A 71698-nucleotide genomic window follows, 5' to 3' on the forward strand; every position below is an offset into this window, starting at 1 on the left:
GCCCTCCTGTATCACAATATATATATATATATATATATATATATATATATATATATATATATATATATATATATATATATATATATATATATATATATATCTTTTCGTATAGTTTAAGTATTTGGTTTATTGTAATAGGTTTATAGATTTATATTAAAGTAAGTTTGGCTGTAATGCAAGAGACCTACAGGCCATATCCTGTATGTTAAGCTAAGGCAAAGTTAGCATATCTATATTAAAACCTTTTACTCAGAAAGCAAAGTTGACCTATATCTTGTTACCTAAATAGCTGAGTACCCACCCCTATGTCTATGACCTTTTATCTAGACCAATAGACAATGGAGAATGGCATGGGGGGGGGTTTTCAATGTTGTACCCACAGACTTAACAAGTACACCACAAGGGAACTTATGTGGTAGGTACATGTCATCAATACGCACAAACCTACTAGCTTATAGGGTAAGCGTACCCTAACATTTTGTGGGTGAGGAATGAAATTTGGGCATAGGAGGAAGGATTTCTGGCACTTGTGCCCTGTAAAAGAGGTGACCCACCTCGATAGAGTACTCTGCTCTATCATTCTCACTTACTTCCTCCACTCTCTCTCTCTATTCTATCTATCTACGATGACTCTACTATTAGTAGGCTGTACTTGTTCTTGTTAAACTTTAAGTTTCAAGGGCACTAGGCTAAGCTTGGTTTCCCTAAGTTTTATTCTTAGTTTGTTTATTAGGTTTTGATTTTAAGTTAGTCAAGTAAACCCTAATTAAGTTTTGATAGCTCCTAGCATTAGCTTTTTCTAAGCACTGCATCCCTCACTCAAGAATTGAGAAACCTGAACCGCAAGGCTGGTCCTCTATCTTTTACCCCCAGGTTATCTAGGAAGAGTGTGAGTATATTAACCAAAGCTTTGTTGCATATAATACTATATTATCATATGTATCTTTTGAATAGCAGTAATGCAATTGTAACTTTGTAACTCTGGGTATTTTACCATTTACTTACTATTATTGAATTTAATAAACAGTATTTAAGGCTATATCTGTCTCAGTGTGAGCTTCCTGTCACACCCCCGCGGGTCCTTTATAAATTCTGTGGAGCCTGATTTGGGACAAGAAATTTTATCTTCTGATCAAACAGATTGGTGAGCCTAAAACCCATACTAATTAATATTAATGACTAATTATTAATATTATTAATTAATTAAATTAAATTAAGATTAAATTGATAAATTAAATTAATATTATGAACACACCCTAAATCAGGCTACAGACAGGCATTTCTAGGCTTGTTAACATCAGTTGTCTCCCCCAAGCAAATGGCTCACCATTTGCAAAGCCAAGGCAGTTTCGTAGCCAAAGGCACACAGGAAAGCGATCGGACCAGCATCACGTCTGACCATCATTGGCTGCCCTAAGCCAATGGATCCGGTACACATTTTGCAGCTGGGCCTGGCTTTTCCCTGTGAGAGCAAGGGAGATTCAAACGGATGAGTTTTGGGATTGTAATCCTGCCCCTTAATCACTCAGTGAGAAACCACACTCCTAGGCATGGCCACAAGATATATGATAGATAACACTGGTCTACAATTTTTGAGAAGTCGTCTGCTTCAGAGATAAAATGTGCTATTTATTATGTATTTTGATGTGCTGAATTCAAATATGACAATTAAAACAACTGATTGGCTACTGTTTCTAAGATATTTAAGTTTTTACATTTTATGTCTATGTATATTGTGTAGATAGTAGAGTTTTAATCATAAATTGTAAACCTAGGTCTTTTCATGTGTTTATGGTTGCTTTAAATGATAATATTTCACCTGTCCTGTTTATGTAACACTTTAAAAATCAGCAAAAGGGTTATATAAATAAAATTTATTATGAAACAAAAGGCAAAAAACTATTATGTACATAGTTTAATCCTATTCAGTGTCTACTCGGCCCTTCTTGGCTTGTCTCTTGTATTCATTAAATGGAGCATCTCTTGTCACTGTCCAGCAATAGTCTGCAAGCATTGATGGGCTCCGTTTGCCCTGATAGCGTTTCTCCATTGTTGCAATGTCCTGGTGAAATCGCTCGCCGTGCTCATCGCTCACTGCTCCGCAGTTTGGTGGAAAAAAATCTAGATGAGAGTGCAAAAAATGTATCTTTAGTGACATGTTGCAACCAAGGCTTTTGTATGCCTTGAGGAGGTTTTCCACCAACAACCTGTAGTTGTCTGCCTTGTTGTTTCCGAGAAAATTTATTGCCACTAACTGGAAGGCTTTCCATGCCGTCTTTTCCTTGCCACGCAGTGCATGGTCAAATGCATCATCTCGAAGAAGTTCACGAATCTGAGGACCAACAAAGACACCTTCCTTTATCTTAGCTTCACTTAACCTTGGAAATTTTCCATGGAGGTACTTGAAAGCTGCTTGTGTTTTGTCAATGGCCTTGACAAAGTTCTTCATCAGACCCAGCTTGATGTGTATGGGTGGTAACAAAATCTTCCTTGATTCAACAAGTGGTGGATGCTGAACACTTTTCCTCCCAGGCTCCAATGACTGTCGGAGTGGCCAATCTTTCTTGATGTAGTGGGAATCTCTTGCACGACTATCCCATTCACAGAGAAAACAGCAGTACTTTGTGTATCCAGTCTGCAGACCAAGCAAGAGAGCAACAACCTTCAAATCGCCACAAAGCTGCCACTGATGTTGGTCATAGTTTATGCACCTCAAAAGTTGTTTCATGTTGTCATAGGTTTCCTTCATATGGACTGCATGACCAACTGGAATTGATGGCAAAACATTGCCATTATGCAGTAAAATAGCTTTAAGACTCGTCTTCGATGAATCAATGAACAGTCTCCACTCATCTGGATCGTGAACGATGTTGAGGGCTGCCATCACACCATCGATGTTGTTGCAGGCTACAAGATCACCTTCCATGAAGAAGAATGGGACAAGATCCTTTTGACGGTCACGGAACATGGAAACCCTAACATCACCTGCCAGGAGATTCCACTGCTGTAGTCTGGAGCCCAACAGCTCTGCCTTACTCTTGGGTAGCTCCAAATCCCTGACAAGGTCATTCAATTCACCTTGTGTTATGAGGGTGTGGTTCAGAGGAGGAGGATGGGAGAAAATGTGGGTCCTGTGACATTGATGGTTCAGGACCAGAAGTTTCATCCTCTTCCTCTTCCTCGTCTGACTCAAGTGAGAATGATTCTTGTGCATCAGGAACCGGCAGTCCTTCTCCGTGGGGTACTGGGCGTATAGCTGATGGAATGTTTGGATAATGCACAGTCCACTTTTTCTTCTTTGACACACCTTTCCCAACTGGAGGCACCAAGCAGAAGTAACAATTGCTGGTATGATCTGTTGGCTCTCTCCAAATCATTGGCACTGCAAAAGGCATAGATTTCCTTTTCCTGTTCAACCAGTGGCGAAGAATTGTTGCACAAGTGTTGTAGGATATGTGTGGGGCCCACCTCTTGTCCTGATCTCCAATTTTGCTGCCAAAATAAAGGTGATAGGCTCAGGGCCGGCTCTGGCTTTTTTGCCGCCCCAGGCAAAAAAGCCTCCCGCCGCCCCTCGCCCCCCCCCCCCGCAGGGGAGGGTGGCGACCCCCGCCGGGGAGAGCAGAGCCCCGGCGGCCAGAGCGCCGGGGGGAGGGCGGCGAGCCCCACCGGGGCTCTGCTCTCCCCGGGGGCCAGAGGCTGCACCGAGGGGAGGGCGGAGAGCCCCGCCGGGGCTCCGCTGTCCCCGGTGGCCAGAGGCAGCGCCGGGGGGAGGGCGGAGAGCCCAGTCGCGGCCCCGCTCTCTGGCCGGAGCGCCGCGCTGCCCCCCTCCAGGTGCCGCCCCAAGCACCAGCTTGGTGGGCTGGTGCCTGGAGCCGGCCCTGGATAGGCTTTCTTAACCAGAGTGGTTATACTGTGCTTTTGTGATGCAAAAGTCACTTCACCACAAACATAGCAGAAGTTATCTGCACTGTTCACACAAGTACGAGGCATCTCTGCTCACTTTGGCTAAACAGAAATGTGTCCCTTTGCAAAATCAAACACTGACAAATAAGAGAGCACGACACTATGATTTCTAGAGCTGATATAGGGCAATTTGTTCAGCAGAGTGATGTAAGCTTCGTTATGATTGCATCATCCATGACTTCTCGGAATAACATGATGCAATTCATATCATGTATGACGCAATACCAGCTTCAGATTGCATCATTCATTGTTTTGCCTAAAAAGCAAGTACTGTCCAAACCCAGTCATAGATTTATTCATAGATCCAGTCAAAGATGTATTTTAGTCATTTCTGGTTTAAATTGAGATCCCTTCCCTTTATAACTCACTTATCCTCCGCCATTCCCAAGTCAAGGGTCATATATACTGACCCAATAGCATATCTTGAAAACTAGAGCCAATCAACAATTTTAAGCATCATTTTCGTTCTCATTGACCCAGAATTAGTAAAGTTTGATTACATTTATTTCAGAAGCATTTTGGCTGTAGAGCAGTGTAATAATAGTAGTGTATGAAACCCCGTGGGAGTTTCTCCAGTGACTTCAGTAAGGTCAGGATTTCACTCTAGGTGTCTAGTTGAAATTAACTTTCAATGTCATCAAGCTACATAATTGCCCTTCATGCCTTTGGGAATTGCCCATGTACCCATTCAGAAAATTTCCCCAATGGAAGTGACTGAAACGAGGACCAAGAATCTCCCACATGAAACTCAATCACAAGTTATTCTGAGACAGCTTCATAATGGGGGTCAGATACTTGGTTACACCTGGTATTTTTCCTGGACACAAATGACATTGCATAACGTGGTGGGACAGCGCAATAATGCTTCTGTTCTCAATATGCTTAATTCTTTTGGGTCACCTTCAACTCCATTCCCTGGCCAATGGGTTCTTTGGTTATTTGGGCTCTGTGGTGCCTAGATGCTTTTAAAAATCCCATTAGGTGCCTAAATATCTTTAACAGTCCAGCCCTAAGTGACTTGCCTAGGGTTGTGGAGGGGTTGTGTGGCAAAAGCAGGAATTGAACACTGCTTTCCCGAATCCAATTCTAATATGTTAAGCACAAGAACATCAGTAATAAGGGCATCTAACACTGTCCAAGTTTGCTGAATCTTTTCCCTGTCTTGCCACGAAAACAAGTGAGGTGGGAGATGGTGATAGAACCCATTGTCTTCTCGGTGTGGAAGAGAGAGACATAACATTGTAATGCTCTTTCCTAAAACTTTCAGTAGAATGGATCAGACTTGAGTTCTCTGAGTGTTGTCAGCAAACTCATCAGCTAATTGGTCTCAGAGGTCTCAGCCAGCAATGAGGGACGAGAAAACTGGAGTCTACAACTGTTATAAATGAGGGATTATTTGACAGAGGCAGTGATCACCCAAGTTGATCCCAATGTTCCGTTACATAGAGAGGCATAAATCAGCAGACCTATTTTGGAGCATCTCAATTCAGCACCTGCAGGCTTTGTGTGATAATTTTGGTTCATGTTCCATGTACTCCATCATTGCATGGTCTGAGTGAGAATGCACAAGGTGTGATTACAGATTGGGATGTGAAAGAAATCATGGTCTGAAGAACTTTGTGGGTAATCTTTTTGTTTTTTTGTTTTTGCTTTCTTTTGGGTACAAAATCAAGACCACCCGTCTGGGATCCCAGTCCCACTGTGTTAGGCAAATAGGGTCGCTCTCCTAAAATTATTCAGTCTTATGGTGAAACGAGACACAAATGTCTGGCTATGATAAAAAGAATACTCCAGGGCCAGGGAAGTCAAAAATAGCAGGGAGACTATTATGAGAAATCGACTAGATGACCCTTGTGGTCCCATCTAACACTATGGTTCTGTGATTCTATAAGCAGAGGTAACATTTATAGTAACAGAGGTACCAGCTGCCAGTTTTTAATGTCTCACAGCGATCGAGGCACTGGTGAGATCTGAGAATGAATTCCAAGCTGCACATTGTGGAGGTTTTGCAGATTTACAACGTTGAGGTTTCCTTTCCCCATAGGATACAGAATGCTGCTATCTCCAATGACTGGGAGTCCCCATCCTCCCATGGTCAAGTGTTCCAGCACTGAACTATCCTTACAGTTAGACATGTTTACCTAAGACCTAAGGCAAATCTCCCTTGCTGCAGATTAACTGCATTATTTGCCCCACATTCAGTGGGTGTGGAGACCGACTGATCACTGTCCTCTTTATAAAGCCCTTTACGCATTCAGAGATTAAACAAGCCTGGTTTTTGAAACCTTCCCTCAAGGTCAAGTTTTCTAACCCTTTTATCATTTTTGTTGCACCCTTCTAGACCCTTTCCAACTAGTCTGCGTCTTTCCTAAGGTGTGAAATCCAGAACTGGCAATGGCACCCTAGCCGAGGTTTTACCAGGGACAATTGCCTCCCTCTTAAGGCACCCCAGAATGATATTAGCCTTTTTTTGGTAACGGCATCTCATTGGATTAATGTTCAATTTGTGATCAACTCTAACTCCCAGAGCCTATGCAGCCGTATGGCCTCCTAGCTAGTTAGTCCTCGTTTTGCACTTGTGCATTTAATTTCTTTCTTCCTAAGTGTAGGACTTTGCAGTTGTCTTTACTGAGTTTGATCTTGCTGAATTCTCCAATTTGTCAATGTAATTTTGATTTCTAATCCTGTCCTCCACAGTGCTAGCAACCTCTCCCAGCCTGCAAAACCATGCTCTGAAATACCCCTAGCCTCTGTTTTCCAGAAGCTGGGAATGAGCGACAGGGGATGGATCACTTGATTAATCCCTGTTCTGTTCATTCCCTCTGGGGCACCTGGCACTGGCCACTGTCAGTAGACAGGACACTGGGCTAGAGGGGCCATTGGTCTGACCCACTGTGGCTGTTCTTATGTGGTGTCATCTGATCATTTTATAAGCATAATCTGCCCTCCAAAATCCACATCATTAGTGAAAATATTGAATTGTACTGGATGCAGGACAGATCCCTGCAGGACTCCACTAGATACATTCCCACACTTTGACAGTGAGCCGCTGATAGTTCTCTGTGAGTAAAGTCTTTCACCTTGTTGTGCACCCTCCTCATAGTAATTTAATCGTCACCATCATTCTCCAGTTTGCTTACGAGAATGTGATGTGGGACTGTGTCAAACCCCTACTAAAAATCAAGATACATCACATCTACGGCTTTTGATCTATCTGCCAGACCGGTAATGCTGTCAAAGAAAGAAATTACTTTGATTTGGCATGATTTATTCTTGATAAATCCATGTTGGTTTTTACTTAAAACCCTATTATCCTCTAAGTACTTACAACTTGTGGCTTAATAATTTGTCCCACTGTCTTTCCAGGTATTGAAATTAGGCGGACTGGTCTATAATTCCTCAGTCCTCTTCATTTCTGTTGTTTTTTTTAAAGATAGATAGTATTTTTCATTTAATCTTTGGCAGTTTGACTAAGAAACGAGAATGATACACACTTGAGGTGAGACCCTTTAAATGATTTACAAAGTGGGTAACTGACAGGTCTCCTTCAGGAATTGCATACGGTGCATCATTGAGCGGGTGTATCTCTAGTGGAGTCCCACAGGGATCAGTTCATGGCCTGGTGCTTTTTTAAAATATTTATCAATGACCTGGAAGAAAAGCCAAACAAACACAGAAGATGAGCAGTGATGGTATTTAATCATTGGAACAACTTACTAAGAATTGTGTGTTGGATTCTTCACCGTTGGAAATTTTTTACACCAAGATTGGCTGTCCCTCTCAAGACTATGCTCTAGTTTTTACAGGAGTTAACTGAAGGAAATTCTTGGTCTATGCAGGAGGTCAGATTAGATGATCACAGTGGTGCCTTTGGGCCTTATAATCTAGGAATACATGAAAAATTGGGGTAAAAATATTCTTATTTAAAAATTATTTTCATTCTTTCATCCCTTCCAGTTCTCTCCCTCTCTCTCCCCCCTACTCCCCCCCTTAAAGTATCAAATTGTCTCCTTTAAGATCCTGTTTTGGTTCTGGTTTTCCAGTCAGGCTTTTCTCGTAGAGCTCAAGTCTATTGGGTACCCAACTCCCATTGATGAGGTGTATTATATTGACTTACAGAATTTTTCCTGCAAACATTCCATTCGCTCTGTTTTTGACATGCTTCTTAATTTTTTTCTTTTAAGAATGATCTGAGAATGAAGAACCACACCACCGTGGTGGAATTCATCATCTTGGGCCTGTCCAACAGCCGTCATTTAAACACCATCCTGTTTGTGGTTCTATTAGTTATCTTCCTGTTGACCATAATGGGTAACATCATTGTTGTCAGCCTCTCCCTGGTGGACCATCGCCTCCAATCCCCCATGCATTTCTTCCTCAGGAACTTCTCTTTTTTGGAGATCTGCTTCACCTCTGTCATCATGCCCAGGTTCCTCTACAGCCTCCTGACAGAGAGAAAATCTATTTCCCTCCCTGGTTGTTTTCTTCAGTTGTTGTTGTTCTTCCTCCTGGGCACCTGTATATTTTTCCATGTGGCTATGATGTCCTTTGACCGCTACATGGCTATCTGCCATCCCTTGCATTATGGCACCATCATGAATGGCAGGGTCTGCTTCCAGTTAGTGCTGGGCTGCTGGGTGATGAGTTTTCTCTTAATATTTCCCCCAACATTTATGGTTGTGCTGTTACTGTTCTGTGGCCCCAATGTCATAAACCACTTCTACTGCGATACAGCCGCATTGCTCCAACTGTCCTGCAGGGACACGGGACACATTGAGGTAATGATCTTGGTTTCAGCAACAGTCATCTTACTTGGTACTTTAACAGTCACTATCGTTTCCTATGGCTGTATCATCTCCACTATTATGCGCATCCCGTCCACCACAGGAAGGAAAAAAGCCTTTTCCACCTGCTCCGCTCACCTGCTGGTGGTTGTGATATTATACAGTAGCTCCATCTTCAGGTACATCCGACCAGGTCAGCGGGGAGTGAGGGACTTTGACAAAGTTGTGTCCTTTCTGTACTCTGTGGTTGCTCAACTCTTTAACCCCTACATCTACGCTCTCTGCAACGAACAAGTCAAACAAGCCCTGAAGGGCGTCTGTGACAGAGCATTTTCTAAATGTGTGAGGCTCTCATGAAAATCCAAAACCACAAAGATGCAGGAATGAAGAGAGCATGGATGGTCATTTACTTCTTGCCAGGCTTCACAATGGGGTTGGTGGGTCCTCAGCAGTACACAGGGTGAATTTGTCTCTCCATATCTAGATTAATAGATCATAAAGCCTGAAGGGGTGATTACGTCATCTCGTCTGACCTTCTGCATAAAACAGACATGAGAATTCCACCTAGTTAGCTTTGCATTCAGTCTAGTAATTTCTGCCTGATGAAAGCATATCTTCTTGAATTGCATCCAGTCTTGATCTGAAGACTTTAAGAGATGGAGAATCTTTCTTTGTAGTTTGTTCCAAAAATGGAAATTATTAGGTTTTTCTTGCTGAAATGAAATACCGAACAAAATTCAGTTTACGTTGAACTAAACACCTTTACTTTCACATCTAGCTACATTTTTGGACAAAATATGATTTGAAAAGAAAAAAGGAGAGAACTTTTCATTTCAAAGATGTTAAACTGAAAGGTTTTGAATTTTTCAAAATTATTTTTTCAATATTATTCTGTCCAGTGTGAATTCAGAGAATCGTTCTGAATTCCCAAATACTTTTAGATGACCTGAAACTTCTATTTTGTACAGAAGAAATTATTCATCTGAAAAAATTCTCCCCACTCTGTTTGTAATTCCAACTTGTGTGGTTTTAACAATGTTTTAACCAGTCAATGGGTCTTGTTCTACCTTTCTGTGCTAGGGGAACTTCCTATGGAAAATGGATACAAGAAACACTTTTAGATATTCAATCCACAGGCGGGATGAATGGCTCTTTAAAGAGCCTAAAATGGCTCCTTAGTTGCTGAGATCTGTGCACATTTTATTGTATTAGTTACTTTATATCTTGTACCCTGCCTTGCTTGGGTTGTTTGTACCATTTCCCTGTTATGCTTTGTCTTTATGAAGTGTTGTTAGTAGTAGTGTTTTCTTGTTAATTCTGAGATATTTGAACAGAGATCAGCATCCCTTTCCACTGGGCATTAAATAGACAAAAATAAGAGACCCACATCCTTGTAGAGCTTATAATCTAATGAACAGTGATGTATAGTAAGGCAAAATGTTTGGGTTCCTCCTGTTGCTGTGTCGGTCCCAGGATATTAGAGACACAAGGTGGTGGAGGTGATACATTTTATTGGACCAAAGAAGCCGGTCCAGTAAAAGATACAGCTTCACCCAACACGTGTCTCTAATTTTCCTACCTCATTGTTTTGGAAATCTCACCACTGCTTTGTGTTCCTCCGCTGGGTCCGCTCTGGACTCTTCATCATTTGATAGACCCACCAGGTCCTAGCCAAACCCTACCAATCGTCTCTCAGACACTAGTAAGACATTGACTCTTTCCTGCAACTGGCCATTGATGCCAGCATGTTTTACCCCCTTTACATTCTCAAAGAAGCAGCTTCATGCTTTCCTCCATGCTACCCCGCATGATTAGGAAGAGCACCCAGTAAACATCTGCAAAGCTACATCACTGACCTTCAAACTCTCCTCGGTTGTGATTCCTTACACACACACTTGACAGCTGTTTTGCTGAGCCCACCGTGCATCATGCTGACTGATGCTATCTCATAGATTTCCCGGCCGATTCTTGTCTTATATTTTGTGACCTCTTCTGGCCAGGGGCTCTGGCTTTGTACAGTACTTAGCACAATGGGATGCTGGTCTGTGACAGGTGTTTCTAGGCTTGTCAACATCAGAGTTCTCCCCCAAGCAAATGGCTCACCATTTGCAAAGGCAAGGCTGTTTCATAGCCAAAGGCACACAAGAAAGTGTTGTGACCAGCATCACGTCCAACCATCATTGGCTGCCCTAATCCAATGGATCAGGTACACATTTTGCAGCTGGGCCTGGCTTTTCCCTGTTAGAGCGAGGGAGACTCAAACGGATGAGTTTTCATAGATTCATAGATTCTAGGACTGGAAGGGACCTCGAGAGGTCATCGAGTCCAGTCCCCTGTCCTCATGGCAGGACCAAATACTGTCTAGACCATCCCTGATAGACATTTAGCTAACCTACTCTTAAATATCTCCAGAGATGGAGATTCCACAACCTCCCTAGGCAATTTATTCCAGTGTTTAACCACCCTGACAGTTAGGAACTGTTTCCCAATGTCCAACCTAAACCTCCCTTGCTGCAGTTTAAGCCCATTGTTTCTTGTTCTATCCTTAGAGGCTAAGGTGAACAAGTTTTCTCCCCCCTCCTTATGACACCCTTTTAGATACCTGAAAACTGCTATCATGTCCCCTCTCAGTCTTCTCTTTTCCAAACTAAACAAACCCAATTCTTTCAGACTTCCTTCATAGGTCATGTTCTCTAGACCTTTAATCATTCTTTTGGCATTGTAATCCTGCCCCTTAATCACTCAGTGAGAAACCGTACTCCTAGGCATGGCCACAAGATAAATGATAGATAATAATAATAGTAGTGTATGAAACCCCGTGGGAGTTTCTCCAGGGACTTTAATAAGGTCAGGATTTCACTCTAGGTGTCTAGTTCAAATTCACTTTCAATGTCATCAAGATTCATAACTGCCCTTCGTTCCTTTGGGAATTGCCCATGTACCTGTTCAGAAAATTTCCCCAATGGAAGTGACTGAAAACAGGACCAAGAACTGAAAATCTTCCACATGAAACTCAATCACAAGTTATTCTGAGACAGCTTCATAATTGGGGTCAGACACCTGATTACTCCTGTTATTTTTTCTGTACATAAATGACATTGTATGATATGGTGTGACAGAATAATAAGGCTTCTGTTCTGAATGTGCTTCATTCTTTTGGGTCACCTTCAACTCTATTCCACGGCCAACTGGTCCTTTGGTTATTGCTGCTTTGTGGTGACTTGGATATTACATCCTCAGGAAGTGTCAAGTTTCTGTGCTTCGGTCCTGTGCTTATTTATCCTACCGTTACTCACTTTGAATAATTCCTCTCTGTGTGAGAATCCCCAGTGGAGAAACAAAGGAAGGATGTTCTTATTCACATGTAAGTGGGCTCTGAATGAGCTCTCCCCTAGTGATGAGCTGGGGAAGAGGACTTCAGGAGCTGACCTTGTTCGCATGGACAAACCCAGCCTGCGTAGGTGCTCACTGAGCACGATGGGGCTGCTTTGCCCAAATGATCATATTTGGCTGGTGTTGGATCACAAGTCGCTTTCTTATTGGGGGCAGGAGTAATCAGGGGAATTATCCTTGTTGTGTGAATCAAGGGCAGCAGAACTGTGCTTGGCATGCCCTGAGTGCGGGACTCACCCTCAGAGAAATGGCACTCCCAAGGCAGGGGACATGGGTGCCAAAGCCCAGTGAGTTGAGAGAGGCTGGATGTAGGTACTTGTACCTGGGGGTGTGGGCCCAGCCTAGGGGTCCTAGGCACCAGTTGACCCTTCCTCTCTCCACTGTGTAATTGCAGACCTGGTAAAAACTCAATGGAGAGTCTTATTGCACACCAATCGAGCTGAAATCACTGATAGCCAGGCCTAGGCATTAGGGCTCCCCCACTAAGAGCTGAAATCACGGAGATGTGTTAAGTGGGGGGCCTCAAGACATCCAAGAGAGCGCAGAACATAGTGGCGAGCGGGTGGCCGACAGAGCAGAGTGGCAAGCGGCCAGCAGGGAGGCCAGCGGAGCGGAGTGGCAAGCGGCCGGCAGGGAGGCCGGCGGAGCGGAGCGGAGTGGGAAGTGGCCGGCAGGGCGGCCGGCGGAGCGGAGCAGAGTGGCAAGTGGCCGGCAGGGCGGCCGGCGGAGCGGGGCGGAGTGGCAAGTTGTCGGCAGGGAGGCTGACGGAGCAGAATGGCAAGTGGCTGGCAGGGCGGCCGGCGGAGCAGAGTGGCAATGGGGTCAAACTACAACATCACAGATTTAGATGAAATCTCAGGAAAATCTTTCTCACTGTCAGAACAGCAGGACAATGGAACAGACGCCTCTGGAAGTTGCTGAAGCTCCTTCACTGGAGGTTTTCAAAAGGAGTCTGGAGCTATCTGTCTGGGATGGGTTAGACCCAACAAGTCCTGCATCTTGGCAGGGGGCTGGACTAGCAGGGACCGGAAGGGTCATCTAAACCTATGATTCTATGGTTGTGGTTAAGAATCTAGCATGTCTCTCAGGCGAGCTGGTTTGTACCCCACATGGCACTGAAATTCAGGGTGTGATGGGTGCCCGAATCCTTTCAAAGTCCCAGCTTTCTCACTCTGTCTCACTTCTCCGTTGTCAAAATGGGATAGTAGCCACTCTTGCGTCTCTGTAGTGTGAGGTTATCAAAGGCACTTACGCTGGACTTAAGGGATTTAGGTGCCTAATGGGGTTTTCACCAAGTCACCTAAAATGCATTGATTTCAAAGGGGGGTAGGTGCCTACTTGCTTTAAAAAATCCCACTAGGTGCCTAAATATCTTTAACAACCCAGACCTAAGTGACTTGCCTGAGGTCTGGGGCTAAAGCAGGAATTGGACACTGCTTTCTAAGAGTCCTGTTCTCATACGTTAAACACAACACCATCAGTCATATGGGCATCTAACTCTGTCCAAGTTTTCTGTAACTTTTCTGTATTTTGCCACAAAAACAAGTGAGATGGGAGATGGTGACAGAACCCACTGACTTCTCCATGTGGAAGAGAGAGAGACATAACATTGTCCTGCTCTTTCCTAAAACTTTCAGTAGAATGGATCAGACGTGAGTTCTCTGAATGTTGTCAGCAAACTCATTAGTAAACTCAGAGGTCCCACCCAGCAATGAGGGACGAGAATACCGGAGATTGCAACTCATAAATGGGACCTGGAAAAGGAGGGATTATTTGACAGACCACCCAAGTTTATCCCAGTGTCCTGTTGTACAGATAGCCATAAATCGACAGACCTATTTTGGAGCATCTCAATTCAGCACCTGCAGGCTTTGGGAAGTAGTTTGGTTCATGTTCCATGTAATTTTAAGGTCTCCATCATTGCTGAGTGTGAGTGAGAATGCACCGGGTGTGATTGCAGGGGGGCTTTGAACGAAATCATGATCCAAAGAGCTTTGTTGGGTAATCTGTTTGTTTTGTGTTATGAGATTGAGATCCCCTGGCTGGGATCCCAATCCCACTGGGCTAGGCAAAGAGGGTCACTCTCCTAGTATAGGGGTGAAATGTGACACATAGACATGGATATGATAATCAAATAGTTGGGGGGACAGGAGAATAGATATAGAAGTGAGAACATGATGGTAAATTTGATAAGCAACAGTAGCACACAGCAGATGATAATCTTTATTGTTTCCTAGTTATCATGGCATTGGTGATATGTATTTGAAGGTGAACAATGTGGTGGTTTTGCAGATTTTTGCAAGGTATCAGTCTTTGAGGCTTGCTTTCACCTTAGGATACAGAATGGTGCTACCATTATCTTTGGAATCCCTTAATGGGATATATTTAATTAGGAAGCTTTAAGATTGATTTCATTTTGTTGGTCAAGTTATGGCTGGTGTCCTGGAGCCCAAGACCCTGCAAAAAATTCTACAACCCCCAGCTGTAAACCCAACCAAAGAGATGATCTGACTTACTGCAAAATGGGCACCTCAGAGGAAGAAGGGGCCGTCATGCACCGTGTATTCAAACTCCTAGAGAAATATTGTTGAAAGAGGAAGGGTTTGGAGATGCACACAGGACGTTCTCTGGGGGAAAAAAAAGACAGGTTCTGTTTGTGATGCAGAAAGCAGCCATCCCTGTAGGTGAACATGTGTGTCCTCATGCTCCAGTCTCCAACTCTGTAATTCCCTCTGCACGGACACCAGAATCTTAGCAGCATTGACCGAGAGCCCACTAGAGCCAACGGGAAACTCTCTATTGACTTTGAAGAGCTCTGGATCCGATCCTGATGGTCTAAGCTGGTGATCTGACTGATTTTAAAATCTAGCCATTCTAACTTGCTTCTATTCAATACAAGTGGAGGCGGGTGTCTATGCGGGAAAGGAATGAATTATGAAACCAGGGATTTAGAATAAATCCTTCCTAATTAGTAACCCATGTGTCATGTTAGAACAACGTATACCTGAATCCAAAACCAGCCTGAAGCAATAGCTCACAGAGAAACATGAGCATCTCCCATTCACTTCTATAGGACTTTGAAAACCAATGACGTTATCTTCAGTGGCAGCAGAGCTGTCTATCTTGCCACCTATCCCTTGAGCAGAAAGATACAGACAACTTACCTTTGGGTGTAGAGTCTGATTTCAGGGTGGGGTGTAATAGGACAGATAATTGCTATGACAGTTCTTTGGGGTGGACAAGAATGTGACCCTGACATCAATCCTGGGCACAATGACAAAGCGGCTAATATGGGATTTGATTAATATAGAATTAAAGGAGGGCAATAGAACTAATTCCGATCAGCATGGGCTTATGGAAAAGAAATTCTGTAAAAGTAATTGGAAATTTTTTTGGATGTGATTAGAAGTTTGATTGATAGAGGTGATAATCTCCGACTTCTGCAAGGCATTTGACGTGGTACAGAAAGACACAGAGTCACAGAAAGGAAGAGCTGGAAGGGTCCTCCAGAGGTCATCTAGTCCAGATCCCTGTGCTGAGGCAGAATTAAGTATGCCTAGACCACCCCTGACAAATCTTTGACTAACCTGCTCTTAAATACCTTTAATGACAGGGATTTCACAACCTCCTGGGGTAACCTATTCCAGTACTTAACTATCCTTCATGTTAGAAAGTTTTCTCTAATATCGAATCTAAATCTCCCTAGCTGCAGATTAAGCCCTTTTCTTCTAGTCCTACGTTCAATGGACATGAAGAACCACTGGTCATTGTCCTCTTTAGAGCAGCCTTTAATGTATTTAAAGACTGTTACCGAGTCTCCCCTCAGTCTTCTTTTCTCAAAACTGAATAGGCCTTGTTTATTTTAACCTTTCCTCATAGGTCAGGTTTTCTAAATCTTGTATCATTTTGGTTTCTCTCCTCTGGACTCTCTCCAATTTGTCCACATCTTTCTTTTAAGTGAGGCATCCAGATCCGGACACTGTAGTCCAGCCCAGGTCTCACGAGTGACAAGAAGAGTGGGACAATTACCTCCCAAGTCTTACAGCAACACCACTATATTATTACACCCCAGAGTTATATTAGCCTTTTTTTTGCAGCAGCATCACATTATTGGCTCATGCTCAATTTGCGATCTACTCTGACCCCTACCTGCTTTTCAGCAGTATCACCTCTTAGTCCCCATTTTGCAGTTGTGCATTGGATTTTTTTTTCTTCCTAAGTGTTGTACCTTCCACTTGTCTTTATTGAATTTCAACTTGTACATTTCATAGATTATTAGGGTTGGAAGGGACCTCAGGAGGTCATCTAGTCCAACTCCCTGCTCAAAGCAGGACCAATCCCCAACTCCCTAAATGGCCCCCTCAAGGACTGAACTCACAACCCTGGGTTTAGCAGGCCAATGCTCAAACCACTGAGCTATCCCTCTCCAATTTGGAGAGGACATTTTGAATACTAATCCTGTCCTCAAAAATGCTAGCAACCCCTCCCAGCTTGGTGTCATCCACAAATGTAGTAAGCCTACTCTCCACTCCATTATCTAAGTCATTAATGAAAATATTGAAAAGTATCAGAGCAAGGACACACTGTTGTGGGAGTCCGCTGGCTAGGTCCTCCCACTTTGACAGTGAATCATTGATAACTGTGCTTTGAGTATAGTCTTTCAATTAATTTTGCACCCACCTTATATTTCATCTGGACCACATTTTCCTAATTTGCCTGTGAGAATGTCATGTGGGACTGTGTCAAAAGCATTAACTAAAATCAGGATATATCACATCTAGAGGTTCCCAACTATCCACCAGGCCAGTAACTGTGCCAAGGGACATTAGATTTGTATGGCATGATTTGTTCTTCACAAATCCATGCTGGCTGTTACTTAAAACCCTATTATCCTCTAAGTGCTTTAAATTTGATCGTTTAAGAATTTGTTCCAGTATCTTTCCAGGTAACAAAGTTAGGCTGACTGGTCTATAATTCCCCATGTCCCTTTCTTCCCCTTTTCTAAAGACAGATACTATTTTTGATTAGATTTTTGACATTGTGATTAAGAAACTAGAATGATACACAATTAACACAGTACACATTAAATGGATTACACAGTGTCTAAGTGAAAGGACTCCAAATGGAAATGTATCAGGGCAATCATCACTGAGTGGGTATGTTTTTACTGGGGTCGATTCTTGGTCGTGTACTTTTAAATATTTTCATCAATGAGATGGAAAGAACACAAACAAATAAAAATTAGCAGTGAGGGCATTTCATCATTGAAACAACTTTCTGAGCTTTGCGGTGGATTTTCCACCATCACATTTTTTAAAATGATAATGTGATGTTTTTCGAAAGGAGGGGCAGAACAGGAGTTAATTCAGGGAAAGGTCTCTGGCTTGTGTTATACAGGAGATCAGACTAGATTATCAGAATGGTGCCCTCTAGATTTATAATCTGTGTTTCTATGAACAAAAAGTTAAAATGTATGGTTTTTAAAAAGAAAATATTTTCATTTTTCCTTCCCCTCCAGCTCTCTCTCTCCCGCCCTCTTTGCAATTATCAGTGATTGTCCTCTGAGATCCTCTGCTCGGTTCTAATTTCTCTGTCAGGATCTTTTCATAGAACCCAAGTCTGCTGGGCACCGACCTCCCATTGAAGAGATGTTTTCTATTTAGACATGGAGTTTCCCCTGAGCGTATTCTGTCCCCATGGTGCTATCCACTCTGGTTTTGATGTTTGTATTTTTTTTCTTTAAAGATGAGCCAAAAACGAAGAACCAGACCACTGTGGAGGAGTTCATCCTCTTGGGCTTGTCCAGCAACCGTCGTTTAAACATCATCCTGTGTGTGGTTCTATTAGTTGTCTTCCTGCTGTCCATAATGGGAAACATCATTGTTGTCACCCTCACCCTCAGGGACCATCGCCTCCAGTCCCCCATGTACTTCTTCCTCAGCAACTTCTGCCTCTTGGAGATCTGCTTCACCTCCGTCGTCATGCCCAGGTTCCTCTACAGCCTCCTGACAGAGAGAAAATCTATTCCCCTCCCTGGTTGTTTCCTTCAACTGTTGTTGTTCTTCCTCCTGAGTGCCTCTATGTTTTGCCATGGGAGTTGTCATGATCTTTGACCGCTACGTGGCTATCTGCCGCCCCTTGTGTTACAGCACCATCATGAATGGCAGGATCTGCTTCCAGTTAGTGCTGGGCTGCTGGGTGATGAATTTTCTCTTAACCTTTCCTCCAACATTTATGGTTGTGTTCTTGCCGTTCTGTGGCCCCAATGTCATAAACCACTTCTACTGCGATACAGCCGCATTGCTCCAACTCTCCTGCAGGGACACATTGAGGTAATGCTCTTGGTTGCAGCTGTAGTGGTCTTACCTGGCACTTTAACAGTCACCATAATTTCCTATGGCTGTATCATCTGTACTATCATGCGCATCATGTCCACCACAGGAAGGAAAAAGGCCTTTTCAATCTGCTTGCTCACCTCACGGTTGTTGTGATATTGTAGAGTAGCGCCATCTTCAGGTACATCCGACCAGGTCAGCGGGGCACTCGGGACTTTGACAAAGATGTGTCTTTTCTGTACTGTGTGTTGGCCTCGCTGTTTATCCCCTACATTTACGCTCGCCACAAAGAACAAGTCAAACAGGGTCTGAGGGACATCTGTGGCCAAGCATTTTCTAAGTGCCTACGGTTAGGTCCATCAATTGCAATTAGCCAGGATGGGCAGGGATGGTGTCCCTAGCCTCTGCTTGCCAGAAGCTGGGAATGGGCGACAGGGGATGGATCAGTGGATGATGACCTGTTCTGTTCGTTCCCTCTGGGGCACCTGGCATTGGCCACTGTCAGAAGACAGGATACTGTGCTAGATGGACCTTTGGTCTGACTCAGTATGGCTTTTCTTATGTTCTTATGTTATGTAAGGTAGAGGGTGATAAATTGTTCTTCTTACCCACAGAGGACAGGACAAGAAGTAATGGGCAAAAATTGCAGCAAGGGAGGATTAGACTGGCCATTAGGAAAAATCTCCTAACCATCAGGCTAGTTAAGGACTGAAACAAATTGCCTAAGGAGGTTGTGGTATCTCCGACATTGGAGGTTTTTAAGAAGAGGTTAGACAAACACCTGTCAGGGATGGTGTAGATAATACTTAGTTCTTCCTCAGGGAAGGGGACTGGACTAGATGACCACTCAAGGTCTCTCCCATGCCTACATTTCTAGGATTCTATGATTTTGGGGGCAAGAAAAAGCAAAAAAAGAGATGGAATTGTTTTCCTTATGTTCTAGCCATTTGTTTTCTTTTCAGACAGTAAAGCTGTGACCAAAAAAAAAAAAGCCCCAAACTTTCTGAGTTTGTCCTGGTATCCTCAGGGATGCTGCAGCACTCATTAGCTAATTGGTCTCTGAAGGAATTGCAGTACCAGTAGAAGTGGGAAAAGAACCATGGGAATTGGAAATAAATAAAGGGGGACTGGAAATAGTGTTGGGCATTTGCTGCAGGTAACAATCATAACAAGCAATCACCATGCTCGGTTTCATTGCAAGACCTTGATTTCATACATCTAAACGAGGGCATTGCAACATCAGAGCTACATTAGTAAAACTTATTACTTCTAACACAAGTTCTCTAGATGATCCATTGCTAAATATCGTAGATCACTTGAAATTTGTATTTTTATTCAAACACAGTGTAAGTGAGCAGCCACCATGGAGAACCAAACTGCAGTGACAGAGTTTATCCTTCTGGGCTTCACAGATGTTCGCTGGCTGCAGATCCTGCTCTTCGTTTTGTTCCTCATCACCTATGTCTTGACCTTAGCTGGAAACATTCTCATTATCTCCATCACTCTGGTGGACCGGCGCCTCCAGACGCCCATGTATTTTTTCCTCAGGAATTTCTCACTTTTGGAGATCAGCTTCACCTTGGCCTCCATCCCGAAAGTTTTGTTCAACCTGGCATCGGGTCATAAGTCAATATCTGTGGCTGGGTGCTTTGCACAATGTTTATTTTATCTCACTGTGGGCACTGCTGAGTTTCTCCTGCTGGCGGCCATGTCCTTTGACCGATACATGGCCATCTGCAACCCCCTGCAATACACATCCATCATGAACAGTCACTTCTGTAACTGGCTGGTGCTGGGCTCTTGGCTTATTGGTTTCGGGTATGTGCTCGTCCCACTTGTTCTATTGTTCCGGTTGCCATTCTGTGGCCCCAACATCATTAACCATTTCTTCTGTGACAACTCTGAATTGCTTAAACTTGCCTGCACAGACACCTGGCTCCTAGGACTCCTGCATTTCCTCTTTGCCACAGGCAGCATATTGGGCACTTTAGCCGTCACTGTCTTCTCCTATTTCAAGATCATCTCCACGGTGATGCACATCCCCTCCACGGCCGAGAGGCAGAAAGCTTTCTCCACCTGCGCCTCTCAAATCACCGTGATCTCCATCTCCTATGGCAGCTGCATTTTCATGTATGTCACGCCCACATGGAGCAGCAGGCTGGACTTGAGCAGGGCTGTGGCTGTTCTTAACAACGTTGTGTCCCCTCTGCTCAACCCCTTCATCTTCAGCCTAAGGAACAAACAGGTGAAAGAGGCCTTGAGGGACACACTCAGCCAGAGCAAGGTATTTTCTAAGAATCCAAAGATGTAACACAAGGTGACAAATGCAAACAATGATTGATCGATCAATCTAATCTATCATCTGATCTTATCTATCTATCTATCTATCTATCTATCTATCTATCTATCTATCTATCTATCTATCTATCTAATAAAGGTACATACCCATTTCAAATTATGTTGAGTGGGGACGTCCGGAACAGGAAGAAAGGTTTCAGACCCTGGCCCTCTACTACTGAGGCCTTGGACCTTGCCTTTGCACAGTGCTTTTCAAATAATCCAAAGTCTTTACCCTTCAGACAGCAAACCTGGTTTTGTTTCTAACATAAGAATGGCCCTACTGGGTCAGACCAAAGGTCCTTCTAGCCCAGTATCCTGTCTAATGACAGTGGCCAGTGCCAGGTGCCCCAGAGGGAATGAACAGAACAGGTAATCACCGAGGGATCCAGCCCCTGTCGCCTATTCCCAGCTTCTGACAAACAGAGGTAGGGACACCATCCCTGCCCATCCTGGCTAATAGCCATTGATGTACCTATCCTCCATGAATTTATCTAGTTCTTTTTTGAACCCTGTTATAGACTTGGCCTTCCCAACATCCTCTGGCAAGGAGTTCCACAGGTTGACTATGCGTTGTGTGAAAAAATACTTCCTTTTGTTTGTTTTACACCTGCTGCCTATTAATTTCATGTGGTGACCCCTAGTTCTTGTGTTATGAGAAGTAGTAAACAACACTTCCTTATCTACTTTCTCCACACCAATCATGATTTTATAGACATCTGTCATATCCCCCTTAGCCGTCTCTTTTCCAAGCTGAAAAGCCCCAGTCTTATTAATCTCTCCTCATACAGAAACCGTTCCATACCCCTAATAATTTTTGTTACCCTTTTCTGAACCTTTTCCAATTCCAATAAATCTTTTTTGAGATGGGGCGACCACATCTGCACACAGTATTCAAGATGTGGGCATACCATGGATTTATATAGAGGCAACATGATATTTTCTCTCCTATTATCTATCCCTTTCTTAATTATTCCCAGCATTCTGTTCGCTTTTTTGACTGCCGCTGCACACTGAGTGGATGTTTTCAAAGAACTATCCACAATGACTCCAAGATCTCTTTCTTGAGTGGTAACAGCTAATTTAGATCCCATCATTTTATACGTATAGTTGGGATTATGCTCTCTACTTCTACAATGATCAACACCCCCTGAAATACACCTTTCAAGATCCATGGACCTTACATGCCTATCATAACATGTGGCGTTATGGGGGGATGGATCACTCCGTGATTACCTGTTCTGTTCATTCCCTCTGGGCACCTGGCATTGGCCACTGTTGGAAGACAGGACACTGGGCTAGATGGACCATTGGTCTGACCCAGTCTGGCCGTTCTTATGTTCCTCATCTAGTGCACTATATGGCCCAATAACTACCATGTGAGTTAAATCAGACAATCACTATGCTCTCGAATGAACTCTCACAGAACAATGCTAAAATACAAAAACACCGCATCACCCCATGGCAAACACTTTTCACAAAGTGATTACACCATGCCCAACCTCTCAGTACTCAAAGGAAACCTGCACAACACTTGCAAAGTTTTGAATTTAAGATCCCAGGCACATCTTTTGAAAGACACTACAAATCATGGTCATAATAAAGACACTGGATTTATGGCTTATTACAATAGCCGGTAACTCACTAATCCCCCTTTTTTTGTCCTATGACTGCAGGGGTGTTAACTGGCCACTTCACCTTGTGCCTTGTGTCTTTCACCAACAGAAGCTGATCCAATAAAATATATCACCTCACCCAATTTGTCTCTCTCATATCCTGGGACCAACATGGATGCAACACTTCAAACATTTAAATTGCATTGACAGACAATGAGGTTTAAACTTTTTAAAAGGCTGGGACAGAGAGAATAAAGCTGGAATTTTCAAAGGTGCCTAAGAGATCTAAACACCCAACTTTTATTCATTCAAATGGATTTTATGTGTGTAAATCTCTTAGGTGGCTTTGAACATCTGAATCTAAGGGCTAGGCTGTTTAGGCATTCCTGCACTCAATGTTGCAATGCCAAATTGATTTAGGAGCTAAAAACACAGATTAAAAAAAAAATTATGGCCCTTAAATTTCAACCCAAGTAGCTACTCAAATTTCAGGGTCCTGGGGCTGTTCTACTTGGAACTAGAAATTGATGGAGTCTGGTATTTTCTTTGATTCAATCTTGTTTATTTACAAGGAATGTACAAAGTTCTGTTTATTTGAACACAGGCGGAACCACGAACAAAAGGAGAAGTTTCTTAGCTTCCAGCCCCCCGTCTTTTTAACCAACACCAGACCCAAAAGCTCTCACTCCAGCTTTTTCCAGAGTCCCACTGACCTTCCAGGCTACTGCTTGCTTTTTGCCTCTGCCTTTCTCTCTGAATTCTTATCTGCCTTTGTCATAACTATAAAGGGAAGGGTGACAGCTCTCCTGTGTACAGTGCTATGGAATCCCTCCTAGCCAGAGACTCCAAATCCTTTTACCTGTAAAGGGTTAAGAAGCTCGGGTAACCTGGCTGACACCTGACCCCAAGGACCAATAAGGGGACAAGATACTTTCAAATCTTGGGGGGGGAAAGGTTTTTGTGTGTGTCCTTTGTTTAAGGGGTTGTTCGCTCTTGGGACTGAGAGGGACCAGACATCAATCCAGGTTCTCCCCATCTTTCTAAACAAGTCTCTCTTATTTCAAAATTGTAAGTAAAAGCCAGGCAAGGCGTCTTAGATTTACTTTGTTTTTCTCAGCTTGTAAATGTACCTTTTACTAGAGTGCTTATCTTTGTTTGCTACACTCTGAACCTAAGACAGAGGGGAGTCCACTAAGCTCTTTAAGTTTGATTACCCTGTAAAGTTATTTTCCATACTGATTTTACAGAGATGATTTTTACCTTTTTCTTTAATTAAAAGCCTTCTTTTTAAGAACCTGATTGATTTCTCCTTGTTTTAAGATCCAAAGGGGGTTTGGATCTGTATTCACCAGGAGTTGGTGAAAGGAAGGAGGGGGGAAGGGTCAATTTCTCCTTATTTAAGATCCAAGGAGTTTGGATCTGTATTCACCAGGGAATTGGTGAAGGTCTCTCAAGGCTACCCAGGAAAGGGAATTAGCTTTGGGATGGTGGCAGCGGACCAGAACTAAGCTGGTAGTTAAGCTTAGAAGTTTTCATGCAGGCCCCTACATTTGTACCCTAAAGTTCAAAGTGGGGATACAGCCTTGACATGGTGGCACAGCGGTGGGATCGTTTTAAACCCAAAAGCCAGTAAGAGATTTTTTTTTCCTTCTAGCTGCTTGGAGAGCAGAGCTGAAGGTAGATGCATATCTTATCTCTCCTTGCCTGAAGGCAGAGGTGTTAAGTTTTTTTAACAAGGTCCTTTGTTAAGAGAACGGTTCAATAAGTGAGCAAACTTTGATCTGGTAAAGGTAATTTACAATCTGAATTGTTTTTTTTTTCTTTTTACATCCTCGGAAGTAGCTAGTTAGAAAGTCTCTGTTAACTCAGCAGCACTCAGCAGGAGCCTGAGCTAAATACATCCCAGTTTCAGTCAACTGCAGAGGGTGTGACCCAGCACAAGAAAACAGGAAAATGACTACCAAAGAAGCAGCTAACAAAATAGAACTGGCCAAACTAGAAGCAGAAGAAAATGAAAGAAAACATCAAAGACTGCTTCAAATTAAAAAACTTGAAGAGGAGGCCCACAAGAGAGAGATGGAGCTGGAAAAAGCCAAAGAAAAAGCCAAAGAGGAGGCCCACAAGAGAGAGATGGAGCTGGAAAAAGCCAAACATGACAGAGAAGAGAAAGCCAAACAGGAGGCCCATGAAAGAGAAGAAAAAGCCAAACAGGAGGCCCATAAAAGAGAGATGGAGCTGAAAGAAAAAGAGATGGAACTGGAAGCAGCAAGGACTAGGCAGGGTGCATCAGACCATCCTAACAACTCCTCTCCAGGTACCACTTCCCACCCCAGGAAATTCCCCACCTACAAGGCAGGCGATGATGCTGAGGCCTTCTTAGAAAATTTTGAAAGGGCCTGCCTTGGATACGACATCCCTCCAACCCAGTACATGGTAGAGCTGAGGCCGCAGCTCAGTGGACCCTTAGCAGAGGTGGCGGCTGAAATGCCTAAGGAACACATGAACAGTTATGAACTTTTTAAAAACAAGGCCATAATCAGAATGGGGCTAACACCTGAGCATGCCCGTCGGTGGTTCAGAGCCCTAAGGTGGAAACCGGATGTGTCATTTACCCGACATGCCTACCACATTGGGAAAAATTGGGATGCCTGGATATCAGGAGCAAATGTTAAATCTACGGAAGAGTTGCCCTTCCTATTGCAAATGGAGCAGTTTTTAGACGGTGTTCCTGAGGAAATAGAAAGGTACATCCTAGATGGGAAGCCCAAAACTGTAACCGAGGCGGGGGAGATTGGAGCCAAATGGGTGGAGGTGACAGAAAAGAAAAAGCTAGTAGCAGTTGGAGCGAATATCAGAAGGGGCAAGCCGAAACAAAACCTTATCACCGGGGACAACCCAAGGCCCCACCCACATCCCAAGGGAAACCCCAGACGCCTTCTCACCCCACCACACCAGTCTCCATCAACCAACATCGCCCCGGTGATACCTTAGCAGGGCGATGTTTTAAATGTAATGAACTGGGGCATATAAAGGCTCACTGCCCCAAGAACCCCAACCGATTACAGTTCATTACACCCCAATCACACCAAAGAACCCCAGACCCAGATGCCTCTCTCATACCCTCGGAGCGAAGGGAAACCTTGAGAGTGGGCGGAAAGAAGGTTATCGCTTGGAGGGACACTGGGGCACAAGTGTCAACTATTCACCAATCCCTAGTGGACCCCAAACTCATCAACCCGGAGGCTACAGTGACAATTCAACCCTTCGTGTCACAGTCTGTAACCTTGCCTACAGCCAAGTTGCATGTCCAGTACAAGGGCTGGTCAGGAATGTGGACTTTTGCAGTCTATGACAATTATCCCATTCCCATGCTGCTGGGGGAAGACTTGGCCAACCATGTGAAGCTAGGCAAGAGGGTGGGAATAGTCACCCGCAGCCAGGCTAAGCAAGCTTTCACCCCCATCCCTGTTCCTGAGCCATCCCCCAGGGCCCCGTCTGTGTTACCGGAGACCCAAACACAGGTGGTGGAACCGGATCCCCTGCCAACGACTGCAACAGCCGTAGTGGATCCAATCCCAGAGACCCAGCCAAAGCCAGTCCCAGAACCGGAACTGGCAACGCAACCAGCACCAGAACCATTGCCAGCACTGAGTCCAGCGCTTGCAACCCCGTCTACAACTCCAATGCCAGAGGGCACCAGCGAGCCTAAACGGGTGGAAGCAGCAGATAACCCTACCCAAGAGGCTCAGCCAGAGCCTGAAATACCACATAGTGCACCAGCGGACAGCGGTTCACAGTCAATGGAAAAAGCCCCAGCACCTGCATCGCTTCCAGAGGAACCAAGCCCCAGTCCACAGTCCAAGGAGGAACTGATGTCTCCAGCATCAAGGGAACAGTTCCAGGCCGAGCAGGAAGCAGATGACAGCCTTCAGAAAGCTTGGGCGGCGGCGCGGAGCACCCCACCGCCTCTCAGCTCTTCTAACCGATCCCGGTTTGTTGTAGAAAAAGGACTTTTATACAAGGAGACTCTTTCTGGTGGGCACCAGGAAGACTGGCATCCTCAAAGACAGTTGGTAGTTCCCACTAAGTATCGGGTAAAACTCTTGAGCTTAGCCCATGATCATCCCAGTGGCCATTCTGGGGTGAACAGAACCAAAGACCGGTTGGGGAAGTCCTTCCACTGGGAGGGAATGGGCAAGGACGTTGCTAATTATGTCCGGTCTTGTGAGGTGTGCCAACGAGTGGGAAAGCCCCAAGACCAGGTTAAAGCCCCTCTCCAGCCACTACCCATAATTGAGGTCCAATTTCAGCGAGTAGCTGTGGATATCCTGGGTCCTTTCCCAAAGAAGACACCCAGAGGAAAGCAGTACGTACTGACTTTCATGGATTTTGCTACCCGATGGCCGGAAGCTGTACCCTTAAGCAACACCAAGGCTAAAAGTGTGTGCCAGGCATTAGCAGACATTTTTGCCAGGGTAGGTTGGCCCTCCAACATCCTTACAGATTCGGGAACTAATTTCCTGGCAGGGAACATGAAAAACCTGTGGGAAGCTCATGGGGTGAATCACTTGGTTGCCACCCCTCATCACCATCAAACCAATGGTCTGGTGGAGAGGTTTAATGGAACTTTGGGGGCCATGATACGTAAGTTCGTAAATGAACACTCCAATGATTGGGACCTAGTGTTGCAGCAGTTGCTTTTTGCCTACAGGGCTGTACCACATCCCAGTTTAGGGTTTTCACCATTTGAACTTGTGTATGGCCGCGAGGTTAAGGGGCCATTACAGTTGGTGAAGCAGCAATGGGAGGGGTTTACGCCGTCTCCAGGAACTAACATTCTAGACTTTGTAAGCAACCTACAAAACACCCTCCGACACTCTTTAGCCCTTGCTAAAGAAAACCTAAAGGATGCTCAGGAAGAGCAAAAGGCCTGGTATGATAAACATTCCAGAGAACGGTCCTTCAAAGTAGGAGACCAAGTCATGGTCTTAAAGGCGCTCCAGGCCCATAAAATGGAAGCGTCGTGGGAAGGACCATTCACGGTCCAGGAGCGCCTAGGAGCTGTTAACTATCTCATAGCCTCCCCCACCTCCAACATAAAGCCTAAGGTATACCATGTTAATTCTCTTAAGCCCTTTTATTCTAGAGAATTAAACGTTTGCCAGTTTACAGCCCAGGAAACTGATGACGCGGAGTGGCCTGCAGGTGTCTACTATGAAGGAAAAAGGAATGGTGGCGTGGAAGAGGTGAACCTCTCCACGACCCTGGGGCGTCTGCAGCGACAGCAGATAAAGGAGCTGTGCACAAGCTTTGCACCGATTTTCTCAGCCACTCCAGGACGGACCGAACGGGCATACCACTCCATTGACACAGGTAATGCTCACCCATTTAGAACCCCACCCTACCGGGAGTCACCTCATGCCCAAGCGGCTATACAAAGGGAGATCCAGGACATGCTACAGATGGGTATAATCCGCCCCTCTAGCAGTGCATGGGCATCTCCAGTGGTTCTAGTTCCCAAACCAGATGGGGAAATACGCTTTTGCGTGGACTACCGTAAGCTAAATGCTGTAACTCGTCCTGACAACTATCCAATGCCACGCACAGATGAGCTATTGGAGAAATTGGGACATGCCCAATTCATCTCTACTTTAGACTTAACCAAGGGGTACTGGCAAGTACCACTAGATGAACCCGCTAAGGAAAGGTCCGCCTTCGTCACCCAGGCAGGGGTGTATGAATTCAATGTACTCCCTTTCGGGTTGCGAAATGCACCCGCCACCTTCCAAAGACTTGTAGATGGTCTCTTAGCGGGATTGGGAGAATCTGCCGTTGCCTATCTCGATGATGGGGCCATTTTTTCTGATTCATGGACAGAACACCTGGAGCACCTGAAAAAAAGTCTTCGAGCGCATCCGGCAGGCAGGAGTAACTGTTAAGGCTAAAAAGTGTCAAATAGGCCAAAACAGAGTGACATACCTGGGGCACCAGGTGGGTCAAGGAACTATAAATCCCCTACAGGCCAAAGTGGATGCTATCCAAAAGTGGCCGGTTCCAAAGTCAAAAAAACAGGTCCAATCCTTCTTAGGCTTGGCCGGATATTATAGGCGATTTGTACCACATTACAGCCAAATCGCCGCCCCGCTGACAGACCTAACCAGAAAGAAACAGCCAAATGCAGTTCAGTGAACTGATAAGTGTCAAAAGGCCTTTAACCAGCTTAAGGCAACACTCATGTCTGACCCTGTGCTAAGGGCCCCAGACTTTGACAAACCGTTCCTAGTAACCACAGATGCTTCCGAGCGAGGCGTGGGAGCAGTTTTAATGCAGGAAGGACCGGATCAAAAATTCCATCCTGTCGTGTTTCTCAGCAAGAAACTGTCAGCAAGAGGAAAAGCCACTGGTCAATCAGCGAAAAGGAATGCTACGCCATTGTGTACGCGCTGGAAAAGTTACGCCCATATGTTTGGGGACGGCGTTTCCAACTACAAACAGACCATGCTGCGCTACAGTGGCTTCATACCGCCAAGGGAAATAACAAAAAACTTCTTCGGTGGAGTTTAGCTCTCCAAGATTTTGATTTTGAAATACAACACATTTCGGGAGCTTCTAACAAAGTGGCTGATGCACTCTCCCGGGAAAGTTTCCCAGAGTTAACTGGTTAACAATTGTTCTTAAAATAAAACATATTGTTAGTTTTTATATAATCAGTAGTATGTCTAAAGGTACATGTGTTTTATTAACTCTGTTTTCTCCTAAAGCTCCAGGAAGAAATCACAGCCAGTGTGGAACCGGACGTCCAACACTATCTGTGATTTGGGGGGCGTGTCAGAACTATAAAGGGAAGGGTGACAGCTCTCCTGTGTACAGTGCTATGGAATCCCTCCTAGCCAGAGACTCCAAATCCTTTTACCTGTAAAGGGTTAAGAAGCTCGGGTAACCTGGCTGACACCTGACCCCAAGGACCAATAAGGGGACAAGATACTTTCAAATCTTGGGTGGGGAAAGGTTTTTGTGTGTGTCCTTTGTTTAAGGGGTTGTTCGCTCTTGGGACTGAGAGGGACCAGACATCAATCCAGGTTCTCCCCATCTTTCTAAACAAGTCTCTCTTATTTCAAAATTGTAAGTAAAAGCCAGGCAAGGCGTCTTAGATTTACTTTGTTTTTCTCAGCTTGTAAATGTACCTTTTACTAGAGTGCTTATCTTTGTTTGCTACACTCTGAACCTAAGACAGAGGGGAGTCCTCTAAGCTCTTTAAGTTTGATTACCCTGTAAAGTTATTTTCCATACTGATTTTACAGAGATGATTTTTACCTTTTTCTTTAATTAAAAGCCTTCTTTTTAAGAACCTGATTGATTTCTCCTTGTTTTAAGATCCAAAGGGGGTTTGGATCTGTATTCACCAGGAGTTGGTGAAAGGAAGGAGGGGGGAAGGGTCAATTTCTCCTTATTTAAGATCCAAGGAGTTTGGATCTGTATTCACCAGGGAATTGGTGAAGGTCTCTCAAGGCTACCCAGGAAAGGGAATTAGCTTTGGGATGGTGGCAGCGGACCAGAACTAAGCTGGTAGTTAAGCTTAGAAGTTTTCATGCAGGCCCCTACATTTGTACCCTAAAGTTCAAAGTGGGGATACAGCCTTGACAGCCTTCCTCACACACTTACCCAAAATAATACTCAATCAAGCCCTCCACCCATATAGTGCTAGTTTCTGGGCAGATTTTTAGGACTTATTTCAGATGTGGCCCTTTCCAATGTCTCTTACAACTATCTTAACTGAAGAGCGTGTTCAGTTCAAATGAGGTTTTACTTCAACCCACAACAAAGGTTTCACTCAGCTCATAACAGTTTGTAAGGTGTTGCTGTGCTCAGAGTCACAATGCCTAATTGCTTTAGGAGTCTACATTTCATTTTAAGAAAGTGATTTAGGCATTTGGACCCAGGTATTTAGGTATTGCTGCTCTCAGCCTTGCAATGCCTAACTGATTCAGGAGCCTAAATCTCATTTTCAAAGGGGATTTTGAATCCCATTGAGTGTCAACATCTAAATACCTTTAAAAATCTGGAAACCTGAACCCAATTGACTGTCAATGGGATTTTGCATCCTGAGGGCCAGATTTTTAAAGGTATTTGGGGATTTTCAAAAGCACCTAGGTCACTAAAACCCATTCAAATCAGTGAGTTTTAGGGATCTATGTGATTTTGAAAATCCCAATAGACACCTAAATACCTTTATAAACCTGGGCCAATCTCTCAGAAGGGCATTATACTATAGTCACGTTTTCTATCTCCATTCCCTGCTGTGCCATGAAAATGAGTGAATCTGCAAATGGTGACAGAGTTCATTGGCTTGCCCATAGCAAGCAAACAAGTGTGTCCCCAAACGTTCAGAAGAAAGGATCAGAAGTGTTTTCTCAGCAAAGCTCATTAGCTAATTGGTCTCAGGGGTCGCAGCCAGTGGTGAAGGAGAAGAATTCCATGCACCACAACCCTTAAAAAATGAGGGGCTATTTGTCACAGGAGCAAATGCCCAAGCCTGTCCCCATGTTTTGTTGGACCACAGACCTAATTTGGAGCATATCAGTTCTGTAGCTGCAAGATTTGTGAGCTTCTTCAGTTCCTGCTCCATGTATTCCAGAGGTCTCCAACATCACAGCGTCTGAGCGAGGATGCGCGAGGCACGGCTGCTGGAGTGGGAGTTTAGAGCGACAATGAATTGAAGAACTTGGTGGGTGTTGTTATCATTGTTATAGTTTATGGTTTATTTTGTGGGACCATATTGGAGCCACCAATGTGCTAGATGGAGATGGATTCTGTGCCTAGACAGCTTTTAACGTTAGTGCACAACGTGGCACAGATCTGTGGGTGGGATAAACAGATTGGTTGGGATAAGGGATGAAGCAGATGTTGACACTGAGAAATTTATTGGTAAACTGAGGTCAAAGCACAAGATTAGTTCTTCATTAGAGAATGCAGTTAACATTCTTCTAGGAATCCTCTTAAAGGGAAATATATAATTAAGGAAAATTAAACTTATTTAGTTTGGGGCACAAGTTACGGCAGATGTCCTGATGTCCAAACCCGACCCCAAAAACATCCCACAAACCACAGCTGCATAAACCTTGTTCCAAAATGGGTAGTCCTCAGGGGTAGGGGACCACCTTGTGCTGTGAATTAAAAGTCATGGAGAACTATGGTTAAAAAGATTAGAACATTGGGAGTGGAGAAGGTTGGGGAACCAAACCTGAAAAGAGACAGGGATCTCTTTGAGATGCGGAGAGCAGCTCTTCCTCTCTACAAATATTTGTGTCCTCATCTCTGTACATCTCCTACTCCATAAGGACCTCTGCACAGGCATCAGAGTTTTAGCAGCATTAATCCCAAGCATACTCAATTCAAGAAGAGCTTCTCCATAGATTTTTGGAGCTTCTGGAACATGGTATAAACCGGATGACCTGAATGATCAAAAATGTAGACATTCAAATTATGCCAGTATTCAAAGTCAAAAGGTGGTGGGTTCCAGGGAGGAAGAGCGTGAAGACGGGGGCATGCACTGTATTTGTAACCAATATATAGTGATGCAGCTACATCTGCCTGAGGCTGCAGAGAGAAGTGTGAATCACTGCCCTTCACCTGGAGGGGATGTTAACTACTAAACCTAATGAAGGTGCCCTAAGTGTCATCTCTGCTTTCTATTTCACTGCCCATCATTTTAGCAGAAAGCCCCAGGCAACATACTTGTTCTACTCTGCAGGATGCAGTGAGAAATACTGAGCTATCTATCCCCATTCATCTCGCTCACGTTCTGAGTTCCCATTGACAGTATTTGTCTGATTTATTCTGCTATCTGTTCTGCAAAACAAAAACAAAACAAAAAAACCTGTCATTTTTGTTCTGTTGTTTTTTAAAGTAATATGTCTTGTTTATTTGCTTCAAGATGAACCATAAATGCCAAACCGCACTGCAGTGGTGGAATTCATCCTCTCTGGACTAACCAACGACAATCATTTGAACGTCGTCATATTCCTAGTTCTATTAGCGACCTTCCTCTTGATCCTGATGGGAAACATCATCATTGTCACCATCACCCTGGTGGACCATCGCCTCCAAACGCCCATGTATTTCTTCCTCAGGAACTTCTCCTTCTTGGAAACATGCTTCACCCTCGTCATCATCCCCCGGTTCCTCTACAGCCTCCTGACAGGGAGGAAAGCCATTTCTCGCCCCACTTGTTTACTTCAGTCATTTTTCTTCTTCTTCCTGGGCTCCTCTACGTTTTTCCACCTGGCTGTAATGTCCTTTGACCGTTACGTGGCTATCTGCAACCCGCTACATTACATCACTGTAATGAGCAACAGGGTCTGCCTCTACTTAGTGCTTGGCTGCTGGCTGGTGAGTTTCCTACTGGTGCTTCCTACCACCATTCTCTTTGTCCGCTTGCCGTTCTGTGGCTTCAACATCATAAACCACTTCTACTGTGATACAGCCCCGTTGCTCCAACTCTCCTGCACAGACACAGGGATCATTGAAGTAGTGGTCCTGGTGACAGCTGTACTTACGCTGATCAGCACGTTGACGGTCACCATCATCTCCTATGGCTGTATCATCTCCACTGTCATGCGCATCCCATCCTCCACGGGCAGGAAAAAGGCCTTTTCCACCTGCTCCACTCACCTCACGGTTGTGGTGATATTGTACAGTAGCTCCATTTTCAGGTACATCCGACCAGGTCAGCGCGGTGGGTGGGACTTTGACAATGTTGTGTCCTTTCTTTACACGGTGGTCACCCAGCTGTTTAATCCCTACATCTATGCTCTCAGGAACGAACAAGTCAAACAGGCCCTGAAGGATGCTTGTGACAGGGTATGTTTTAAGCATCCGAATCGGGCCTGAAAAAATTAAAATCGAAAGATGCAAGAGTAAAGTGAATATCTTTGATTTCGTTCCAACCTTACAATGGGCTTAGGTGTGTCATGAGTGCTATGTAAGATGCTGCACTTTGGAACCAATGTATCCAAGGTAACTTCCTCTGGAAAAAGAAGCCAGTCAACACCTACTATTCTGGTCACTGTTCTGGTCACTGTATAGACACCCAATCAATAGAAGAATTAAATGGATATTCTTAGAGTCTAGTTCTGCTTGCTTTTGGTGAAAGACTGTCCTGGCTTATCTCTTCTACTGAATTGCTAAGAAATGGGCACATCCTGTTCTATTGGTTACCTGGCCTCCACTACCCTACCCTGGTCTGCTTCTTACCACACCTTGTATTGTTGTAGCAATGCTTAAAGACCCCAACGGAGATCAGCACCCCATTTCACAGGCCATTGTACATTACACAAAAAACAATCCAGGCCTTGTAGAGTAGATTTTAGAAATGGGTAGATGCCTTATAATGTGACATAAGATACTCAATCTATTGAATTTATTACAAGGAAGATTAGGAGTTGACTTGTTCATGATATACAAGTACCTTCCTGGGGAGAAAATACCAGATGGCAGAGTGTTTCTGAATCTAGTGGAGAAAGGCAGAAGAAGAACCAAGGGCTGGAAGTTGAAGCCAGACAAATTCAAATGAGAAATAAGACCTCTATTTTTAACATTGGAAAAAACTACCATGAGAAGTGGTGGATTCTCTCTCTCACTCGCTGTTTTCAAGTCTTGACCACATGCCTTTCTGGGATATTTTGATTTAGGGCAGGTCTACACTAGAAGCACTACATCGGCACAGCTGCACGTCTGGCGAAGATGCTCTATATCGATGGGAGAGTGCTCTCCCCCCAGCATAATTACTCCACCTCTGCAAGAGATGGAAGCAATGTCATCAGGAGAGCATCTCCCACTGACATAGTGCTGGGACGGATAGCACTTAGGTTGCTGTAACTTGCGTCACTCAGGGGGAGTCTTTTTCACACCCCCAAGTGACATAAATTAGATCAACTTAAGCAGTAGTATAGACCTGCCCTCAGTCAAACAAGTTATTGTGGTCAATACAGGTGTAACGGTGTGCGCTTCTGTGGTGTGTCCTGTACAGGAGAACAGATTACATGATTGAATGCGCCTTTCTGCCCTTAAAGGCTATGAATGTATCAATTTCTATGACAGAAATGCTGGAAGTGGAATGGGAAGAAATTATTTGTTTCCTCCTTGATTTGGCAGTGGATATTTTCAAAGGTACAGAGGGAGGGAGATGGGGGTGAAATCCCAGCTCCACTGAATTCAGAGTTTTACCATTGACATGTGTAAGCAGAATCTTACTCCAGGTGCTCAACTAGCAATAGGAGTTGGGTGCAAATTTTCCTTTGTCCCTTTGAAAACACCCTTGTCTTGCTTCAGAAAGTTTCCCCAATAGAAGGTGACTGAGAAGAGGAAGAACAGAAAATCTCTCCTTTGGGAAGCAGTGGATGATGTTCTGCAACAGCATCAATATTGCTCTCCTGGACAAAGGCTAAACACGTTCTTTTGTCCGGACATGTGTAAAGCTATAACATTTGATGTGGTTAAACAATAAACTTACTGCATATGTTGGTATTTGCAATACACTTCCTTCTTTTGGGTCTCCCGTCAGCTTCATCCCAAGATCTACTGCCTCTTTGGTTATTGGGTCTTTGGGCTCCTTGGTAGGTAACCCCCCATTCCAAAGAGGAAGGTTGGTGTTGGGGGGAAGGACTCAGTCTTTGGGGGAGGGGGGAATCGACATTTGTTCAATTCTGACTTCTTCCGTATTTACCTTGGCAAGTCACTTAGGCCCAGTTTTTAAAAGATATTTAGGTGTCGAATTCCTATTGATATAAAAGGAATAAAGACCCCTAACAATCTGGCCCTGAATCTGGGATTTTCCAAAAGAAACCAAAGAAATCCTAGGTGCCCACATCTCAATGGAATCCAATAAGTGCCGGATTCCCTTGGGCGCCTCTGAAATTCCCGAGCGTCACGTCTCGAGGCCACATTTTGAAAGATATTCAGGCACTTAAAAAGATCCAGAGGCAATATTCACATGCACACCACATCCCACTCTAGGTGTCCGGACACCTAAACCCTAGCTCACCTAGGGGCCCAATATGGTAAAGTGTGCTCAGATCTCACCTTCTGGATCAGGGCCCAGATTTTACATACCCAGGAAGTGACAAATTTCTGCGCTGAAGGTCTGTGGTTAGTATCCTGCCGTTACTCAAGCTGAGTAGTTCATTTCTATCGGTGGAAACAGAAGGATGTTCTTAGAGTTAAGAAAATCAGATGGTTGTCAGGGGAGCTGGTTTGAACCCAGATTTGCCTCAGAATCCTTGTGTGGCTTGGCTTAAGTTTCTTTACTTTGAATTATCAAAAGAAGTACAGTGCCCAAATCCACTGAAATCCAGTGGGTGATGGGTCACCGACTCCTCTCCAAATGCTAAGTATACCATTCTGTTTCTCAGTTCTCCATCTCAGAATGGCATTAGTGATTCATCCATTTAGCCTGAGATTCTCAAATCCATGGAGGTAATAGCATTAGAGCACCTGAGAAAGATGAATGGATTTATATTTATAGTGCCCTTTTTAAGGAAAGGCAACATCATTATCTCCGTTTTATAGATGGGGAACTGAGTCACCGACTGGTAAAGGTCTTTAGGTGGGCTCTGCTCAGTGCTGGAATGTCTAAGGACCAGAGTTTTTAAGAGATATTTAGGCACCTACATCTCATTTAAGTCAACAGTAGTTAGGCTCCTTGAGTACCTTTAAAACTCTGGCCCTTGTGATTTAGATGTGGCTAAGTCCACTTTCAGTCGTAACTTAGGCAGTTCAGAGCTTACGTCCCATTGACTATCTAATCTAATCATCTATCTATCTACGCCCATTCACCCCCTCTATCTAATCATCTATCTATCTATCTATCTATCTATCTATCTATCTATCTATCTATCTATCTATCTATCTATCTATCTATCTATCTATCTCCACACACCCATCTATCTATCTATCTATCTATCTATCTATCTATCTATCTATCTATCTATCTATCTATCTATCTATCTATCTATCTATCATACTCATTTGGGAGCCTCTGCTTGGTTCAGTTGCCTGAACAGAATTTCTCAAAGTGCCCATAGCTGGTAGGTATCCATCTCACAGGGAAGATGTTTGACTATCTGCAACCCACGACCTTACATCACCAACATGAGCAACAGAGTCTGCCTCCAGTCAGTGCTTGGTTGCTCGCTGGTGAGTTTACTACTGGTGTTTCCTACCATCCTTCTCTTGTTCGCTTGCTGTTTGGTGGCCCCAACATCATAAACCACTTCTACTGTGATACAGCCCCATTGCTCCAACTCTCCTGCACAGACACGGGGATCATTGAAGAAGTGGCCTTGGTGACAGCTGTACTTATGGCACATTGATGGTCACCATCGTCTCCACTGTCATGTGCAGCCCAACCTCCACAGGCAGGAAAAAGTCCTTTTCCCCCTGCTCTGCCCATCTCATGGTTGTGGGTATTGCACAGCAGATCATCTCCAGGTAAATCCCACCAGCTCTGCAGGGCAGGCAGGATTTTGACAAAGTTGTGTCCTTTCTGTACACTATGGCGACCCAGCTGTTTAACCCCTCCATCTATGCTCTGAGGAACAAACAAGTCAAAGGATGCCAATGGCAGGAGATTTTCTGAGTGCCTTAGGCTTCGAGACTGAAAACCCAAAGCCACAAGAATGAAGTGAACCCAGATGCTCATTGACTTCACACCAGGCTTCCCAATGGACTTAGGGGGCCAAGAGGGAAGTAGGCCTCGTCAGAGGAGTGAATTTGACTCAGGGTTACATTCTCTGCAGAAAGGACGGTATCTATACCTAATGGTTTGTCCATCACTTGGAGATTAAGCCCACATGGAAGAATCATTCACAGAGTCTGTCACTGGTTGGAGTCAGTGAAAGTGTAGCCTTTTTTAATGATTGATGCTATTGATTTGTTAAGAACTGTGCATCTCTCTTACTTCCTTTCCCTTACGCTATCCTGGGTGGCTTATTCGTCTCATTCTGCTACACCGTGTCATTTCACATGTAAAATCAGCTGTCAGTCTGAAAAATCTCTTTTCCTCCTTCAGCATTATTTCACACAGCTGGTCAAAGAACGGTCTTTCACCAAAGAAAAAGTTTTGTTTTTCCATGAACAATGCACTGCCTTCTTTAATATACTGCTTACTGAAATTGTTTACCAAAACCCATGTTTCAAAAAATAAATTCAACTACAAAAGAATCACCGCTAATTTTTTTAAAAATCACAGAAAATGGCCCATTTCAATCTCTACTCAACTAAAAGAACTTCAAAATCCTCAATATTTTTGTCAAAATACAGATTTTCATTTTCAGCCAGCTTTAGTATTTAGTAGAGCTACTTGAAATGAGTGGAATGAAAACATGTTGGTTTAAAATGACCTGTTTTTAATGAAAATATTCATGGTTTTATATAGATATGGCCTTAAACAATATAGAATGCCTTATGGAAATTATTAGTTTACTGAAAACATTTTTGATAATTTTCAGAAGGAAAATAATGATTTTTTTTAAGTATATAAAAACCAAAAAAACCAAATTAGGTCACTTTCAAAACATTTCCCAATAACAACATCAACATTCCCAAAATGCTTATTCAAAGCATATTTTTTTAATTTTTTTTCCCCCACCAGCTTTAGTATCGCACGATAACGCTGAGCTTGTATCTGGTGCTTTTCATCAGTAGCTCTCAAAGTGCTGTGTACAAAGGAAGCCAGTATCAGGGTTAGGGTTAGGGAGGTCAGTATCAGGGTTAGGGGCGGCTCTATGTATTTTGCCACCCCAAGCACGGCAGTGAGGCAGCCTTCAGCGGCATGCCTGCGGGAGGTCCATCAGTGCCGGGCCTTCGGCGTACCCGCCTCCGAATTGCCGCCAAATCCGCGGGACCAGCAGGCCTCCCGCAGGCATGCCGCTGAAAGCCGCCGGACTGCCGCCCTCATGGCAACCGGCAGGCTGCCCTCCACGGCTTGCCGCCCCAGGCACGCGCTTGGTATGCTGATGCCTGGAGCCGCCCCTGATCAGGGTTAGGGTCAGGGTTAGGGAGGTCAGTGTCAGCACCCCCACTTTACAGATGGGGAACCCTTGATGCAGAGCAGGAAGTGACTTTCCCAAGGTCACCTAGCAGGTCAGTGGAACTGCTCAATTTAAAAAAAAAAATTAAAGGTTGTTTTATTAAAATAATTTTGGGAGGGGATTATGAAAATATTTCATGTATATTAGGTTGTGGTTTTGTTCTTTTTTTTGTCAAACATTTGCTATAATGTTATGGATTTTTTTGTTTGTTTGTTTTTAGGAAGAAATGTCCCACGTGGGCGGATTATCCCGTAACTACCCACTGCAGGCTTGCTTGCCTCCTCGCCTGAAGCAGCTGGTTGCTGGAGACAGAAGACGCTGCTAGATAGGCCCTTGGTCTGATCCAGCCTCCCTAGTCTTACGTTGCTGCTCCAAAGCAAATGCTTGCAAACTAGAAGTAAGAGTAAGGCCGATTTGCCTCTCGGTTACACTACTGACAGAGTTACAGCTCCACTGATTCCTTTGGTGTTACCACTGGCTGACATCAGGATGAATGAAAGGGGAATCAGCTGCATTGACTCCAGCGGAGTTACTCCTGATTTACACCAGCGTGACAGAATAGGCCCCATTGACTCCAGTGGAGTGACTCCTGATTTACATCAGGTGAGCAAGAGGAGACTAGGTCCCATTGACTCCAGTGGAGTGACTCCTGAATAACACTGGAGTGAGTAAGAACATGAGCCCATCTAACCTGAACAGAATCACTCCTGGTTTAGGCTGAGGTGTAGTAAGAACAACAGAATAAGTCTAGCGAATGCTGTTTATTCTATGCAATGCTCCTGGACTCTGCTTCCTAACAACACACGATGACCATACAGCCTTCTACAGTGATCCTAAGGTCCCTGGTGGCCTGTACTGAAGAAATCTGTCCTCTTCATATAGAAAATGGCACTTGTGTTTCCTGCTAAGGATGATATGCCTTCATCTGAAGCTGGTTCCTCTAGCTTACTGTTAAGGCTGTATCCCCACTTTGAACTTTAGGGTACAAATGTAGGGGCCTGCATGAAAACTGCTAAGCTTATCTACCAGCTTAGCTCTGGTCCGCTGCCACCATCTTAAGAATTCCCTCCCTGGGAAGCCTTGAGAAACCTTTCACCAATTCCCTGGTGAATACAGATCCAAATTGCTTGGATCTTAAACAAGGAGAAATTGACCCTTCCCCCCTCCTTCCTTTCACCAACTCCTGGTGAATACAGATCCAAACCCCCTTTGGATCTTAAAACAAGGAGAAATCAATCAGGTTCTTAAAAAGAAGGCTTTTAATTAAAGCAAAAGGTAAAAATCATCTTTGCAAAATCAGTATGGAAAATAACTTTACAGGGTAATCAAACTTAAAGAGCTCAGAGGAATCCCCTCTGTCTTAGGTTCAAAGTATAGCAAACAAGATAAGCACTCTGGTAAAAGGTACATTTACAAGTTGAGAAAACAAAGTAAATCTAAGACGCCTTGCCTGGCTTTTACTTACAATTTTGAAATAAGAGAGACTTGTTTAGAAAGATGGGGAGAACCTGGATTGATGTCTGGTCCCTCTCAGTCCCAAGAGCGAACAACCCCTTAAACAAAGGACACACACAAAAGCCTTTCCCCCCCCAAGATTTGAAAGTATCTTGTCCCCTTATTGGTCCTTGGGGTCAGGTGTCAGCCAGGTTACCCGAGCTTCTTAACCCTTTACAGGTAAAAGGATTTGGAGTCTCTGGCTAGGAGGGATTCCATAGCACTGTACACAGGAGAGCTGTCACCCTTCCCTTTATAGTTATGACACGCCCCCCAAATCACAGATAGTGTTGGACGTCCGGTTCCACACTGGCTGTGATTTCTTCCTGGAGCTCTAGGAGAAAACAGAGTTAATAAAACACATGTACCTTTAGACATACTACTGATTATATAAAAACTAACAATATGTTTTATTTTAAGAACAATTGTTAACCAGTTAACTCTGGGAAACTTTCCCGGGAGAGTGCATCAGCCACTTTGTTAGAAGCTCCCGAAATGTGTTGTATTTTAAAATCAAAATTTTGGAGAGCTAAACTTCACCGAAGAAGTTTTTTGTTATTTTCCTTGGTGGTATTAAGCCACTGTAGCGCAGCATGGTCTGTTTGTAGTTGGAAACGTCGTCCCCAAACATATGGGCGTAGCTTTTCCAGCGCACACACAATGGCTTAGCATTCCTTTTCGCTGATTGACCAGTGGCTTTTCCTCTCAGACAGTTTCTTGCTGAGAAACACGACAGGATGGAATTTTTGATCCGGTCCTTCCTGCATTAAAACTGCTCCCACGCCTCGCTTGGAAGCATCTGTGGTTACTAGGAACGGTTTGTCAAAGTCTGGGGCCCTTAGCACAGGGTCAGACATGAGTGTTGCCTTAAGCTGGTTAAAGGCCTTTTGACACTTATCAGTTCACTGAACTGCATTTGGCTGTTTCTTTCTGGTTAGGTCTGTCAGCGGGGCGGCGATTTGGCTGTAGTGTGGTACAAATCGCCTATAATATCCGGCCAAGCCTAAGAAGGATTGGACCTGTTTTTTTGACTTTGGAACCGGCCACTTTTGGATAGCATCCACTTTGGCCTGTAGGGGATTTATAGTTCCTTGACCCACCTGGTGCCCCAGGTACGTCACTCTGTTTTGGCCTATTTGACACTTTTTAGCCTTAACAGTTAGTCCTGCCTGCCGGATGCGCTTGAAGACTTTTTTCAGGTGCTCCAGGTGTTCTGTTCATGAATCAGAAAAAATGGCCACATCATCGAGGTAGGCAACTGCAGATTCTCCCAATCCTGCTAGGAGACCATCTACAAGTCTTTGGAAGGTGGCGGGTGCATTTCGCAACCCGAAAGGGAGTACATTGAATTCATACACCCCTGCCTGGGTGACGAAGGCTGACCTTTCCTTAGCGGGTTCATCTAGTGGTACTTGCCAGTACCCTTTGGTTAAGTCTAAAATAGAGATGAATTGGGCATGTCCCAATTTTTCCAATAGCTCATTTGTGCGTGGCATTGGATAGTTGTCAGGACGAGTTACAGCATTTAGCTTACGGTAGTCCACGCAAAAGTGTATTTCCCCATTTGGTTTGGGAACTAGAACCACTGGAGATGCCCATGCACTGGTAGAGGGGCGGATTATACCCATCTGTAGCATGTCCTGGATCTTCCTTTGGATAGCCGCTTGGGCATGAGGTGACTCCCGGTAGGGTGGGGTTCTAATTGGGTGAGCATTACCTGTGTCAATGGAGTGGTATGCCCGTTCGGTTCGTCCTGGAGTGGCTGAGAAAATCGGTGCAAAGCTTGTGCACAGCTCCTTTATCTGCTGTTGCTGCAGACGTCCCAGGGTCGTGGAGAGGTTCACCTCTTCCACGCCACCATTCCTTTTTCCTTCATAGTAGACACCTGCAGGCCACTCCGCGTCATCAGTTTCCTGGGCTGTAAACTGGCAAACGTTTAATTCTCTAGAATAAAAGGGCTTAAGAGAATTAACATGGTATACCTTAGGCTTTATGTTGGAGGTGGGGGAGGCTATGAGATAGTTAACAGCTCCTAGGCGCTCCTGGACCGTGAATGGTCCTTCCCACGACGCTTCCATTTTATGGGCCTGGAGCGCCTTTAAGACCATGACTTGGTCTCCTACTTTGAAGGACCGTTCTCTGGAATGTTTATCATACCAGGCCTTTTGCTCTTCCTGAGCATCCTTTAGGTTTTCTTTAGCAAGGGCTAAAGAGTGTCGGAGGGTGTTTTGTAGGTTGCTTACAAAGTCTAGAATGTTAGTTCCTGGAGAAGGCGTAAACCCCTCCCATTGCTGCTTCACCAACTGTAATGGCCCCTTAACCTTGCGGCCATACACAAGTTCAAATGGTGAAAACCCTAAACTGGGATGTGGTACAGCCCTGTAGGCAAAAAGCAACTGCTGCAACACTAGGTCCCAATCATTGGAGTGTTCATTTACGAATTTACGTATCATGGCCCCCAAAGTTCCATTAAACCTCTCCACCAGACCATTGGTTTGATGGTGATGAGGGGTGGCAACCAAGTGATTCACCCCATGAGCTTTCCACAGGTTTTTCATGTTCCCTGCCAGGAGATTAGTTCCCGAATCTGTAAGTATGTCGGAGGGCCACCCTACCCTGGCAAAAATGTTTGCTAATGCCTGGCACACACTTTTAGCCTTGGTGTTGCTTAAGGGTACAGCTTCCGGCCATCGGGTAGCAAAATCCATGAAAGTCAGTACGTACTGCTTTCCTCTGGGTGTCTTCTTTGGGAAAGGACCCAGAATATCCACAGCTACTCGCTGAAATGGGACCTTAATTATGGGTAGGGGCTGGAGAGGGGCTTTAACCTGGTCTTGGGGCTTTCCCACTCGTTGGCACACCTCACAAGACCGGACATAATTAGCAACGTCCTTGCCCATTCCCTCCCAGTGGAAGGACTTCCCCAACCGGTCTTTGGTTCTGTTCACCCCAGAATGGCCACTGGGATGATTATGGGCTAAGCTCAAGAGTTTTACCCGATACTTAGTGGGAACTACCAGCTGTCTTTGAGGATGCCAGTCTTCCTGGTGCCCACCAGAAAGAGTCTCCTTGTATAAAAGTCCTTTTTCTACAACCAACCGGGATCGGTTAGAAGAGCTGAGAGGCGGTGGGGTGCTCCGTGCCGCTGCCCAAGCTTTTTGAAGGCTGTCATCTGCTTCCTGCTCGGCCTGGAACTGTTCCCTTGATGCTGGAGACATCAGTTCCTCCTTGGACTGTGGACTGAGGCTTGGTCCCTCTGGAAGCGATGCAGGTGCTGGGGCTGTTTTCATTGACTGTGAACCGCTGTCCGCTGGTGCACTATGTGGTATTTCAGGCTCTGGCTGAGCCTCTTGGGTAGGGTTATCTGCTGCTTCTGCCAGTTCAGGCTCGCTGGTGTCCTCTGGCATTGGAGTTGTAGACGGGCTTGCAAGCGCTGGACTCAGTGCTGACAATGGTCCTGGTGCTGGTTGCGTTGCCAGTTCCGGTTCTGGGACTGGCTTTGGCTGGGTCTCTGGGATTGGATCCACTACGGCTGTTGCAGTCGTTGGCAGGGGATCCGGTTTTACCACCTGTGTTTGGGTCTCCGGTAACACAGACGGGGCCCTGGGGGACGGCTCAGGAACAGGGATGGGGGTGAAAGCTTGCTTAGCCTGGCTGCGGGTGACTATTCCCACCCTCTTGGCTAGCTTCACGTGGTTGGCCAAGTCTTCCCCCAGCAGCATGGGAATGGGATAATTGTCATAGACTGCAAAAGTCCACATTCCTGACCAGCCCTTGTACTGGACATGCAACTGGGCTGTAGGCAAGGTTACAGACTGTGACACGAAGGGTTGAATTGTCACTGTAGCCTTAGGGTTGATGAGTTTGGGGTCCACTAGGGATTGGTGGATAGTTGACACTTGTGCCCCAGTGTCCCTCCAAGCGATAACCTTCTTTCCGCCCACTCTCAAGGTTTCCCTTTGCTCCGAGGGTATGAGAGAGGCATCTGGGTCTGGGGTTCTTTGGTGTGATTGGGGTGTAATGAACTGTAATCGGTTGGGATTCTTGGGGCAGTGAGCCTTTATATGCCCCAGTTCATTACATTTAAAACATCGCCCTGCTAAGGTATCACCGGGGCGATGTTGGTTGATGGAGACTGGTGTGGTGGGGTGAGAAGGCGTCTGGGGTTTCCCTTGGGATGTGGGTGGGGCCTTGGGTTGTCCCCGGTGATAAGGTTTTGTTTCAGCTTGCCCCTTCTGATATTCGCTGTAACTGCTACTAGCTTTTTTCTTTTCTGTCACCTCCACCCATTTGGCTCCAATCTCCCCCGCCTCGGTTACAGTTTTGGGCTTCCCATCTAGGATGTACCTTTCTATTTCCTCAGGAACACCCTCTAAAAACTGCTCCATTTGCAATAGGAAGGGCAACTCTTCCGTAGATTTAACATTTGCTCCTGATATCCAGGCATCCCAATTTTTCCCAATGTGGTAGGCATGTCGGGTAAATGACACATCAGGTTTTCACCTTAGGGCTCTGAACCGCCGACGGGCATGCTCAGGTGTTAGCCCCATTCTGATTCTGGCCTTGTTTTTAAAAAGTTCATAACTGTTCATGTGTTCCTTAGGCATTTCAGCCGCCACCTCTGCTAAGGGTCCACTGAGCTGCGGCCTCAGCTCTACCATGTACTGGGTTGGAGGGATGTCGTATCCAAGGCAGGCCCTTTCAAAATTTTCTAAGAAGGCCTCAGTATTATCGCCTGCCTTGTAGGTGGGGAATTTCCTGGGATGGGAAGTGGTACCTGGAGAGGAGTTGTTAGGATGGTCTGATGCACCCTGCCTAGTTTTTGCTGCTTCCAGTTCCATCTCTTTTTTTTTTAGCTCCATCTTTTTTTTATGGGCCTCCTGTTTGGCTTTTTTTTCTTTTTTTTTTAGCTTCATCTCTTTTTTATGGGCCTCCTGTTTGGCTTTTTTCAGCTTCATTTCTCTTTTGTGGGCCTCCTCTTTGGCTTTCTCTTCTCTGTCTCTCAGCTCCATCTCACTCTTGTGGGCCCCCTCTTTGGCTTTTTCTTCTTTGTCTCTTAGCTCTATCTCTTTTTTTTCCAGCTCCATAGCTCTCTTGTGGGCCTCCTCTTTAGCTTTTTCTTTTTTGGTAGTCATTTTCCTGTTTTTTTTGTGCTGGGTCACACCCCTCTGCAGTTGACTGAAACTGGGATGTACTTAGCTCAGGCTCCTGCTGAGTGCTGCTGAGTTAACAGAGAGTTTCTAACTAGCTACTTCCGAGGATATAAAAAAGAAAAAAAACACAATTCAGCTTGTAAATTATTTTTACCAGTTGTTTGCTCATTAATTGAACCCTTCTTTTAACAAAGGACCTTGTTAAAAAAAACTTAACACCTCTGCCTTCAGGCAAGGAGAGATAAGATATGCATCTACCTTCAGCTCTGCTTTCTAAGCAGCTAGAAGGAAAAAAAATTTTTACTGGCTTTTGGGTTTAAAACGATCCCACCGCTGCCACCATGTCAAGGCTGTATCCCCACTTTGAACTTTAGGGTACAAATGTAGGGGCCTGCATGAAAACTGCTAAGCTTATCTACCAGCTTAGCTCTGGTCCGCTGCCACCATCTTAAGAATTCCCTCCCTGGGAAGCCTTGAGAAACCTTTCACCAATTCCCTGGTGAATACAGATCCAAACTGCTTGGATCTTAAACAAGGAGAAATTGACCCTTCCCCCCTCCTTCCTTTCACCAACTCCTGGTGAATACAGATCCAAACCCCCTTTGGATCTTAAAACAAGGAGAAATCAATCAGGTTCTTAAAAAGAAGGCTTTTAATTAAAGCAAAAGGTAAAAATCATCTCTGCAAAATCAGTATGGAAAATAACTTTACAGGGTAATCAAACTTAAAGAGCTCAGAGGAATCCCCTCTGTCTTAGGTTCAAAGTATAGCAAACAAGATAAGCACTCTGGTAAAAGGTACATTTACAAGTTGAGAAAACAAAGTAAATCTAAGACGCCTTGCCTGGCTTTTACTTACAATTTTGAAATAAGAGAGACTTGTTTAGAAAGATGGGGAGAACCTGGATTGATGTCTGGTCCCTCTCAGTCCCAAGAGCGAACAACCCCCTAAACAAAGGACACACACAAAAGCCTTTCCCCCCCCAAGATTTGAAAGTATCTTGTCCCCTTATTGGTCCTTGGGGTCAGGTGTCAGCCAGGTTACCCGAGCTTCTTAACCCTTTACAGGTAAAAGGATTTGGAGTCTCTGGCTAGGAGGGATTCCATAGCACTGTACACAGGAGAGCTGTCACCCTTCCCTTTATAGTTATGACACTTACCCAGCACATAAGAGGATCTAATCACTTCCGTCTTCTCAGGGGAACAATTTAAAAGAACATCACTGAGTTGTAATCATTAGCCAAGAGCCCAGGGAATAGACCTGGGAATCCTACTAACCCACTAATCATTCTTAACCTCCGGGCTGGGCGCCCGCATACCCCGACATCCAGATGAGAGGCTATTTCTGAGCTATTTGACCCCATTGCCAAAGGATTATGTGACCCTCTGCTGGTGTAGATCAGCATAACGCCACCATCTTCAGGGCTGCTGCACTGATTTACGCCAGCCGGGGATCTGGCCCCATTGACAGACAGATTGAATGACTTTCCCAAGGTGACAAAGGAAGCTGATGGGATATTCGGGAAAAATTGTCTGAGTCTGAGGTCTGGTCCACACACACAAAACTTCATTGGAGAAGCACCGATATGGCTTGGTTCTGGTGTACAAGTTCCATCAGAGGGAACAAATACCAGATACCACAAGGGCTCTGTCACCCGCTGGAGAAAGGCATGAGAAGAACCATTGCCTGCATGTTACAGCCAGACAAACTCAAATCAGAACTAGGGCACAATGCTTTTCACACTGGGACAAACTACCAAAGGTGGTGGTGGATTCTCCATCTCCTGATGAGACTGGGTGACTTTCTGGAAGATGCTTTAGTCAAATGCAAGTTATTGGGCTCAATACAGGAGTAAGTGGAAACAATTCTACGGCTTTTGTTACCAAGGAAGCCAGACTGGGTGATCGAATGGTCCCTTCTAGGCTTAGAATCTGCTATGAATCTGTTGCTAGAGCTATGGTGGTGTGGAGAGTACAGGCACTACTCACCTAACTATAAGCCGCAGTGAAAAGCTGTGGGGAGGCAGTGAGACACTACAGCACGGAAAATAGCAGTGTAGAGTGGGAAACATGACTTGGGCATCTAGAGAGCTGTGTCGGGTACATACCCTGGGGTTCATGCATGTAGGAAACTCTTTTCTACTCACACAAGCCATGCCTCGCCATCTACACGGCTATTTATATCCAGTCCAGCTGGACACGCAGTGTCTGCACTGTCCGTGCTGCCATAAGTGTAGACGGACCCAATGACTGCACTTTGCACACCCTACTCTGAAAGCACAATCTCACTAATCAAGAATTAGTGATGCTACAGTGCGGATTGGCCTGTCCAGAGCTGCCTATCTGCATTGTGAAGTACTGCTCACAGTGCTTGTCCACCCATCCCAAAAAGAATACTATCGAATGGAGGGGCATGGGAAAACTCTCATATGATGACAGATTGGAAAGTCTGGGATTGTTAACCACAGATAGGAGACAGAGAAGAGGGGATATAGATAAGTTAATGGAGGATAGGTCCATCAATGGCAATTAGCTAGGATGGGCAGGGATGGTGTCCCTAGCCTCTGTTTGCCAGAAGCTGGGAATGAGCGACAGGGGATAGATCACTTGATGATTCCCTGTTCTGTTCATTCCCTCTGGGGCACCTGGCATTGGCCACTGTCAGAAGACAGGATACTGGGCTAGATGGACCTTTGGTCTGACCCAATATGGCCACTCTCATGTTCTCTTATGTTCTTATGACATGATGAAAGGCAATAAAATAGTGACGGTAAATCAGGTATTTCTGTTCTCACTGTCTCTTAACAAAAGCAGAAGGGGGATGTCAATGAGATTGAAAAGTGGCAAATGCAGAAACTGACAAAAGGGAATGCTTGTTCATACAACACAGTTAGACTATGGAACTCATTACCACAGGATATTAGAGGCCAAGAAGGTACAGAAGTAAAAGTGTGAAATTTAATGCCCTGGGATATACAGGAGAGGTCAGACTAGATGACCTAATTGTCTGGTCTGGCCTTAAATTATACCAAAAATGAATTTAGCAAGATTCAAAGAGGGACTGGATATTTATATCGACGACAAAAATATCCAAAGTTAGAATAGTTAATGGTAAAAAGGGCAGTTTTAGTTTTGGCAGGGATATAAAAATTCCTGCTTTCACCCTCTAAGTAACAGAGTCCTTCCTGAGGAGCAAGTTATCCCACATCTGGCTGCTGTGAGGTTTCTCACACCTCCCTCTGAAACATCTGGTGATGGCCACAATCAGAGACAGGATACTGGGCTAGATGGACGATGGGTCTGACCCATGGATCTGGTCATTCCTATGCTACACTTCTCTTTCTGCAAGTAGCAGCACAAGTCAGGAATAATCCGCCCACGCTATGAAATACAAGTGCTTTGCTGTGGCTAAAAGTCTCCCTCAAGACTTTCTTGACCATGTCGTTCCATAAGGTGTAGATAAAAGGACTTAGCAGTGGGTTAACGATGCTGCTGAGCACCGCAGGGATCTTGCGCGTCTCCAAGGTGGACTTCTGTGACGGCGTCACATACATGAAGATGGAGATACTGCAGGACATGAGAAACAGGGTCAGGTGGGGGGCACAGGTGCTGAAGGCCTTATTCCGGCCAGTGCTGGTTGGGATGCGCAGGATGGTGGAGATGATGAAGACATAGGAGATAATCGTTAGGGTTAATGAGCAGAGGATGACAAGAGAAGATAACATGAAGTCTATCAGCTCAATCAGATGCGTGTCAGTGCAGGAGAGCTCCAGCAAGGGGCCAGAATCACCAAAAAAATGGTCAATGACATTGGAACGGCAGTAGGACAACCTGGAAATCATCATGGTTGGGAAGAGGATGGAGAGAAACCCACCCAGCCAACAGGCCATCATCATCTGGACACAGACACGGCTATTCATGAGGGTGGGGTAGTGCAGCGGGCTGCATATGGCAGCATATCGGTCATAGGACATGGAGGTCAAGAGGAAGAACTCCACCGTGCCCAGGAAGAAGTAGAAGTAGGACTGGGCCATGCAGCCAGCAAAGGAGATGGATTTATCTCCAGAAAGGAGGTTCTGCAGCATCTTGGGCACGGTCACCGAGGTAAAAAATAGGTCCAATGCCGAGAGGTTACAGAGGAAGAAGTACATGGGGGTGTGTAGGCGGCCGTCAGCGTAGACAATGCAGAGAATGACCATGTTGCTGAATAACGTCAAAAGATACAAGTATAGCAGCACCACAGAGAGCAGGATCTCTGTCTCTTGTTGGATGGGAAACCCCAAGAGGATGAATTCTTCCACAGTTGAAGTGTGGTTCTCCATTCCCCATTGACCTATTGGGATAAGGAAACAATTATACAGTAGGGTTTGTCAAATCTTGGGGCCAGATCATAACTCTCAAATGTCCTTCATGTCTGGGGGCATCTCTACATCTGGGTGAAATTCTACTGTCAGAAATTTTCAAAAAACAAAACGAAAAAGCCCCAGAAAACTGGTTTTTGACTAAAAGAAAATGGTGGTGGTAAGCGTCCATGGGCCACACTTGCAAAGGAATTCAGGCACCAAAAGATGCAGCTATGTGTCTAGTGGGATTTTCAAAAGCGTCTACATAGGTTAGGGATAGATTTTTAAAGGTATTTTAAAAGGATTTTCAAAAGCACATAGTTACCTAAATCCCATTGAAATCAATAGACATTATATGCCTAATATGTTTAGGCACTTAGAAAAAAATCCCACCAACCACCTATCTTCATCTTTAGATGCTTAAAAACCTTTGAAAAGCTGGCCCTACATTTCTATTTTGCTCATATATATATCACCAGAAAAGCAACATATGAAAATTGAATATTTTCCACATTTGAACCAAACAATTTTCAGTTTCTGGCAGTTTTCTGGGGGGAAAATGGTCTCTGAAAAGTTTGGGGTGAACATTTTAAGTTTCCGAGTTTTTGAACAAAATACATTTTCCTTAACCAGAAAAAACACCCAAATTTTATGACCAGCTCTAAATCTAATGATTTTTACTCACAGTAACTTACATTCAACACAGATTGGATATTTCTCCTCTCACTTAAATTGTGCAAAATGATTAACATCAGAAATGTAGACAATCATGAATCAGAGGTTCATCAATTCCTAGATTCTAAGGACATATAGGACCAGAATGATCATCTAGTCTAACCTGCTGTGTACAACAGTCCAAAGGACCTCGCTCATGAATCCCTTCACCAAATGTATAGCTTCTTCTTGCACCACAGCACTGATGTTTGGAAACAGACATCCAACCCTGGTGAGAGAAAGGGTCCATTACAAAGGAATCCCACATCATCAAGTTCCCTGATTGAATAATTTGTGAGTCACTCATCTGCGGTGTTTGTCACACATTGTGTTTCTTGTCTGGGCCTCAGCGGGTTGAGAGGTGAGGATGTGATGTGATCCTCAGCCGATAAAAACGTGCATGGATTCAATGGAGCTACATCCCTTCAAAACCAGCTGTTGATCTGGCCTACTGACTTCAGCTCAGCCATAGAGATGTATACCCGCAGGGAAACCAGACCAATGACTAGTGTGATGTTGCTTGCATTAGTTTCTGGGGTGACCAAACTGCGATGTTGATTATAATTAATTGTATTGAGACACAGTGCTGCTGCCGGGGACCTAATGTGCTAGACGCTGTACAACACCAATAAATAATAGCAATACCTGGCGCTAATCTCAAAAGGCTTCACAAAGGAGGGCCGTATTGTTACCCCTGTGAGACAGATGGGGAAACTGAGGCAGGCAGAAAAGAAGAGCAACACAAAACAAAACATGGTCCCAATATCAAATCATTTACACTCTAAGTAGCCAAATGTATTTAGGTACCTAAAGAAGTATATAGGTGCCTGGTAGCATTCTCAAGAGTGACTAGGTGCCTAACTCTCATTGAAATCTATGGGAGTTGGGCACTTTGGAAAAGCCCACTAGATGCCTAGATGCATCTTTACACACTTTAACAAATCTGGCCTTAAGTATCTAAGTAAGCCTGATTTTCAGAAAATACTGAGGACATGCTCTCTGCTGATCAGGCTCCTTTAAGATGTCATAAGCAGGCCAAAAGATGAGGCACCCAAAATGAACAGATGCTTTTGAAAATTTAGACTACGGAGATGAAGATTTTCAAAGGTGACCAAGGGAGTTAGGTGTCCAATTCCCAATGACTTTCAATGGATTTGAGTGTCTAACTCCTTGAGGCTCATCTGAAAATGCCAGTCTAGACACATGAACAACATTACACTGAGTACACTAGTGTAAACATACTCACTTTCTTAGATACGAGCAGTACAGAACTCCAGTTGTTACCTGGCGTTCTTTCAACCCAAAGCTCTTGGTAACTTTTACTTTGTGCGAGGAGGTGTCAGGAAATAAATCAGGGGAGACACGGCCGGCCGACCAATAGCTGGCTGGCACAAACAGGACAACACAAGAGTGCTTTCACTTAAAGCTAAACTTTACTAGTCTCAAGGACTTACACACGTCCGCAGCAGGTTAGTAAAACACCCCCAACCCTTGATAATTACCAAAGCTGAGTGTGGCTCTCGAGTGACACAGCGGCAGGCTTCCGGTGGCCAAATCTTCTGTCTGCCGGTGGGGACCGCAAGATGTATCCAGAGGGCAAGTCCAAAAAGAGTCCCCAAACGAATCCAACTATCTCAAGCTTTTTCCCCTTATTTATACATTAGTAATAGAATCACATGTCCCTTAAAGAAACCTTGTTAAGTAAGCAGTTTCAATGATCAAGCAAGAGGTGTGGGTTTTTCCAGAGTGTGCAGCCTTGAGACCCCAATAGACATTCCTGGGGCATATCCTACTCTTTTAAAATGCATGTATCAGCAACTTCAACATAATTCTTATCAGGAAGGACACGGGGTCAAGTTGCCCTTTTTGTGGCACCCCAAAACCCCCTCCCCTCCTGCCTTGGTCAAGCTGAGATTGCTGAATGGCCAATTTACAGCTTGCTGACTAGGCCGCCTTTAACAATAAGCCATAGTGGTTTCAGGCACTTTACTGGTTTGCCAAAGTCTCCCCGTACACAGTCACCTTCTCCTCTGCATCACGCTACATAGATCAGAATAAGTTACTCATTATTTTTAGCCATCTTTGAGTGATGCAAACAAAAAAAATAAGCATCTAATATTTTATTGAAAAAAAAATCTCATTGAATCCATTGAATAAATTGTTATACAATATGTCTGTGCCTTTTCCTCCAAGCTGAAAGAATAGTGAGGAAAAAATGCATTCATTGAACAACAGATCATAAATTTCACTGAGCAAATTCTCAGATTAAAATTTCGTAAACAAGTCTTGCCCAAGCTGGGTAAATGAAATCTTGGAACCTCTACAAATACCCACGTTTGGCTCTTCTGATGCTGCTGAGGTACAACGATTAATGAGAGGGATAACGAACTCTACCCTGCAACAGGCTTTGTGCTTCCATGGTGAGAGTTTGCTACATTTAAGAAATCTCTTCTCTCTCTTCATGGCAAATCTCAGATGCTTTGCAGAGGAACCATAGTGCTAAGGTGGGTCATTTTAACCCAGCAAATACACCTCCAGGGGCTAATTTCTTCTTTCTTCTCTGGGGAAGCAATTTAGCAGAGTGTATCGCTGGGCAGATGCTCACGCGCCAGCCTAGGGAATGATTTATGGGATCAGCAGTAATCATTAACCACTATGAACTTCAGTTTTTAATAAGTGGTCAGATACTACAGTGATGGGCAAGACGGATTGATAGGGAGGGCAGATTTACAGTTAACTCACTGGACTAGGACTCAGGAAGTCTGCATTCAAATGCTACCACTGCCACAACTGCTGCATGTGACCTTTGGCAAATCACTTAAGGTGGGATTTTTCAAAGGCACTCTGTGATGACTTAGTTTGCACTCAGTGGGAGTTTTAGCTCTGACTTTAACGGGAGCAGAGGTAGGCGAGTGCTGACCCCTTCTGACAATCTGCAGCCTGCCTGGCCCAGGTCCGTAAAGGTGTGTAGATGTTGCTCTGCTCGGCGTTGCAACATCCCATGCCAAGGTGCTCTGCTGCCCAGTAGAACATTGAACCCCGAGCTAGGAAACCCAGCTCACCCTAGAACACGTGGGGAGAGCTAGACGCCTAGGGAAGGGACCAGTAGACCATCTCTCTGTTCTCTTGTACATCACAGGTCATTAACCTTCACCCAGCCAGCCCTGCCATGAGTTTGAGAACTTGTGGTTGACTAAAGCATTAAATCTCCATTTGAGGACATCAAGAGACAAAGACTCCTCCACCACTTCCCTTTGGGGCTTGCTCCAATGGATAACCATCCTCACAAGAAATACAGTAATCACAGTTAAGGCTACATTTTAGTCACGGGTATTTTTAGTAAAAGTCATGGACAGGTGAAGGGCAGTAAACAAAAATTCACGGCCCGTGACCTGTCCATGACTTGTACTATATAGCCCTGACTAAAACTTGGAGGGGGAGGTTAAGGGGGTGGCCCTGGGGTGCTGTGGGTGCTGGGGGGGTGGCCTGGGGGATGCCATGGGTGCTGATGGAGGCAGCCCAGGGGGTGCCATGGGTGCTGGCGGGGGGCGTCCTGGGGGATGTCGCGGGTGCTGGGGGAGCGGGGTTGGCAGGACTGGGGCAGGTTCCCTACCCAGCTCCAGGGAAGTGATGACCTCCAGCTCCTAGCTTCACTTGCTGCTTCTGCTCCACCCCAAGCCCCGGTTCTGCAGCTCCCATTGGCTGGGAACCGCAGCCAATGGGAGCTGTGGGGGCGGTGCCTGCTGGCAGAGGCATCACATGGAGCTAGGAGCTGAGGGGAGCCCCCCCGCAGGTAAGCACTGCACCACACCCCAGCCCTGAGCCCCCGCACACCCAAACTCCTACTGCTGGGAGGTGGAGGGGCCCGAGATAGGCGGCTCAGGCAGCGCCCAGGCCAGCCGCACGGGCTGCTGCAGAACTCACGGAGGTCACAGGAGGTCACAGAAAGTCAAGGAATCCGTGACTTCCATGACCTCTGTGACGAAAACGGAGCCTTAATCATAGTATTTATTTATAGTGCTATTTTTTGGCAGAACTGGTCAAAAGTGTTAAGTATTTTCTGTGAATTTTTTTTTTTTTTTTTGAGAATTCAATAAAAAAAAATAAAATCTGCTAATAATTTGTTTCAAATCAAATGGTCTCCTCCCGAAAGGAGGTGCAGGAAGGATACAAAAAATCAAAACCTGATTTTTTTTTCCATTTAACTTCAACTTGAACTGAAATGAAATTTTTAGATTAATTTCATTTTGTCTAAAAAAAAAAAGAAAAACACATTGTGAGAAAACCACATTTCACACAATGTGAAAATGATTAGTGTGAAGAGCCATTTTCCATTGAAAAGGTGTTTTCTTTCCCCCACAAATTAAAACAGTTCGTTTTGGGCCCTGATTTGCAAACTGAAGTCACCAGTCCCATCTCTGGAATCCAAACTCTGCATCTTGAACCGTTTCCCAGGTGCAGATTCACACACGGATATTACAGTGTGCAAACCTCACAGCTGGAACCTCTTTAGAAACTTGACCCTATATAGAGGGTTAAAGGAATTGATCGTTAGCGAATGAAATCAGCGCTTCACGAGATTCTCAGCCGTGGGACTTAAACAACTCTCACAGAACCTGGAATGGAAGCACTAGTTTAAAAAGCACCTTGTAGTGAGTCGGTGTGGCTCCCCTCCTGTCCTGAAGAGGGAGCCCCATTGCAGACACCCGAGTGGGCGGAGCCATCGCCACCTGTCCCCGCCCCCCGGAAGTCACGGGGCGGGACAGGAAGTATAAAGGCCGGCCGCCCGAGCTCAGTCAGGGCCCGGCCACCGCAGGGAGCAGACGTGCGGCCGGGAGCTCCCCGCCAGGATACCTCTGAGGCCCAAGGCGGGCGCCCCAGCTGGCCGGAGCTGCCCCGGGCTCACTACGAGGAGGAGCCGCCGGAGCCCGTCCGCTCCCGTCGTTTGGAGGGGCCCTTGGACCTCCCCCTCAGCAACCCCGAAGGGGAGGCCCCACCAGAACCCCTTCGGCCCTGCTGTTACCCGGAGGAGCCGCCCGAGAACCATTGGCCGGATTTCCCTACGGAGCTGCCAGACCTGCCGCCAAGCCCCGGCCGAGAGGAGCCCGCGCTGATGGACTGGACCGAGCCCGATGCCACGGACGAGGTAGGCCCTGAGGGGGAAACTGGAAGTGGCCCAGGAGTAGCCGACCCTGGTCAGGCTGTAGACGCATGTGAACCCATGTCAGTGTGTTGCGGTCAGGATACCCCACTGACCCAGCAGCAGACGAACTGCTGCTGCTAGGGCCCCGGGCTGGGACACAGTGGAGCGGGTGGGCCTGTGTCCCCCCCTGCCACCCCTACACACGGGTGGCAGGCTTCCCCCTCACCCAACGCTCAGGTAGGAACCTGAGCCCCTTACCTGCCTGGGCCAATTGCCTGTTTGTGCTCCGCCCTGACCCAGGGCCAGAGCTACTAGACCGCTTATCTGCTCAGCCCCTACTCCAGAGGGCCTGAGCTAATTGCCTGTTTGTGCTCCGCCCTGACCCAGGGCCAGAGCTACTTAACTGCTGTTGGCTCTGCCCTGCTCCAGAGGGCCTGAGTTAATTGCCTGTTTGTGCTCCGCCCTGAACCAGGGCCGGAGCTACTTAACTGCTTGCTGCCCGGACCCTGCTCCAGAGGGCCTGGGCTCCTGAACTGCTTGCTTGCCCAGCCCTGCACCGGAGGGCCTGGGCTCTTTGACTGTGGTACTCAGCCCCTGCACCAGAGGGCCTGAGCCCTGAGATAACTGACTGTTTCTTCCGTGTATAGTGAGTCGGTGTGGCTCCCCTCCTGTCCTGAAGGGTCGAGCCCCGGCACGAACCTTTTACACACCTATACACAAAACTGCACAGAGAGCTGTGGTGTGACATGGCATTTATTATAAACTGGAGCAGCCCAGGGACAAATTAATGCCAGTCCCCATTGCTTCCCGGGAAAATACATTCATAGAAGCTCTCAGCACCCGAAACTGTGGGTGCCGAACGTCCTTGGGCTCATTGGAGAATCCCAGCCTTGGCCTCCGTGATTATTGTTTATACTGCACAGGAGCTAGGTGCCGCATAACGAGTGCCTAGGAAGGAGAACTGCGGAAAGGGATCTGGGGGTCATAGAGGATCACAAGCTAAATATGAGTCAACAGTGTGATGCTGCTGCAAAAAAAGCAAACATGATTCTGGGATGCATTAACAGGAGTACTGTGAGCAAGACAAGAGAAGTAATTCTTCCGCTCCACTCCACGCTGATGTTGGAGTATTGTGTCCAGTTCTGAGCGCCACATTTCAGGAAAGACGTAGACAAATTGGAGAAAGTCCAGAGAAGAGCAACAAAAATGGTGAAAGGTCTAGAAAACATGAGCTATGAGGGAAGATTGAAAAATTGGGTTTGTTTAGTCTGGAGAAGGAAAGACTGAGAGGGGACATAATAACTGTTTTCAAGTACATAAAAGGTTGTTACAAGGAGGACGGAGAAGAATTGTTCTTCTTAACCTCTGAGGATAGGACAAGAAGCAATGGGCTTAAATTGCAGCAAGGGAGGTTTAGACATTAGGAAAAAATTCCTAACTGTCAGGGTGGTTAAGCACTGGAATAAATTGCCCAGGGAGGTGGTGGAATCTCCATCATTGGAGATTTTTAAGAGCAGGTTGGACAAACACCTGCCAGGGATGGTCTAGATAATAGTCCTGCCTTGAGTGCAGGGGAGTGGACTAGATGACGTCTCGAGGTCCCTTCCAGTCCCAGAATTCTATAAACACAGAACAAAGACGTGATCCAGGCCCCTAAGAGCTCACATGCTCAGTAATGATGTCTAGTGACTCTTCCAAAGCTCTTGGGCTGAGACGTTCAAAGTTAGCAAAGGACCAGTTCCTCTTGGCAATTAATGGGCATTGGGACTCTATGTCCTAAGAACTGAACATCACAAGCTTGGGCTCTTCGTGCACTTGCTATTGTAACTCTCACTGTGGCGCTCTCCCTTGCGAAGATGGCGAACTTCCATGTCCCGTCAATTCACTGAACTTGCAGGATGGGATTGGTCGAGACTCATGGCCAGAAGGGACCATTGTACTCACCTGACCTCCCGCATGATACAAGCCAGGGCACTGATTCCTGCACTGAGCCCCTAACCTAAACAGACCTTACAGAAGAACATAGAAATTGCAAGTCAGGCCCTTGATCCGTCTTGCCCAGTCTGCAGCTCAGAGAGTAGCCAGCACCAGATGTGTCATAAAAAGTTGCAAGAACCCTACAGCAGTTAAATATTTACTACTAGTCACTGCTGTGCTAGTAGTGTGCGTATGTAGTATCATCCGCCCCCATGATAGTCCCCTCCTAACCACCAAGATTGTCTCAAACGCTGTACGTTAGAACCGCAGAGTTACGAACACCTTGGGAATGGAGGTGGTTCGTAACTCTGAAATGTTTGTAACTCTGAACAAAACATTATGGTTGTTTGTTCAAAAAATTTGCAGCTGAACATTGACTTAATACAGCTTTGAAACTTTTCTATGCAGAAGAAAAATGCTGCTTTTAACCATCTTAATTTAAATGAAACAAGCAGAGAAACAGTTTCCTTCCCTTGTCAAATCTTTTTTTTTTAAACTTTCCCTTTTTTTTTTTGTAGTTTACATTTAAACACAATACTGTATTTGCCTATTTATTTTTTATTTATTTATTTATTTTTGGTCTCTGTTGCTGCCTGGTAGCATACTTCTGGTTCCAAACGAGGTGTGCGGTTGACCGGTCAGTTTATAACTCTGGTGTTTGTAACTCTGAGGTTTTACTGTAGTAGGAAGTTTAAAATCCCTGTAAAAAATGTTCCTAATATTGAGCCAGGGTATTCTTGTTACCCATGAAAATGTCCAATTCTGCTTTGAATCTTGCTAACTTCGTGTCCTGAGGTACATCCTCTGGCAGTTTCGTTTTAGAAAGGTAGTCAGCCTCAATTAAAAAGATTCAAGTAACGGAGAACCCGCCACTTCCCTCTTCAAGTTGTTCCAATAGCTTGTTTACCCTGATGGTTAAAAATTTGCACTACATTTCTAATTTGAATTTATCCAGCCTGGATGCTCTCCGTCAGTATCAAGCCTCCTTCCCCCACCCCCCCACCCCCCCCACACACACACATAAAGCTTCAAATTTTGAGGGGATTTTTCTTCTTTATTCCCCCATTTCTGTCAAAACTTTTGGTTTATTTGTGGGAAAAGAAAAAAACCTGGAAGTTAAAATGATGTATTTGACTTTAAAATAAAAAAAAATCAGTTTGAATCCTGAACAGATTTCAGTTTTTCGAAGGAAAAAAATCTCCAAAATGCTGACAAAATTAGAAATTTCACTCAGTGTTAAGAATTAGAAGCCCATCTAAATAGCTTGAATTTGTCTAGCTTGTAATTCTAACTGCACAGCTGATCACCAAATCATGTTTTCCCCCTTTAAAATATTTGACAAAATCAAGAAAAAAGAAAAAAAGAAAAAAAACCCAACGCTAATTTTCATCAAATATTTTGGGGGATTTTTGGAAATCCATAAACTGAAAATGTTCTGGGTTTTGTCAGAAAATTAATTTGTTTGTTTGTTGTTTGTTTATTAAACTGAAAACATTAACTTTCAGCGGCTAAAATCACAAAATGTATTGGGTTTTCATTTAACAACTTATGAAGAAAATTTTTAAATTTCCCCATAAAAATTTCCATTAAAAGGAAAAATTTCCCAGCATGATTTTTTAAAATTGCCTCCCCCTAACAGCATTAGGACCCCAGGAATAGCTTTCTCTTAACGTTCGGTTTATCACAGTAGCTGCTATGGTCCGGTTGGATTAAGAAAAAAAGTCCAAAATTTCCCATGAAATTTCTTTGCAACAAACTGCTCTGCTTTGTTGAAATTCCCCAAACCTTTCAACAACAACCTGCCGACTCTGCCTCCGAGACTGCTTCAAGGCTCCCCTGACAGCGTCAATCCTTACAGAAATGGACACACAATGGTTGACATCACAGCAGGTGCTTTTTGTAAACCCAGGATCTCCTTCTGTGACGGGGAGACATAGATGAAAATGGCCACGCTGCAGGATATTGAAATGATGGTCAGGTGGGCGGTGCTGGTGATGAAGGATTTCTTCCAACCCGTGGTGCTGGGGATGCGCAGGATGGCGGAGATGATGTAGGTGTAAGAGACGATCGTTAGGATGAACGAGCCGAGGATGACCACAGATGACAGCATGAAGTCCCTCAGCTCAGTCAGTCACGTGTCAGTGCAGGGCAGCTCCACCACAGGGCCAAAATCACAGAAAAAATGGTCGATGACATTGGAACGGCAATAGGGCAACCTGGAGATCATGATGGCTGGGAATCCACCCAGCCAACGGGCCAGCACCGTCTGGACACAGACGCAGCCGTTCATGAGGACGGGGTAGTGCAGCAGGCTGCAGACATGCAGGTCAAGAGGAAGAACTCCACCGTGCCCAGGAAGGAGAAGAAGTAGCACTGAACCATGTAGCCGGCGAAGGAGATGGATTTATCCCCCGGGAGGAGGTTGCTGAGCAGCTGCAGGGTGATGACGGCGGTGAAGAGGATGTCCAGCATGGAAAAGTTGCCGAGAAAGTAGTACCTAGGGGTGCGGAGGGCACAACACCCAGGATCGCCATGTTCCCAGTCAAGGTCAGGAGGTACATGGCCAGCAGCACCACGAAGAGCAGGATCTCCGCCTCCCGCCCCATCGGGAACCCAGCAGGGTGAACTTGGTCCATCTCCCCTCCGGCCATGCTACGGGCTCACCTGTGGGGCATGAGGAGACAGGGCACTGGAAGGCTACGCACACTGTGAACTAGGACTGTGACTCCCCTGCTCGTGTGCACATAATCTAGCATGAGGATAAATAGCAAACCCATGGTCCCGGCCGTGGCCGGGCTGAGCCGAGCCGTATCAGGTACGTACTCACCACTTTCTGGAGGATTTGAACTCGGCCCAGCTCAGCCTGTGCTACTGTGGCTACAAGTCTATTCCTACTGACCCAAGCTCAATGAGAACTAGTGCTGCTGTGTGTCCCTGAGCAAGGAAATCACACGTTGTAGGACAGACATAGACTAAGCAACCTGTGGCATGAATGTAAGGCAAATAAGGAGCTGTCCCATACAGCCATGTATGGGGCTATAGATCTATCTTCCCTCTTCACAATCTATCCTGGTATGTGCCAGCCCCACATACAGCCTTCCGTTCTCTCCCATGATCAGATGTTCCTCTTCTCCATTTATCCTATTACATGCCTCCTATACACACCCTTCTCTCTCGGATCCATATCTCCCCCTCTATATATCAGTATTGCATAGCCATCAAACCTATCTATCTCTCCAGCTCCATACATGCTCCTCTATCGGTCTATTCCCTCCCTCCCTCCCTCCTGGGAATCTGTCTACATACCCCACACATACGCAGTTCCCTCGCTTTCTCCTGTAACAGGATATACCTATCTATCTCCCAAACACAATATCGATCACCATATATAGCCCCCCTTTCGCCCCATCTTTCTCTCTTCACTGTATGTTGCTATCTAACCCAATACATACTCTGTCTATTAGCACCATACGTGCCCATCACTCTATTAGTTATCGATCAATCTTCCCTCATGAGTCAGGTAGGGATCTGGGCTGGTTCCGTTTTTTCCACTGAAACATATTTCCATTAGAAAAATGGGGTTTAAACTAAACTTCATTTGCAGGAAAGTTGCGCTTGCCTGAAAATTTTGGCTTTCCCGTTAGACAACTGAAATTATTGTGCCCATTTTACAGATGGGCAACTGAGGCACAGAGAGGCTAAGTGACTCACCCAAGGTTACACAAGAAATTTGTGCTGCAACAGGAGATTGAACCTGACTACTGGCCCATCCGTCCTTTTCCTGGCAGTCCCTCTGGTGTAAATGCACAGGAATGCCATTGATTTATTCAAGATGCATTCCCTTTCCATGGTGCGGAATCCACCCCCTAGATCGCCTCTGCTATGAAACCACTAGACCATGCTCCCGCTTCACCAAAAAGGGGGAGGGTCAATATGTGGGTTCAAATGCAAGGGTTACAAACAACCGAGTTACAAAGCAATGAGAAATACGCGAAAAGAGTCACATACTCACATTGCAGAAGGCCAAAGATGACAGAACTCTGCAATCACCGTTCCCTCTCTCTGTGGGACTGGGCTGTGACTCAGATCAGTAAGGGCTGGAAGACTGTAAAAATATGTTGTGTTCCACCGATTCTGAGGAAAATGCATCAAAAATATCATCTCTCCAGCTATCCATCCAGACTTTTCCTCTTCAGTATCTACCCATCCATCTAAAGCACCCTTTCCTCCACATTCTCTATCTATCCATCCTTCTCGCCGCAGTATCTGTCTGTCTGTCCATCCAGCCACATCTAGAGATCTTCTCTAGTCCACTGGAGTCTCCTCTGTCTCTCTGTGTACTGTTGTGACTCTCGGTAACATAATGCCTGAGCACCTGCGTTAGGATACTGCTACTGAAGGCGAGTTACGGAGACATCTCTGTGCTTTCACCAATGCAGCTCTTAGTTTCTATCCCCAGGCCTAATCAATTCTGTCTTCTCCAGGGCAGCAATGTGGAAGCGCATTGCTGGTCTGGAATCATTAGGCCAGAGTTTTGGAGAACAGCCCACAGCATCACACACACCAATAAGTGCTGGTAACCTCAGGGCAAGTACCAAAATATCCTGATATATCAATGAGAAAGTCTCTCTTGGTCTTTTCACCCCATGGCTGTTAGATGAAGAGGGGATAGATGCTGGGATTTCTGAGTTTGCCTCTGGGATTCAGACACCCAAACGCCTATTTGTTTTCATGGCAGTTGGGGGGCATTTGAATGAGAATTGAGCGTCTAAAATCTCATGCGACTGAAGCGCTCATGAACACGTCTATCTATCTGGGTATGTGGCTCAAGAGAAACTCCAGGGCTGGAGCTAATGACACTTGGAGTATTGTCTGCCATGTGTCTGGGGGAAATTTTAAACCAAACAATTTTGATGAAAAATGCCATCTTTTGTGGAAATCAAAGTTGCTCAAAAACAATGTTGATTTATGTGAAATTGCGTTTTCAACAACATTAAAGGAAGCATTTTGGTAATCTTGTTACATCCCATTTAAACAGCATTTCAACTGAATTTCATTTTGAAAGGACTATTGCTTTAAATTAAAAAAAAAATTAAAAGTTTTTTGAAAGGCCAGAATCAGAATTAAACATCCTGACTGACCCCAAAATATTATTTTTTTTAAAAAAATTGTGACATGGACAAATTTGAAATTTGTTTTCATTCCATTTCAGAATAGAAAGAAATTCAGAATCACGGGATGTTTCGTGAAACGGAAATCCAGTCCCCACCCAGCGCTAATGTCAAACCTAAAGAGGCCTCGAGCACGTCTGAAAGGCAGAGATTTTCAAAGGCGCCTAAAGGGAGCTGAGATGTCCAAATACCGTCAAATCCCAGACTCTGAGTATTGACTAGCAAACATCTGACTATAGACAACCCACATATTACCAGCCCTTCTCATGGCTCATGGCTCAATGAGGGATGAAAGCTTCTCCAAACTTTCCCTCTCCATGTTTTTTGGATAGAAAATTGGCTTCTTGATTAAAACAAAAGTTTCCCTGAAAAATGTGCAGGCTCTCTGGAAAATTTTCTAGTTTCCTCAGTAAACCAAAAACGTTGGCCATCATTTTTTTTTTGTTGTTGTTTAAAAAGTTACACTTTTTGTTTTATTTTCATTGACATTTTCTGCAGGAAAAAAAAACCCACTCTACTTTCTGACAAGCTCTGCTGGGAATTGAACCTGGATGTAAAAGGAGGCACTCCCTTGGTTGGCACCAGTAGTAGACCCTTATTCTCTTGTGTAGATCAAAGCAGGCCTGGAGTTTGCCCCAGTGGATGAATATTACAATGGGCTCTTCCATGAACAGATTCACAGATTTATCACAGACCCAAGAATCTGCCACTTCCCTTGGTAGTTTGTTCCAGTTGTTACGTAACCGTCACCACTACAAAGTTGTGGCTTCTTTCCAGTTTATATGTGGCTGGCTTTAACTTCCTACATTGGTTCTTGTTACGACTTTCTCTAATAGATTCAGTAGCCCTTTAGTACCTGGTATTTTCTTCCCAAGAGTCACCAGGTCATCTCTCAATCTTCTTTTTGATAAACTAAACAGACTGAGTTCCCTAAATCCCTCATTTTCAGACATTTTTTCCAGCCCTTGATTTTTTGTTTTTCAAGACAGACTTATTCCAGTCTGGGACATTCCCAGAATTCTCTCAACGCCTCTGTTCTCACACAAATGAACCAGGATGTAAAATGTGATGAGACACTCAAATTAAGCAACCGACATAGCGTGCAAAGAAATAACAGTGTTTACTGAAGTAGGAAAAGGATTTTTTTAAAGTGGTGAGAAGTTATTTTAAGTGTAGCCACAAGGAGGCACCCCAGGATAACAAAGAGAACCAGGCAGCTTTTCTTTTTGGTTTCTTTTCTACGCATTAGCCTTTTAAATATTTCACGTCTTTGTTTTATTCCAAACAGATTCAGGAAAGGAGGTTAAAGAAGGGCCAGCTTTTGAAAGGTGTTTAGGTGCGTAAGGACGCATTTAGATGCCTAGAATGATTACCCATTTATTCCAAAAATGAAATAGAAAAGCATAAAAAGTAGAGGTTAAAAAAAAAAGTTAAAACATTGTTTAACTCTTACAACAGACAACTTCATTCTGTTGAGTTTTGAATCTGATTGATTTTTGGTTTTAAAAACTTCCCTGTGAATATTTGACATTTTTCTCCATTTGAAAATTGAGCAGTTTTCAAAGATGAAATTTTGGGTGTCAAAAAACCCTCAATAATTTCTTCTTTTTTTAATTTTGAAAAATCTGACCCTGTTGTTAAAATGACCAACCAAACTGAACACACAAAAAAACCAAAGCAGAAATAAAAATAAAAATTGAAATCAAAACACACAGAAAAGAAAATGAAAAAATAAAAACTGAATAATAAATAAAACCAGACACCCAAGAAAAAAGCACACAAATCAAAAAGCAATACAAAAAACCCCAAAACTCTCTATGGTTCTACATTAGAATGGAAACAGGTTTCAGAGTGGTATCCATGTTAGTCTGTATCAGCAAAAACAACAAGGAGTCCTTGTGGCACCTTAGAGCAAGGATTGGCAACCTTTGGCACACGGCTCACCAGGGTAAGCCCCGCGTCGGCAGGTTCGGCCGATCGCGGCTCCCACTGGCCACTCCAGGCCAACGGGGGCAGTGGGAAGCGGCGGCCAGTACATTCCTCGGCCCGCGCCGCTTCCCACTGCCCCCATTGGCCAGGAGCGTCGAACCGCGGCCAGTGGGAGCCGCGATCGGCCGAACCTGCAGACGCGGCAGGTAAACAAACTGGCCCGGCCCACCAGGGTGCTTACCCTGGTGAGCCGCGTGCCAAAGGTTGCCGACCCCTGCCTTAGAGACTAACAAATTTATTTGGGCATAAGCTTTTGTGGGCTAAAACCCACTTCATCAGATGCATGGAGTGGAAAATACAGTAGGAAGATGTATATACACAGTACACGAAAAGATGGGAATTGCCTTACCACATGGGGGGTCAGTGCTAACGAGCCAATACAATTAAAGTGGAAGTGGGCTATTCTCAACAGGAGGAAAATCACTTTTGTAGTGGTAATGAGGCCAATGTAAACAGGGTGGCCCATTTCAAACAGTTGACAAGAAGGGGTGAGTATCAGCAGGGGGAAATTAGTTTTTGTAGTGACCCAGCCACTCCCAATCTTTATTCAGGCCTAATTTGATGGTGTCCAGTTTGCAGATTAATTCCAGTTTCTTGTTAAAGTCTGTTTATGAAGGTTTTTTTGTCGTTGAAGAATGGCCACTTTTAAGTCTGTTATTGAGTATCCAGGGAGATTGAAGTGCTCTCCTACTGGTTTTTGAATGTTACAATTCTTGATGTCTGATTTGTGTCCATTTATTCTTTTGCGTAGAGACTGTCCGGTTTGGCCAATGTACATGGCAGAGGAGCATTGCTGGCACATGATGGCATATATCACATTGGTAGATGTGCAGGTGAACGAGCCCCTGATGGTCCGGCTGATGTGGTTAGGTCCTATGATGGTGTCCCTTGAATAGATATGCGGACAGAGTTCGCAACGGGGTTTGGGCGTGAACTGTGTTAACTGCCTGAGGCGTTCAAGGACACCACCGTCTGGATGATATAAACCATCTGGAATGAAGCTTTCCCACCTCGGCACAGCAGAAATGTTGACTTACCTGAGAGGTGAGATTAGCGTGTGCATGTGTAGCCACTGTGACTGTGGGGCGGGGGGGCTGTATTTTTGATGGATTAGTGCTTTGGTGAGTCTGTGCTGTGAGTGGGTAACACCCACACTGCTGCTGTCCTACTCCCTAGTGCGCGAATCACATCTGCGCAGTCATGTCAATCACTTGTGTGAACGTACCTTTGCAACGGCATCAGTGCGTCACGAGACCCATGGCCCAGCAGACGCCGGGGCACTCGCTGTTGCTAGATTCCCAGGCAGCGTGGTCTAGTCGAGACCTTCTCCAGTAGCAGCATGGTCTATCTCTCGCCACCCTACATCCCAATGCAGAGCAGAGATCTTCATGGTCTCCATGCAGGCAGTTGGCCTGAGGAGTCTTTCACTGAGTAAAACAAGTGGACAAGGAGTTGGTGCGTGTCTAGGTGTCTCTGACGGATGCTGCTTCGAGATAAAGACTTGTCCAAGAGCTTCCTCCTTAATTGCATGTTACTTGCGGAGGCAGCACCCTCAGGGACCTCATCTCCTAGGAGTCACTCCAGGGGGGGCTGCCAATGGGAGGAAGATCATGAACCATAGAAACGGATGCAGGAGCTAATGTCATGCAGGACATCAGCCCAGATGACCATAATGGTCTTATCCCACCTTAAAATCCGGAGTGAATCAGGACTTTGTCAATCAAAAAATGTTTTTGTTGACAAAATGGTGAGTCATCAAAACCAAAATGGTTTGCAAAGGTGGATCCATTTGGGTGAATCACTCCTCAACAATTTTTTTGAGAAAAAAGTTTTGAAGCCCTTGAAACTTTTGGTTTCGACACTGTCATCACTGGAAAACTGGACTTGGGTTTGTTTCATAAGACTTCATTTTGAAATTCAAACTAATTAGACATGAGAAAAGGTTACCAAAAAAGACAAAAAATTGTCAAAATTGAAATGAAACATTTAAATTTACCCCCATTGGATTTTTTTCTTCATTTTTTCAGTTCCCAAAATCTATTTAACTAAGGTACTTATCTGGCCTCCATTACTCTAATAGCTGGGCATCTTTCATGTGTTTATTCTCACAGGTAGGGAATTATCGTCCTCATTTTACAGATGGGAAACTGAGGCACAGAGCCCAAATGTCACAGAGGGAGTTTGGGGCACTGGAGGGAATTGAAGCTGGGTTTCTCAAGTTCTTAGCTAGCTCCCTGCCACTGAACAAGCTATTCTCTGAGCTATTCTCTGAGGTATGGGTTTGAATCCCACCACAGGTCAGAAGTGGGTGACCAAAATCTGCTCCTTGTGGATGATGAGACACACAGTAACGGAGATCAGAAGCCCACTGTGCGGGGGGCTGCACGCACAAAGACAGCTGGGCACCAAAGAGCTGACCGCCTAAATAGACAACGGGTGGGAGGCTGGAGAGAAGGGACATGACTTTACCAAGGGCACACAGCAGGGTAGTGGCAGAACTAGGAACCAGATGTGATGTCTCATTCCATATTCTTTATGAAAATATGCTTATGCTATGAATATGACATAACTGAGAGATACTTTATGCAAGATGGCTCATGTGAGGTATCTGATTTACTGAATGTGATTATCCTGTTTGTGTGCCTGTATCATTCCTGTGTCTGAAGTTAGGAATATTGACTATGTATCTGTATTTCAACTGTGCTTCTTTGGGTGACGCCCCCCTGCAAACACTTCAGGTAGAACAATGGAAAAGCCAGACAGTGCTGACGGCCCATCGGCGAGGACAATGGACTGTAACAGAGCTCAGTCTTCCTGTGACCGTGTGGGTCACCCTGTGAAGAATGGCCACAGGGGCCTTGCAGAGTCAGGTGGTCTTGGCACCTGATGCTAAAACATAACCTGGGACTTCTTGGAACTTTCCACTGTGGGGGGGGGGGGGGGGTGTCCAACTAGGAAACAAAGGACTCCCGCCTTATGCAAATCCTACTTAAGGGTGGGGAGTGAGGTCATCCTGGTTGTCAGTTCTGCCGTTACCCCACCCGAGGTGACGGCCGGAAACAACTAAAACTGAACTGGGGGGGCAGGAACTGGGCCCAGGCTGGAAGGGCGTCTGGCCTGTGAAGATTATTAGAACCACATTTAGGGTGAGAACTTACATGGAGCCAGTTTCTTTAGTGTATTAATCTTAGTTTGTGGGCTCTGTTTTATTTTCTTAATAATCAGCCTTGTTCTGTCTGCTACCTCCTTAACTACATAAATTACACCTGTTATAGTGAATACATTTATTTCTGGTGTAAAATACAACCCGGTTTAGGTGATTTCTAAATTGGGGGGAGGGGGGTGAGAAATTGTGCATACCCTCTTCCACATTGAGGGAAGAGGCGAATATAATATATCTCTGGTTCTGCACTCCAAGGGAGATGGACATCTGAGTGCTGGAGCAAGTCCCTGAAGCTGGGTCTTCCCAGAGCTGATCTGCAGCTGGAGGTGGCCCTGCCTGTGTGCGCTAGAGGAGGTTTGAAGAGCCTGGCTCAGCAAGACAGGTTAAAGGGGGCCCAGGCTGGCAGAACAGGTAGACTCAGTGATATCAGCACATCAAGTGACTTCCCAAGGGGCCCAACCCGTCACACCAGAAACCAGGTCTCCTGAGTGGGCCTCGGAGGGAAGAATTTTCCCATCCCGCAAGAATTTTTGAGATTTCGTATCCCAAATCGAAATGATGGAAACATTGAAATCTCAACATTTGTTATGAACTGACAAACTGGAAAAACAGTGTAGTGAGGATCAGTTGAAAGCTGTCATGTTGGTAACTTCAACATGTTTGTATTTTGACCTTTCCTAATGCAAGTAGGGGGTAATGAACCACTGGTGCAACTTGCCAAGGGCTGTGGTGGATGCGCCATCGCTGGAAATCTGGAAATCAAGACCGGCTGGTTTTCTAAGCTATACTGCGACTGAACTCGAAGCAAGCATGAACTTAGGGAAGTCCTGTGCTATGCAGGAGGTCAGAGCACATGATCACCCCGCTCCTTTCTGGCCTTCGAATCTCTGAAAGTTTGTGTGTTCTGTATACACAAAGTGTCTCATATACCCCAAAACGGAGGCAGCCTGCTGTGAGAACCTGGAGGACTGCAAAGGATACTAGCCTACTACTGCTTATGCCTGTCAGAGCTAGGGCTTGATCCAAAGCCTACTGAAGTCAATGGGCATCTTTCCACTGATTTCAATGGGGTTTTCATTCAGACCCCTATTAATTGTCAAAGGGATTTAGGGGAATTAAGTTAAGCCCTTTGAATGCACCATGTGTTGGGCTTTTGCCCTAGTCCTAGAGGGAAGACATAGATTGTGGGTTCAGAGATTGCTGACCCACAAAGCTGAATTGCCATTTGCAGAAGATCCGAACAGGGCACAGAGTGAAGTCTGCTGCAATTGCCCAGCTCCTCCGAGACCTAGCAAGGTCCCCCAATTCGTGTTGTTGTGCAGCTTAAAAATAGTGATGGGAGGATTAAGCTATCGACTCACTGCTAGCTGGCTCTGCTTAGTCTCCACAGGGGGATATCTTCCCTCAGCCCCATGGAAAGTGACACCTCCCAGAGGGCAGGGATGCCTTAAAAGTTTTCTGCCCTAACTTTCCCCCTGGTACAAAACTGGAGAGGGAGACGGGGTGACTAATGGAAAAATTTCTCTGAAAGTTTCTTCAAAAAGTCTTTGGTGTTTTCATCAGAAACCCGGGAACACTTAAAAGAAGGCCAGGACTCAAACATTTCATTTGACCCAAAACTGATTGTTTCCCCCCACAACTGCCAGAGGCCCAAAACAACCCAGCTCGCCCAGAGATACCACGGAGATGGCTCATCCTCCTCCATCGCTTTTATTCATCTCGCCAGTGCCCGAGGTGCTACGGTGGGAGATGGAGCATGAAGTGCCCCTCGCCCAACATCTGGGCATAGGCCAGGTCCTGGAGTGGTAGCGGGGGCCCCTGGGCCTGGCCCCTCGGCACCTCCCGGTGGATGAGCGGCGGGAACTCCTCCACGGGCTCTGCTGAGGACACCAGGCTGCCCGCCAGCCGGTGGTAGCGGTAATTCTCCTCCCACGCGCCTCCGTCTCCGGCCACCCACAACGAGGAGGACAGGGGAGGCAGGGGTCTGGGCTTGTGGCGCCAGCGCCTCCGAGCCGGGGCCGCCCCCCAGGGCGAGGTCTCCAGGTGGCGGCGCAGCGTGTCCGGGAAGCTGAGCAGCACCTCTCGGGGCTGGAAGAGAAGGGGGGTGTTGGGTTACAGAGGGCTCGGAGGGGTGGACAGACCCATGGGGGGGGGGCTTGGGCCCCACCATCTCACTCACCGTCCCCCGGCCCCTCCACCAGCGGCTCAGCAGCCCTGATGCCCACGCTCGCTCCTCCCATGACTTCCTCAAAGAGACCGCGCTCCCCATGGCGGGGTCCTCTCCCTGCCTGCCCTGCCCGCCCCCCATGCCTGGGGGGCTGCACAGCCCCTGGAGTGATTGTGACCTCAGGGCTGCCCAGGGGGCTGTCACACTGCACTCAGCCTAGGGGGCCAAGGGGGGTCTCGGCTCCCCTCCCCATCCCACTGAGATCCCTGCTCCCCACTGCCCCACACAGATCTCTGCTCCCCCACCACTCCCCTGCTCCCCTCCCTGCTCCCCCCCCCTACTGCCCTCACCCCCACACAGATCCCTGTGCCCGGTCCCCACTGCCCCATTGCCTCCCTACATCCAGGTGTCCCCCGCTGCCCAAACTCAACCGCCATCCTTTCTGGAGCACCCCCTCATCTCCCCTCCCCCATCCATCCCCACTGCTTCTAGAACATGCCCCCCCTCAAAATCAGCTGCCCTCCCCACTCTGCCACCCACTTCCTACCACCCAGTCCACTTCCTGGCCCTCCCACCCAGCCCCCACCACATCCAAAATATCCCCCCCAAATCTCTGCTCCCCACCCATTCCAGGGCACCCTCCCTGTCCCCCCTGGACTCCCCACCCCTTTCCCTCACTCCCCCTCCCTGCTCCAATCGCCCCTACCCAGCAAGACAGACACTCCAGGGCCATCCACTTAATATCCTGCTCTTTATTCTCACTCCCCTCACTCCCTCCTCAGCCACTTCCTCAGCTGCCCCGGGGCCGCCTGGCCCGGATCCCCCTGCTGGGAGACCGCCCAGCCCAGCTCCGCCAGTGACGCCTCCACCTGCTGCAGCACGGAGAGAGACAGGCACCGGTCCCGGTAGTGGAAATTCTCCTTCCAGCTCCTCCCGGCCTGGGGAGACGGCGCGGCAAAGCCGGGCTGCGGGGAACTCACATCTCTGGCGCTAGGGGGCGTCGCCGACCTGGGGGGCAGCGGGGTCTGGAAGGGAACAGGAGAGGCTGGGTCTTAGCAGGGTGCATCAAGGAGAAGTCAGGGAACATAAGAACGGCCCTACTGGGTCAGACCAAAGGTCCATCTAGCCCAGTATCCTGTCTCCCGACAGTGGCCAATGCCAGGGGCCCCGGAACGAATGAACAGAACAGGGAATCAGCAAGTGCTTTGTGGGGATTGGCGATGGGAGAGTCGGTCTGTCTTGAAAACACTCCCTGGATGGAAGCAGTTTTCCCAGCCAGTGTGTGTCAGTGAGCATCTAGCCTGTGCTCTGCATTGTACATGTATTGCACAGGGGAGGCAGAGTGTACGCGTGTGCACACGCAGAGCTAATTGGGGGGGCAATTGTAACAGGGCCCCAAGCTCGGGGGAGCCCCCCAAACATCGGTGCACAGAAAGTGAGATGGGAAGGGACACGAAGTACCAGGGCCCAGATGTCTCGTGCCAGGCCAGTGTGTGTCCATCCACCCTTCCCTGTGCTGTCACTCACTGCACAGCCGCCGGGCCCACAGCACCCAAAGAGCCCCCGTTTCTCCCCCGCCTCGCACCGGCGGCAGGCTCCCCCTGGCGCGGAGATCGGCTCCAGGGAGGCACCACTCCCCATCCCCATGCACCCGCGCTGTGCCTGGGAGCCCCGGATGAGAGAGCGGAAAACTGACCTCAGAGGCCAGCCATGACCTCACAAGAGGCCGACAGCGTCATAGAGGGAGGTCTCAGCCAGATCCAGAGTGATCTCATTGAATCCTCACCAGAGCCCCAAATCATCCCACCAGGATCCCAGACAGGCCCCAACTTATTCCCCTGCCTCCCCAGCCAGATCCCAGGAGATCCG

At 45.7% G+C, this 71698-nt stretch overlaps 4 protein-coding genes and 1 pseudogene across 4 annotated transcripts; 4 read left to right on the forward strand and 1 right to left on the reverse strand.

Annotated features, from left to right (window-relative positions):
• Positions 1-8159: 8159 nt before the first annotated feature.
• On the forward strand, positions 8160-9104 carry LOC135887023 (olfactory receptor 6C75-like). The gene has a single exon (XM_065414803.1). The coding sequence runs from the start codon at positions 8160-8162 to the stop codon at positions 9102-9104; it is 945 nt and encodes a 314-aa protein (XP_065270875.1).
• An 8732-nt stretch (positions 9105-17836) lies between these two features.
• Positions 17837-18876, forward strand: LOC135886421 (olfactory receptor 6C75-like; annotated as a pseudogene).
• Positions 18877-19838: 962 nt separating this feature from the next.
• LOC135886422 (olfactory receptor 6E1-like) lies at positions 19839-20786 on the forward strand. Its single transcript, XM_065414174.1, has one exon. It carries the CDS (start codon positions 19839-19841, stop codon positions 20784-20786), a length of 948 nt encoding a protein of 315 aa, XP_065270246.1.
• Positions 20787-32373: 11587 nt separating this feature from the next.
• Positions 32374-33353, forward strand: LOC135886679 (olfactory receptor 6C4-like). Its single transcript, XM_065414464.1, has 2 exons — positions 32374-33280; positions 33346-33353. Exons 1-2 carry the CDS (start codon positions 32374-32376, stop codon positions 33351-33353), a joined length of 915 nt encoding a protein of 304 aa, XP_065270536.1.
• Positions 33354-48485: 15132 nt separating this feature from the next.
• LOC135886423 (olfactory receptor 6J1-like) lies at positions 48486-49484 on the reverse strand. Its single transcript, XM_065414175.1, has one exon. It carries the CDS (start codon positions 49482-49484, stop codon positions 48486-48488), a length of 999 nt encoding a protein of 332 aa, XP_065270247.1.
• Positions 49485-71698: the final 22214 nt, after the last annotated feature.

The sequence above is a fragment of the Emys orbicularis genome, chromosome 12, assembly GCF_028017835.1.
Source record: "Emys orbicularis isolate rEmyOrb1 chromosome 12, rEmyOrb1.hap1, whole genome shotgun sequence".
Lineage (NCBI taxonomy): Eukaryota > Metazoa > Chordata > Testudines > Emydidae > Emys > Emys orbicularis.

Coding starts and splice junctions, on each gene's coding strand:
- LOC135886423 (XM_065414175.1), bottom strand. CDS start 49,484: ATGGAGAACCACACTTCAACTGTGGAAGAATTCATCCTCTTGGGGTTT.
- LOC135886422 (XM_065414174.1), top strand. CDS start 19,839: ATGGAGAACCAAACTGCAGTGACAGAGTTTATCCTTCTGGGCTTCACA.
- LOC135887023 (XM_065414803.1), top strand. CDS start 8,160: ATGAAGAACCACACCACCGTGGTGGAATTCATCATCTTGGGCCTGTCC.
- LOC135886679 (XM_065414464.1), top strand. CDS start 32,374: ATGCCAAACCGCACTGCAGTGGTGGAATTCATCCTCTCTGGACTAACC.